Source organism: Chelon labrosus (assembly GCF_963514085.1).
Source record: "Chelon labrosus genome assembly, chromosome: 7".
In the NCBI taxonomy this organism is placed as follows: Eukaryota; Metazoa; Chordata; class Actinopteri; order Mugiliformes; family Mugilidae; genus Chelon; species Chelon labrosus.
Genome location: NC_140343.1, coordinates 23,695,463 through 23,767,551, shown reverse-complemented (window position 1 = coordinate 23,767,551; position 72,089 = coordinate 23,695,463). Strand labels below are relative to the sequence as shown.

General features: G+C 40.7%; 1 protein-coding gene across 1 annotated transcript; it reads right to left on the bottom strand.

The window, feature by feature from the left end:
* Positions 1 to 30,080: 30,080 nt before the first annotated feature.
* Positions 30,081 to 71,449, bottom strand: tbl1xr1a (TBL1X/Y related 1a). The gene is made up of 16 exons (XM_084547944.1): positions 71,057 to 71,449; positions 56,397 to 56,461; positions 42,558 to 42,659; positions 39,804 to 39,949; positions 39,050 to 39,278; positions 38,629 to 38,761; positions 38,145 to 38,286; positions 37,120 to 37,183; positions 36,680 to 36,777; positions 36,476 to 36,536; positions 36,270 to 36,391; positions 36,059 to 36,133; positions 35,451 to 35,578; positions 34,773 to 34,938; positions 34,569 to 34,670; positions 30,081 to 34,301 (listed from the first exon to the last, which is right to left on the bottom strand). The coding sequence occupies exons 3-16, from the start codon at positions 42,613 to 42,615 to the stop codon at positions 34,275 to 34,277; spliced, it is 1,551 nt and encodes a 516-aa protein (XP_084404070.1). The 5' UTR covers positions 42,616 to 42,659; positions 56,397 to 56,461; positions 71,057 to 71,449; the 3' UTR covers positions 30,081 to 34,274.
* Positions 71,450 to 72,089: the final 640 nt, after the last annotated feature.

Genomic DNA, 72,089 nt, shown 5'->3' with positions numbered 1-72,089 from the left:
CAGCCTATCCACAATCTCTTGAACTCGACTCTGCAGCTGAAGAGTCAGGTGCTCTTAGGGAGAATGTTTAGCTCGCCGTTTCCTGCCCTTGACATACAGAGTAGAAAGAAGCCTCTACGGGGTGGAGTTGAGTCCGTAAAGATGGTTTGCAATTCTTACTGAACAGTGGTTAGATGGACCACAAGCAAATATACTGTATTTGCATATTCATAGACTGCCACAGTAAGGAATGCATTTCTTTGTTTTGTTGTCTTGAGAGTGTACATTTTTGGATATGTAGCGGCAACCCACCATAACAGAAATTGACCCTATTGTACTAGAGTATTAATAAAGAATTTTCGAGTGAGAGAAAATGCAGGGTTAAATGCAGAGAATAAATTTACCCATAAGCGATCGATAACGTATAATTAAATTAAAATTTAAGACTCCGCTACACAAGCAGCTTGCATACACAACACTATAATTTGAACCCCAATGAAGCAAGGACACTAAATATGTAGAAAAACTCCTCTGAATATTCCTGCCTCGGTTCAGGTTTTCAGTCCCTTGAAACTCCGACATAACTTTTTAAACTGATCTGTGAAACTTGTATATACACTAGTCCAATGTTCGCAGTTGAAGCCATTTTAGAGTAAAGAAACCCCTTTTTTCTTGTCATCAGTTATGGTGAGATGAGCGTCCGCACACCCATGACAAATTTCACTGAGCTATACCCAACAATTGTTTGGATCTGACCTTTGGTGTACTTTACTGATCGGCTTCTGGCAAAACAACTTACAGCAGCTCCACACAATAAGTCTCTCTCCTCTGGGATACTTCTCTGAGATTTATGAGCTTCAGGCTGCTTTTTTTTTTTTCGTCTTTTTGCTGCTGTTTTCTGTGTCCAACCTACACACCAGATTCTGAGAGCAGTGTTGCGTGGCAAAGTATTGCTTTATAATAACAGATTAGAAATGCACTTTTAGAGAACTGCAGCACATAAAAGTTCCACCCTCTGACAACTGTTTAACATAATTTCTGTGTCACTGCGGAGTGTAGAGTGCATTGTTGTACAAACAAACAGGTATTTTCTGATGGCATGCTGAGGTTATTTCTTCCACTGCACTGCTCTGGTATCCTACTGACTCACTGTGTTCCCAAGTGAGAGGAGATGCACGATAGAGGGTGTGGCAATGCCACTCGAAAGCGCCACTGCAATTTTGGTGCCAACAATACGTGGGTTTAGAGTGAGTGTGATCCACTGGTTAACGTTAATGCTCCCGCTAGTGCAGGTCACCACCCAGTAAGCACTCTTCTCCTTGAGGTCTTCTTAAAAAACATAATAAGCCTCACTGACATGACTTTGTGCGGCCTCAGGGCTTTTCTTGCCAAGGCAAACTTAATTTACTTGATCCCTTTGCAACAGTCAAACTTTGGCAAAGTCTGACGTGGACCTTTGTTCTGTATACTAGTTGCCACGAGCAAACATTAATCATTACATCACAAACCTTCCAGGACCAACTATTTTATAGAGGCTTACTGTTGTATGGTTAGGGAGACAATAGTGGTGAGGTTTGTCTTAGATCAGAGGGTCCTTTCACACTTAGGTTGTTCTGAAACCGGGAGTGTTTGTCCCTCAGGTTGGTTCGTTAGGGCCGGTGTGAGCACAGCAATCACACTCTGTTCTGGAAGAAATGAACCAAGCTGACCTGGTTAGAGAGGGTGGCCTCAGCCCAATTGCAGTCACTCCCCAGAGAGGTTTGTTTGCAGTATGAACACGCATCACCCGTGGGCCAATAAGACTACCTTATAATTACATAACCATATACAGAACACAGAGCAGTAATAAGTGCTAGTGAGCAGGCTCGTTGCTGATGTCCCATTTTCCATTTATTTCCCGATTTCCTGAAATTCGGACCAATCACAAAACAGTTTGCAAGAGTGTAGTGTTGAGGAAACACGAACCAAACCAAGGTTAAATGCAAAATTGTAACAATATTGCTTCAGTTGCTCCCTGAATCAGAAAAACAACAACAAATATATATACCGTATATATATATTACTACATGCTACAGTATTTACCACACAAATAATCTGATTAAATGTAAGTCGCTGCGGCGTGCAGCTACAGAACAAAGAATATACTGTGTCTTATAGTTGTATTTCTATGTACGTAGTTCTAACATAGACAGAGGGAACTCATTCTCTTGGATGCAGTAATTTCAGCACTACCCCTGTTATGGTGCGCATGGTCCTAAACTGACTTGGGTTGCCTGGCAGTGTGTTCCCCTGTCATTATCACTATTTAAATTATTAAAAACCTGTCATCCTGGCTTTGTTATAATATGGAATAACTTCGACCTTTAAGAAACAGGCCCAGAATATTAGCACATAATCAGCGTTATGACAAAACAAAATGATGTGTTTTTGATTAAACTGTCCAACTTAAGATGTGAACTTCTTTAACTGCACTACATTTCGTAGAAACAGAAATGACCTCTCCTGCAAACCTATAGGTACACAGTGTAGAACATGTATAAAACAAATCTCCAGAAAGCATTCAGCCATTCATTAAAAACACTAACTGCTTCTTTTTTTTTATTTCACATATCTGTCACGACACTGCCATACATTCAGAATATATATGAAAGCTCAAGGAGAGCTGAACTCAAAAGTGTATGTAATGCTTTGAATTCACATAATTTGTTCTTCAGAAGGTTTGAAGTCTGGCGCTGTTCACTAATATAAGTTGACTGGAATCATCATACCTCAGACTGCACGGATGCAAATCCCCTCCCTCCCCTTGCCTCCTCTCACCTCTCTCACTTATCACACTACTTCTTTTGGGGTGCTGTTCCTGCTTGACGCGCTGGTAAGCAATTTCCTCTGCCTCCATTTTTCAGACCATAATTTTGATTGATAATTATCGTTGGGGACATAATTCTGTTGAGCCACCCTGCAGAGTGAAAGACTAGTAGAATAAAATAGAAATGGTGTGTTGTTGGGTGCATTCGAGCGTAGCCACAACAAATGAATGGATAAATCTCCCAGAGCTGCACTCTGCACCACCGATTCAAAGAGACCAACCGCCTGTGCCGCAGAGAGGGAAGAAAACTTGCTTGTTCGTGACTTGCTTTCTCTCTCTGCAGCCTAACTTTATGGCCTTCGGTTTCAAACAAAGAACTTGTGATTCGTGTTGTGTTTCAGAGTCCACCTTTTTAGAAAACCTGCAAAACCAGCTGAATCCTCAAGGATTATCAGGCTGATTTCCACCAAACCGTAAGATGTTCACAATCCACATCTGATGCTTGCAGTCTTTTGTGTGATTAGGAGTTCTAATGTGAGTGACATCATCACTTGGCAGGACTGTCTCAGCTTCATAGTTTAGGGGCGGTACGACTTCAGATTTTTTAAAGTCGACTATTACGCGACCAAAGTTAAGTTGACACCAACTAGTCGCTGTTGATGTCACTAATAAAAACACATTAGAAAGTAGTGCTTTGCAACAATGAAATCTCTATTCTTGACCTGAATACATATGCTGAGAACAGACAGCTCATCCGCTAGGGCACCTAAGGCTGCAACTCAGCACCATCAATAGTATTTAGTACTGCTGCAGCTAAAGGTCTAATAACTTTGACAATAAAATTCGCCAACAAATTGTTGATTTGCAGCCACCTTCTCTCTGTTAGTAAAGAACCATGTGTGAAGTGCAGTGACAAGGAGAAAGAATAAGAAAAAGTTAACTAATCGGCACAGGTCATGACTCAGAGTGGAAATACCTTATCCCTCAAGGCATCAGTATGTCTCGAGCTTCACTGATTCCCTTTGCTAGGTTTGTGTTGCGTGCCTGTTTCAAAATATTACAAGCGCCTCTTTCAGAATAGATGTATTATCTACACTGCACTAAACCAGAATACTAACTTCAGTCCTAAGTTTCCTGACCCTTAAAAATAAACCTGATGCACCAAACTATCTTGTGTTGTCCCGTTGACCAAGGCTGACTGTGATGTCACCTCACTAGCTGCTTCACTTTAGCTGCTTCACTGGGACTACCTTGGAAGTGTTACATTCTGATGTGTAGAGCTGGCCTCATGTTGATTTGTTGGTTTGGACTTTCTTTCATTCCTCATGGCCGTTTAAAAAAAATAAAAAATGTGTATTTGAACGTTCAGATGAAACAAAGATGAAAAAGCACCTCCTTGAAGCACCTCCCATGTCTTGACCTTTAAACAGAGTGATGTCCAAGCACGGTATGGCTGTAATTCATATTTCATCATTCATATTGTTCCTATCATTGTAAGTACCTCCTATGAAGCTGTTCTTGATTAGTTGTTTGCTTAAAGATTGGACTCTGGAGCAATGGAAGAAGGTCATGTGGTCTGATGAGTCCAGATTTACCCTGTTCCAGAGTGATGGGGGCATCAGGGTAAGAAGAGAGGCAGATGAAGTGATGCACCCATCATCCCTAGTGTCTACTGTACAAGCCTGTGGGGGCAGTGCTATGATCTGGGGTTGCTGCAGTTGGTCAGGTCTAGGTTCAACAACATTATGTGTCCATAGAATGAGGTCAGCTGACAACCTGAATATACTGAATGTCGACCACAGAGTTCAGACCTTAACCCAATTGAGAATCTTTGGGATGTGCTGGAGAAGGCTTTGCACAGTGGTCAGGCACTCCCATTATCAATACAAGATCTTGGTGAAAAATTAATGCAGCACTGGATGGAAATAAATCTTGTGACATTGCAGAAGCTTATCAAAACAATGCCGTAGCAAATGAGTGCTGTAATCAAAGCTAAAGGCGGTCCAATGAAATATTAAGAGTGTGTGACCTTTTTATTTTGGCCAGGCAGTGTAGTAGTATGGAACTATGTCCATAGATGCTTCCTGAGAAGGTCTCTTCCACTTCTTCATTCATTCATTTTCTGTAACCGCTTCTGTAACCCGCTTGTCCTGTGAAGGGTCGTGTGGGGGGCTGGAGCCTATCCCAGCTGTCATCGAGAGGCGGGGTACACTATCGCAGGGCTAATACAGAGAGACAGACAACCATTCACACTCACACCTACGGCCAGTTTAGAATCACCAATGAAGTTAACGAGCATGTCTTTGGACAGTGGGAGGAAGCCGGACGACCCAGAGATAACCCACGCAGACACAGGGAGAACATGTAAACTCCACACAGAAAGGCCCCAGATGGGATCGAACCCAGACCCTTCTTGCTGTGAGGCATCAGTGTGCTCTTCTGAATGTGTCATAAACTAATTAATATTCAATGCAGGAGCAGGACATCCAGTGTTTACATCATTCTACATATTATTATTTATGAGTGACTCTCTTGTCCACAGCTGCCTGATACTGAATGAAAAATTCTCTGTTTTTGCAGGAAATGTCCAATTACCTAGGCTCAACAATCCTGAAATCATGTTTTATTCTGCAATAATTCCTGTTTCTTACTGAAACTACAGCAGAGGTCAAACTAGATGGTGGATAATGCATATAGATGGCTTCACCAGCATTGAAACAAATGATATCAAATAAAAAGTCACACCAAAGCAAAACAAAACACTAAATTTACATAGTCAAAGTCAAACACTTTTTTCCTGAATAGGCTTTACTTATGAAATGATTCCCCAGCGTAATCAGCCAGCAGACACACAGCGCTGAGAGATGGTGTAGGCTACCCATAATACACAAGGAAAATGGATGCCCTTGTCAAGTAGAGCAATGGAAAGCTAGAACAACGTGAGCCTGCGGTACTGGAGAGTGTAAATAATCAAAACACCCAGTCGCCGCGTTGTCTGGTAGGAGGGTGAGAACAGAATAATCAGCCATTATGTTTAGAGCAAAATCATCATCAAGAGAGGTTGTGTTTAAATATCACCTCATTTTCTTGATTCATAGCCCTGACAACTAAAAGGAGGCATCATTCCAGCTTAGTATGTATCAGCCTTGCTGATAAATGTGTAATTAATTTATGTTGGCATCCCAGTGAAGCTTGAAAAGTAGCAAAGCTCTGTTTCCCTGTCAGGCTTGGGGGCAGTTTCATTTTTTTAAAGGGCAGAAGTGAAACAAGGGTTAGAAGAACGAGTGCGATGCCTCTAACGTCATACAGTGTCTTGGTTGGAAAGGCTGTGAAATTTACTCCTGTTCCTCCCTATGCTACAGCCAGTCACCTTCTCTGTTATACTACTATTAAAGAAATGTCAGTAAATAAATCCGTTGTCTAGTATAGAACAAAAAAATTGTAATATTGATATTAATATTTTACAAAAATAAGTCCAACTCCCTCTCCACATTTACCAAACCTGGAATATTCCCCCTGAAACTCATTCAAATTACTAGCATAGCATGGTCTTTACACGAGGAGAGTAGCATGACGTAACATGCAGATGAAGGAATATAGTTAAAGAATACAAAATGTGCTATACAGTATTTAACACTGCCCAACAAAGATTACTGCCCCTTGGCCCCAGAGGCCTTTTTCAATTAGTGCACATTACCAAACACTAGGCAGCCAAAAATCTCAGGTTTTCATTCATCTTCATATTCTCAGTTTACCGGTTTTAGGATGCAGCAAATCCTCAGCAAAATACTGTATCTGACTTTCTTTCTGCTGTTAAGTGCTCCACATTGTTTATTATCTAGTCTCTTCCTTTGTCTGGGGCTTGGTGCTAAGCGCTGGGATTATTTTTGCTGAACACAACAGCCTCCTGCTCTGAGGAAGTTGGATGACATCCCTGGAACTAAACAACAACAGCACAACAGTAATCAAATGTATCTCAAATATGCCAATTGTTCTTAACCTTTTCATTGCATGAGTTGTATTCATTCCTGTCTACTTCTTGAGAGGTATAGACAGGACTGAATTTAAATGTTCACATGGGAACTAGGGAATCACTTTAACTACTCTTGGTGATAAAAATTGTAAAAAATAAATAAATAAAATCCTGAGTGCACATGTGTTTTTGTGTGTGTGTGTTCATGTTAGGTGCTGGGCAGTTCTGGAGATTGTCCCCCAGACGTCATTACCGGAGAGAACACTGGTAGCTGAGACGACAACTCAGCCTGATTCCAGGGGCCCTTCTTCCTCCGTCCCCCCCAGCCTGTACACCAACATCTCCCTAGAAGAGTGAGTCTTTACTCTGTTTGTTTTTTTTATACCAACTGGCCGAACTGATTCTTCTGTCCAGAGCACATTAGAATACACACAACAGGACTGGGCATCGCCACTGATTTCCTGAATAGTTTCCAACTCACAAGGTCTCGATCCAGTTCAGTTCAAGTCAGTATCTATGCGTTTATAGATATGTGTCGCTGATTCCAGAGCTTTGTGTTACTTCCACAATATGTCACCTCTGGTTTCACATCTTATGGCTTTGCTTTTGTCCAGCCCTTCTCATTGTCATTATCCTTCCAATCAGCTTTTAGGCCTGGGCTTCTGTCATGTTTTGAATCTCTACACATGAGGACTAGTCTCGTTGCGTGGCCTAGCAAGATTTGTTGGGTGAAACCAGTCTTGTGAGAAAATTTCCAGCGAGAGAATGCAGGAAATGGCACTTATTTAAAAAAATCGATCCAAGGATTTTATCAACCAATGTCATGTCTTTCAAATCAAGATCAATTTAAATCAGAATGTGTTTGTACTCAGCCCTATCCCAGATCTCCTGTTCCAAGTAGAAATTTGTATTTTGGTCAACATTTTGGCTGAAAATGCATTTTTGCAGAACAGGTCAGATATGATTGTTAACAGCGTCGGGAGTAACCTACAGATTTTATAATGACATTTTTGAGTTTTTGGAGAGTTTTTATTTTTCATCACACAGCTTGTGATTGGTAGGATATGCTTTTGTGGACAAAATGGCATTCATAGATCATTTGTCGCTCCCAGTGGAATAATCGACAATTACCATGGGGTGACGTGCTTTTTATTACATGACTTTAAGTGGCGTGCTTGTCTTCTGGTTGTCTGATGGGACAGATGCCAAAAAAGAGAAGTGCAGGTTTTAAATGAAAATTGCTCTCAATGGATCAGGTAAATCAAAGGAAAAGTACAGAACGCAGGCATCGGGGAGTTTTCTGTTCACCTCTTGAAAATGATTTCCCAGTAAAAGTGGCAAATGTAAACATGTTGGCTGAGATGAGCAAAAAGTTCCCAGTTGGGGTTCAGCATTGTTATGAAGGATTGAGAATCAGTCTTGGCAGATAGTATTTATATCTGGATAAGGATGTAAGAGCCACATCTTAGAGGACAATTCATTTGGAAATTGATAGGCTCTGGTTCTGTTCTGTTGTTTTCAGAAGCAGACAAACACATTATTAAATAACATATCCGCCTTTAAATGGTCCGGTAGGTGTGGAGTTCTTTTTATATCATTACATTGTTCGCAGATCATTTAAAAAAAGCACCTGATTTCCATTTCTGATACTAAGTTAGCTTTTTGTCGTCTGCATTGTACAGCGCGCCATTTCATTGATGCCCGAGGGTGACAGTGATGTAAATCAGCAGAGAATTGTGTGAATATGTGCAATTAGCAACTCTTGTACCGAATATGTAATTATTTCAAAGCATCTTTGAATCATAATCGCTCCGTGGCTCAGGCCTTCCCTTTCCATTAAATCCTCTTTCATTGCACTGATTTACAGAACAACCATTTTTCATTCTGATTGCTTGACATGAATTTTTATTTCTGTGTTATTCTTTCCCCACCCCCTACCCATCACTGTTCATTGTTCCTCTGTTTAAAAAAACAGAGGTCCTGCGACCCACATGGGATGAGACAACCTCAGTGACAGGTGCTCTCTGAGCCCTGCATGCTATAGCTTTCCTGGATCAACATTGCCCCCTGGTGGATTCTAAAAACTGGTTGAAAAAAAAAAAATAAAATAAAGCATCTGTTTGGAGCACATGGTTGTTTACACCACTTCAAATCCCAATCCTCTAACCTTGTTCCCCTCATCTGTTGAGTCTTTTAGAGCAGCTACGCTTTTAAAGCCATGTAAGGATAAAGGGGGGTAATAACAAGGATAAAAGTGAGGACAGTGATTCTGTGTCTTCGTCACTGGTCCTATGTGTTGGGATCAGAAACAACTGTTTGCTTTTAGACACCATGCAGTTTTCTGAACACTTCAGCTAAAGATGGAGAGCATTTCTAGGTCAGAAGTCTCACATGAGTCCAGGGTCTCCTTTATCCAAATGAGGGAAGCTCACATATATGCATACTGTTATCGGCATGGTCAACACATCCTTCTGAGAATAGGTGCAACTGAATTTTCATTGTATGCTCAATACAGGGACAATAAAGAATCTTGAATCTTGATTGTCCTGGTGGCCCCGGTGTAGAGGACTTGACATTACGGACAGAACTTAAGATGCAGTAGCACCCCAGGAGACATACTGAGGAACCAGTATTCTTACTGGTGTCCACAAAGTATCCACTGTTTATACATTTCATTCAATTAGTTGCAGTTTGACTGAGATGACTAGTATAGTTTACACAAATATTGGTCATTGTTTCACCGGGCAGAAATCATTGCTTTGTTGAGTGAGATGAGTGTGCTTTCAGAACTGACCAGGCCCTAAATGACACTGCAAAGTGGCAAAAAAGCTCAATGAAATTACCATATCAATGTAGTTCAAAGATAACACATTATTGTTTAATAGCTTTTCAAATGTTTAAAAGTTTCAGCATGAGCAAAAACATACCTGTCAAAGTGGAGTCACTTCAAATCAATAGGCCTGAAAAGTAACAGTTCATTATCAATGCTGACTGATAATTAAATGCCATTAATGGATTCTCTGGATCATTTGGAGCCACAGGGGCTCAGCGATGCGATGCAAGAGACACGAGATAAAATGGAGACATCTGCAGAACAATTTCAGTCTAAAAGAAAATGCTTACGTTGTTTTCCAAATGAAAATGGGAACAATAGTTTCCGTCTGTTATGACAATAGTTAGGGTTTGTTTCTCTAATTTGTAGATTGGTTTTATCACAATTACACTTTACAATTTTGTGTATACAGGGACACTTAGTAACTAAACACTAAGTGGAGTAAGTCGTTAGCACGACGCATGGAACTACAAGAGCGACATTAATGGAAAACACGGCAGGTAGAAATCAGCCAGTCCTGAACTGTAATTTGAAAAACGAAAAATCATGGGAAATCAAGAGTTTGGCATAACTTGATAAAACGTCTGCCTTTTGTTCTTAAAGAAATGCTAACCCAACTTCTGCAGGGAACAAACTTTGATTAGATTTTAATCTTGTTTCCTTCTGTAGTCTGTCTGGAAAAAAAAAAAAAAAAAAAGATTTGCAAAACTTCAAGGAGGTCACATGCAGAGAGTGAGAAAAGCCATGAATGTGAGCATTTGGGTGGTTCTGATTTCTGTTGTTTGGAAACACAGCTGATGTCACATTATTCTTAAAAATGTTCATTGTTTGGTTTATCACAGTTTCTACGTCATATTCTTTTATTTAAAGGATGATTGTGGTGGGCTTAGGAAACAAAAGAAATCCATTCTTGAAATAATGCCATAGAACTGGGATTAAGAATAATCAAGGTTGTAGTTTTTGCATCGTTAATGTTGTTTTTCACTTAGAGGTTTTTCCCGTCTTCTGTCTCTGCTTGTCTTTGCTTGTCACTTTACCTCCAGTCTGCCTCTTTTTCATTCTCCTTTTTAATCGACATGCTGAACACACAGGAAAGGGAATAAAGCAAAAAACATGTTCCCGTTAATGCACATGTTTACATACCCTGTCCCTGAATCTCTTCTAAGATAAATACAGTATAGAGGAATAGTAGCTTGTCTCAAAACCATATCAAATCACCTTTTAAAATAGGTGTGACAGCTGCCTTTGACACCTGAGTACACATGACATTTTTCATACCTTCAGCATCAAGGTCAGATCATGAAAACAAGCCTCGTGCTGTGAATGCATCCTTGTTCACTGAGACGGATGAACAGGAGCCTCGCATGCTTTCATTCAGATGAGTGCAAGAGTCGACTGTGCACTCTGTGCAGCAAAAAGCTCCTCTCAGGGGATAAACAAGCAGGTCACACCTCGCCTCAGGACAGCCACCTGCCTTCAAAGCACAGCAACAGGTGGCGAGCCTCCCAGCTCATTTCCATGCATATTTCTGTACAAAGCTGGAATTACATGCTTCTGCTTAGTTAGCAAGTTGGCCGCTATTATGAGAACGACACCTGCCAGTGGTTTTGTAGTAGCATAGTGTGGTAGCTTTGACAGTGGGCCTCAGCTGCTCATGTTAGTGTTACACTGAATGTGACTGCTTATTGAGAAATATGGTGTATGCTGAGAAAAAAATATATGTTGTGAGTTGAGAATGTATTAGCCTCATTAGAATGTGAGTCAAAGTATAACTGATTATTTTTATGTATTTGCGATGTTGTGTATTTTAACACTCTTTGTGTTCAAGATGGAGCAAGAAGGGTTTTTCAGAATTAAATAACATTGACCATCTTGTGACTTTACAATGTTCTGCTGGGAAATGTTTGGATCTAGCATTTGTGTGGATGCTATAGACCAAGCACCACCACCCCATAGCAATGACACTTGATGGCAGCAGCCACCCCCAGCTGGATGCAGCCTGACACAGACACACACACACAAAGAAACAGTTTAGGAACAACTGAAAAAACATGAAAAACAGCACAAGGTGTTGACCTGGAATCCAATTTCACTAGATCCCAAACTGATCAAGTATCTGTGGGATGCACTGGAACAAGCCTGATCCACAGAGGCCTCTCCCCTCAACCCACAGGACCCAAAGGCCCCCACTAACAACATTCTGTTACCAGACACCACAGGACACCCTCAGAAGGCCCAACTGTTTCGGAGGCACAAGGTTAACCTACACAATATTAGGAAGGTGGTCGTATTGTTATGCCTGATCGGTGTACATCAAGCGTGTGCCTTTGCATCTGATTTGAGTATTATACGTGAAAGAAAAATAAATCTTTTAATTCTCATTTATTTTCATAAATGGACCTATCACTTGCCCATTTGAGTTTATGTCTGTATCTGTCTCTGAGGTACATAATGCACTAATGAAACTGGATACAAGTAAAGCAGCAGGACCTGATCAAATTGAACCATTTTTCCTAAAGTTGGCCGCAGATTTTATTGCTGAGCCTCTCTCACATATTTTTAACCTGAGTCTTACCAGCAAAATCATCCCTAAAATCTGGAAGTCGGCCTTTGTTATCCCCCTGTTAAAAGGGGGTGAACCCACACATGTAAACAACTACAGACCAATCTCCAAATTGTGTATATTAGCCAAATTGTTCGAGAGGATCATCAGTGACCAGCTAAAAGAATTTTTAGAATCAAATAATATTTTATCTCCACTACAATCTGGTTTCAGAAAACAGCACAGCACTATTACAGCTGCGCTAAAGGTCCTAAATGATTTAATTGAGGCAATGGACAGCAAAAAATATTGTGTCGCTCTGTTTATTGATTTGTCAAAAGCATTCGACACGGTAGACCACAACCTGTTGATTCAAGCCCTATATCGTATTGGTTTATCTAAACATGCAGCTGCCTGGTTTGCCGACTACTTATCAAGTAGAACACAATGTGTTCAGGCGGCTGGATCTACCTCCTCTTTTCTGGACATTACCAAAGGGGTGCCCCAAGGGTCAGTGCTGGGACCCATTTTATTCTCAATTTATATAAACAATCTCTGTAACAACTTATCAAATTCAATGTATCATCTTTATGCAGACGACACCATTATTTATTGCTGTTCAACCTCTCTCACTCAGGCTTTTGAGTTTTTACAAGTTGCTTTTAGTGTTATCCAGACTCGTTTAGATGATCTTAAACTGGTTTTAAACACAGATAAAACCAAGCTCATGATTTTCTCTCAGGCAAAGGTGCTACCACAGAACATTACAAATATTTTAACAACCAAAGGAAAACCTATAGAACTGGTCTCGAACTACAAGTATCTGGGCTTTACCCTAGATCAGGAGCTCTCATTTAAAGCCCATATTAACAAGCTGGTCACTAAACTTCGGGTGAAACTTGGGTTCTTTTTTAGAAATAGAACCTGCTTCTCTCTCAGGGTCAGAAAGAAAATTGTGACAGCAACCTTCTTGCCCATTCTTGACTATGGGGACGTGCTCTACTTGAATGTGTCATCCAAATGTCTCCAGTCTTTGGACACCGTTTTTCATTCGGCACTGAGATTCGTCACAGGGTGTAGACGCCTCACCCACCATTGTGAATTGTACTTGAAATCGAACTTGCCTTCTCTGAGTGCACGCAGATATGCACATTGGCTGACTTTAATTTATAAGGCTCTCTTAGGCATGATACCTTCCTATTTGTGTGTTTTATTGCAGAAAACAAGCAGTTCTTATGCCTTGCGTTCCTGTTTAACCCTTGTTTTAACTGCTCCCCGGGTAAGGACCGAATTTGGGAAAAGAGCATTCAGCTTTGCCGCCCCTTTGGCATGGAATACTCTACAGACTGAGCTAAAACTCTCTAAACTGATTTCACTTGGAGCCTTCCGCTCTATCCTGAAAGACAGGCAGCAGAAATTCATTGAACAGTGCCTGTGTTTCAAATCTTGATTTGTTTGTTGTGCACGTCTCTGACTGGGACTGCTGTTGCATCTCTAGGATTGCATGTTTTGTTCTGTCTGTTGCTCTTTGTGGTCTGTGTTGACATGTGCTGCTGTTGTGCCTCGTGCTGCTGACCTTTTTGGCCAGGTCACCCTTGTGAAAGAGATCTTGATCTCAATGGGCTTTTATCTGGTTAAATAAAGGTTAAATAAAAATAAAATAAATAATGTTATGCCAGATTGGTGTATTTCACAGCTTGCAGCTCTGTGCTGCACTTAATCGGATTTAGGAATTTGTTCCTGATGACCTTCAAACTCATCAATTTGTCCTCTTTCTCCTGTACTTTATTTTTTCTGTAAGTTTAAAAATACTGACAACGTGTTCCCCTTCACTTGTTTGAGTGATGTAGGGTACATTGTTTTCTGATTGCTGAGGAGTAGGGGTGGTCCACGTTTAACTTAAAAGCAGACATTTTACCATCATGGGGGACGGCTGTGGCTCAGTAGGTAGAGCAGGTTGGCCACGAACCAGAGAGTTGGTTGAATGCTCCCGGCACATGTAATCACATGCTCCAGGTGCTTTTCACTGGTGTGTGAATCTGTGTGCGCTTGTGTCACTGTGACTGTAAACCACTTTGAGTACCAATAGGTAGAAAGGCACCATATAAATAGAAGACCATTTACCATCATTTTGGACCATTATTACGTATTATGAAAGCAGGAGGGAGGTTGCCATTTTTCAAAGACGTTATATTTTGTGGTTTAGTGTAGTACGCTCACTTTTGAGGTGGGCACTGAAAAAGTCATTTACATTTTTGCGGCATACAGAACAGTACTGACATGGATTTTAGTGAAAACTGAGCTTACAGTGAGTTGTAACTAGCCAGCTTAGAGTTACTGTAAAGAGCTGGCACTTCTCTCACTCAACCAATACGCACATAGTGTTAACCTACTTTTATCTGATGTGAGCTAATTGCTATGAAGACCTAAAAGTAACAAAGGCTGCAAACGGTGCGTGATGTCGTTTAAGTCAGGATTCAGTTTCTAGCAGCAAAATGCCAACACAGCTGCTTTTTCAATTCTTAAAACTATGCAACTCATCCACTGAATACTCTGCAATTATAATATTATTTATGCAATCTGCTGATAGCTGCGCTCCTTGTTCTGTCTCAGCAGTGTCATCACTCTTGATGGCAATAATTGTCTAACACATTTTGACACATTCTCACATTATGCTGGAATGCAAACATTATTTTAGGATTTTCCCCTCACGTGCTTATGGATTGGATCTCCACTCCATTTGTATCTGAAAGGGCGCATTGGTTAATAGTTCTGAAGTTTGTTTCCTTTCACGGCATTTGCTCAAATCAAGCAGCAAAAGCTCTTCCTGACAGTCTGAGGCGTATTAGCTTTGCCGATTAGCAACTCCATAAATGATGCACACAGTGCAGCGTCTTTGCCGTTGCTCGTCCCGTTAATTGGTTTTGTCTCCCTGATCCCCCTGCTGTGACTCAGTATGTCACAACCCAGAGTTTCGAAACAGGCTAAGCAGCAGCTGCAGAGGAGGAAGAAGAGAAGGAAATTCGAAAAGGAAGCAGATGTGTTATTGTGGCGTGATGCTGGGTCGCTGCTAATTCAAGTTTCCTCTGATGCCTGGTGAAGCCGTATCTCATGTTATGCTTCATGAAAACACAATAACAGTCACTGTTTAGCATTAAACACATCCGCTCACTTGTAAAATATACGTTAACTATGTCAAAAACTTTCTGAATCCTTTCATTGTTCTGAGGCTCAAGTTTCTTAAACAGAAAAAAAAAACGATTAATTTCATCATCTGACAAACTGAACCCCAGGAAAATAAGCATGGAATGACTTTACACTTTACATTTAATGATCTTAGTTTAGTTAATGGTCTGGTAATCACATTGTATTAAATAACTGGCTTTTTTACAGAAGATGAGAGCAGCCGTGGAGGCGGTTATTTATTTATTTATTTTTTAATCCTTTAATCTCAAATTCCTTAATTATCTAAGACAAATTGATTTTTGGGATAATGTGTTAATGTATTGTTATCTTGAGAAATAACTCTTTGGATTATCCTACATGAAGGGAGATGTACATCTGCCAAAACTAATGCAATCTAATGATTAATGTTATGTCTTTGCTGAAATGTTGTAGAGTGGCTTTTGCTTAACTGATTATTGAAGCTGTGTTGTGTTGTTCTGGACTGTGTTACAGGTACGGAGTGTTTATGATATTTTATAACCTCTTTCATGTAATAGGCTGCAGTGGGATGAAGATCGTTGTGTTCAGTCTATGGCTGATGACATCCAGGCTTTCTGCTTGAGAGACACATCTCAACAAGTATTTGCCAGGAGTTTGAGCTTTGAATTAATCGTAATTCCTTAATTTCTTCTGGTACATGTGTTAGATTTAGAGGCATCTAGTGGTGAGATTGCATATTGCAACCAGCTGTGTACCCCTTGCCCCTCTTTTTACAACCGTGATCCTAAGACTGCGACTTGAGCTTAAAAATGTGGACGGACTCCGCTCCCATATGCAGACATGAAGGGCTCATTCTAAGCAAAACAGTTTGTAGTTGCAAGTGATTATACAGCAATGAAAACACAACCATGAATACTATCAATTTCCTCTAATAAGGACCCCTACAAACACACTGGACCTGTAAAAGGCTATGATACTGTAAAACAATTTGGCAACATCAGTGTCAAACTAAACCGTAACACTTCTCATAGGCCTAATGTCAAAAGAGGCATGAGACAAGGTCGCCCTATCTTTGCATACCTCTTCCTTTATGAATATACACTGCTTATACATGCAGTTGTCCCATCAGCCAGTCCAGTGGCAGCGGTAAAATACAGCATTTAGTCGGACTTGTTACTCACTTGTTCTGACATTGATGTTGTGGAAATGTAGCCGGTGATAAAACCTCATGAGATCAAGGCAGCGGCACTTTCTGGACCGGGGCTCTACAGGCGCTCTCCGCCAACTGCTCAGCCTCAGGGCTTGATGGGAAACACCTGGCTCTCACTTGGTTGGAAGGTTGAAGGTTTATTCTTTCAACGAAATAAACGTTGTGTGGTTGATTATAATGTTGTCAGAGAGCCTGAATATATTTTATATTACTGATCATTAACTGCATACAATGTGTCATAGTTCAGCCTATTTTCTATTAGCAGTATTTAATTCTCAGAGTACTTTATAACAAAAGCAGTGTGTAGTGAAGTCTCTTAAAATAACTTCTTTACACATGGGATATATGTGTGTGTGTGTGTGTGTGTGTGTGTGTGTGTGGGTGTATATATAGAGAGATATACATAGATATCAGTAATGAAATCCTGTATTCACCTTGTTTGCATTTATCGTCTATTTATTCGTGTTTTCAGTTTAATTGGGTAAGTTAAGTGGAGGAGATCTGTTCAGGTGATGTGAAACAATTCCGATTCATATCAGAATGTATCCCACGGCGCTTGTGTAAAGCATTTTATCAGGCTTTCCCATCATAATTAAAACTAACGGAGACTGTGTGCAAACTGATAACATTTTTAAATCACACCTAACACGATGTGTTTCTATGACCTCTTTCTGCAAACAGATGAGAGCAGGCAGCAGCGGGGGGGCAGAGCCAAGAAGCTGCAGTGGAGTCGGACAGTTTGCAGACAAGGCACAGTAGACCTCAGACAACGCTGTTGTTCACATTAAAATGAGGAAAAAATGACAGTGCCATGATTGCTGGTGCCAGATTTGAAACTGCTGATTCATTAACACATTGTAGAGTTTACTCAGATTTCCACAAATAAAATAAAACCAGTGACTGGCATTTCTGCAGATAGAAATACATTGGGTGAAATGGACATAAAGGCTACTGTAAGTCAGACAAGCACTCTACGACTGTGGTGAGCAGGAAAGCCGATCAGAGCAGCATGTCTAACTTTGAGGCAGATGAGTTACAACAGCAGTAGTCTAATAACATAAATCTCTGGCTGTAATGTGCACAGGCTCATCAAACCTGGGCCTTTGAAAACCATAAAATCGTAGCCTGGGCTGATGAGGTCTGTGGCTGTAGATGGTGGTGTCCAATGCAGTAATCCAAGGAGCCAACCTGGCTTTCTGTCAGACGTCTAGGCTGCTCTTTTGTCCAGCTTAGACCAGGCGGTTATGGTTTGAATGCTACAACCACAACGCACAAATATTTCTGCTCCAAATGCATCCCGTTGTGGCCCCAGTGCCTACGTCAAGCATCACACTCTGTCACATAGTTATCTCTCAAATGTCCATGAACATGACAGAGAGTTTGATAAACTTTAGAGGCTGCCCCGTAATCAGAGCAGAATCCAACAGAACATCACTGGGGATGTGTTAGAAAAGGAGACTGGCAGATGCATGTGCAAGTTGACATATCTGCAGAAACAATGTGATGCAGAATCTTAAAGGAATGTTTCCAACATCTTGGAGAGAGGCCATACCCCGTAAAAATATGTTGAATTAAAATGAAAATTTAATAATGGAAAATTTTCAGTGTTTACGCCTAATGTCCACTCATCTCCGGTGTTTTAGGATCCCTAAAACAGAGGCATTGATCGCATTTTCCTCTGAAAACCTGAAGTGGTACCTCTCATCACGGTGGCTCGGTCCGTCCATCCAGACATCATTTGCCTGGCAGATCAGCGTTTAATGCTGAGTCAGTTTTAGATGACTGCAGTGCGATGGACTCTCTGTCTCTGAATCATCCTAGCACATTGGTTTTGTCATCAGTCAAGCGTCATTGGGCACTGCTAAAAAGTCACTTCCATGGGATTATATTGTGGGTGTGTTTCCAAAGATATGCAGTACTATAGCTTGTTTCTTCACAGTCTCCATATTCCCCCGAGTACAGTTCTCACTGTTCTCTTTTAAAACTCCATCAAGGAAGAAAATAAATACTTGTCTCGGTTGTCACTCGCAATATTGCTAAGCAAAGGCAACTGAAAAGACACACATTTCTGTTATTCTGGACAAAATGATATACTCTCTTTCCTAACAAGATGATTTAAATCACATGGGTTTTCCTGTAAAACTTTGGGAAATCCTTATTCTGCAGAGATCTACTTTTGTTGGTCTGCGCCAACCTGAAACTCAGCGGTTCCACCTGAACTGTCCCATCTCCCCTCCGGGGCCAGTGAATACACTGGTGGGTGTGGAAGAAAGAGTGTAAGTGGGCAGGAACCTGGGGTCTCACGTCAAGCAGATACTGACAGTCTTCAAAAGACAAAGTAGAAGACCAACACAGGAACTCATGAGGCTGTAAATGTGCTTCTGGTGACTGTAAGTGCTCTGAACTCCCAACGATTCTAGTGGAGAAAAAAAGATGCCTGACGTTAGCTTCTAATGGCTGTTTGCTCTAAATACTAACCTCTGTGGCTACTCTGGATGTCACCTGTCCTTCCACTTCACACTGTGTAGGCATGAAACCACATCTCGTCAAGTCATTGCTGGCAAACATCTCTGGTGCATTTTTTTGAAAACATTCTAGAAGACTCTCTCGGCTTCAAGCTTAGTTTGAACAAAAACCTCCACGACCTGCACATGGACCTATTGGAAAAAGAATACACAATGTCACTTAAGGAAAGGCAGCTTACGACTGAAATTGAGATGGCTGTGAGAATCAAACAGCTGACCCTGGAGGAGAGAAGGGTCGAAGTGTTTACAAATTCGCGCGAAATGGAGGTGGGATGCAGAGATAGAGGTGATCGCCACGATGAACATTTGCACCGGCAGAAAGAAAGAAACAGGAAGGAGATGGTGAGGCAGGAGGCCAAACAAAGAGACGACGAGGAGAGTGTGACAAATGAGCCGAAGGAATGGAAGATACGAGAAGAACAATTGAAGAAGGAGAGGTTTCAGTGGGAGAAGGTGATGATGGTGAAAGAGGAGCCCATCAGGAGACTCACACTCACTGCAAATGATCCGAGAAAGCAGCAGCAGCAGCAAAGGGGGCGTGAGGAGCCCGAGGTTTGTCGTTCTGGAAGTGAAGAAGAAGTAAGCTTTAAGTGCCTGAACTGTGAGCAGGGCAGGAGAAAACCTGTGCTCTGCAACAACTGGGTTGGAGAGGATAAATCAGACAGTAAGACTGTCAAGGAACACAGCAACCTGCCCTCTGCCAAACAAACAACACTCAAGTCTGGACGTATGTACTGTATCTCCTTTGTGTCAACTTTACTACTTTTAAATACTGTACATTCTTATAAGCAGTCTCTGTTTATTTTTGTTTTAAAAAAGCAGCCACACTAAAATATAGAGAAGACCTCTGTACCAGGTGGACCACCCCCAAAGTGTCTGAACAGATTAACCGGAGCTGTAGTACCAGAAACAGCATCCTCAGAAAATCTATTTCACAAATGTACAAGAAGTTGAAGTGAAATGAAATAATAAATAATTCAGTGTAAGAGTGAAAACGTGGGTGTTTCTATGCAGCTAAGATGCAAATACTGGAAGCAGACAAAATGTGAAGGTTGTGTGTTGTGTCAGGTTGTGTATTTCATCATGTGTGCGTTCCATAAATATTCAAAAAAATAGAGCAGGGTGTTGAAAGGTAACAAGAAAGAAGTGATCAAATGTGAAGGGTCCTGTCACGTTTCTTCATGTCTGATCAGCCACAACATTAAAACCACTGTCAGGAGAAGTAAATAACACTGACCATGTTGTAATAAATTTAACAATGTTCTGCTGGGAAACTTTTGGACCTGGCATTCATGTGGATGTTATTTAGACATGTACCACCCACCTAGACCAGACCAGGCACCCCCCACCCCATAGCAATGACACTCCTCGTTGACAGTTAATCTGCCAACAGGACCAGAACATTCTTTATTCTTTATTCTTTATTTCAAGGATAGCCCCTTGAGATGTACCATCTCATTTTCGAGGGGGTCCTTACAATAATGACAAACAGTACAAAGATAATAGGCTAAAGAGTAAGTACTAAACATGATTCCAAAACACATAAACACAAAGACACTCACACACTCACATACCCACACACACTCCAACAATGCTCCCCAAAGCTACCCAAAGCTACCCCCCCACCAGCCCATATTACACAAACAGGGTACGATCAGAAAAATAAATAAATCCCTCTGCGAGAAATAGAAGTAAATTTGTACACATAGGCATACTATACACACAAATAAATACATTTGTCATGCACACGTAAGGTATAAGGTACATATTTGTACACAAATGCACACATATTTACAGTATGTAAATATGTTTGGGTCGGAGATTTGGTCTGAGACACTGAAGCTCATAAATATCTATGTACCAGATTCAGTCTGGCTCATTACTATTGAGTATGAGATTTTAAATTTTTCTTCTCCACAGTCATAATGTTGTTCTGGTTTCTCACATTCTCTGCGTTCCTTCCTCCCAGCTGTTTTTACAGTGAAGTGTCAGGTTCCCTTAGCTGCAAAGGAAAGCCGCTGATAAAACTACTAATGAAAATTAGAGTTTAAAATGGAAACACTGATTCATAGGTTTAGCCCTGACCTGCCGCATGTTTTACAACCATTTGTGGCTCATTTAATATTTAGGACAATATTTTACCCTGCTGTAGATTTCTTATTTCTCCCCAGGAGATTGTTCTGCCGGCTGGGAGCTGGCCAGCCACCAGATGAAGTGAGAGAGCCGGCTCTATATTACTAACTCCTAATGAAGATAAATACGTGTAGAGGGCAGTGGTGTAAATGATTATCACTACTGCAAATTTAAAGGCTTGGGAAGATGGTATTATTATTATTATCATTATTATGCCTCAATTTTGCCGTCAAAAGTTACATCTGTGATATCTCTGTGGCTTAAAGGCACATACAGTATGTGCTTATGTACTCATGTGTGGTGGCTCCAGAGGACAAAGAATTAATGGAAATGCTTTAAATTAAGAAGTGAAAAGTATACAAAAACGGATACATATAGGAAACCGCTACAATGGGTTAATTATTGTGTGCAAGTTACTGGTTCTGTTATAAATTTTATATTTTTTTTAACCTGAGACTGTTTACAAATCAGTGTGTCCTACAGTGTCTACTTCTTCCTCGGGATTTGTCTTCAGCAAGTCAAATGCACACTGGATCAAGTTGAAATTAGGTTACTGCAGAACTTCTTCAGCCTCATGGGTTGCCTTCACAGTATGTTTTAGACCATTCTCCATCAATACTGTGAAGCACCCTTCAGTCATTTTTACTTCATTTGTCTGAGTCAGAGCAGACAGTATTAACCTATACATTTTAGAATTAATCCTGCTGCTTTTGTCTTCTGCTACTAACTCCTTCCTCCCTCTGTCCAAAGACATGCTTGTTAGGTTCATTGGTGATTCTAAATTGGTTGTAGGTGTGAGTGTGAATGGTTGTCTGTCTCTCTGTGTTAGTCCTGGGATAGACGAGAGACTTGTCCAGGGTGTACCCCGCCTCTCACCTGATGTCAGCTAGGATAGGCTCCAGCACCCCCACAGGACAAGCAGTTACAGAAGATGAATGAATGAATGTGTGGTTGTAAGAACCAGCATCATACGATGCGAACTTTATGTTACATTGTGTTGCACAATGTTTTAAGCCACTCTTACCTGACCTCAATCAGTGTCACTTCTTGCCATTTTGCTGTTTTTCTCATAACATAAAAGTCCATCACATTTAAAAGAAACATATAACTGGTTTAAAAAATCTCATTCTGATCTAGTCACTGATTCAATTTCTTCCTTCACTGAGGTTTAAATAGATGTAAGATGTCGGTGCAAGTCTCTAAGGGACTTAAACTGTGTCACTTTATTTCTTCTCTGTGTGAGATCTGATTAAATCATTTTCCATGAAAAGTACGTTGTTGTTTTTTTTTATCATACCATTTGCCAGGAAGGCGGCAGATACAGAATGAATGAACGAACAACGTGTAAAATGTAAGACATTCAGTTCAGTTTACTGTCAGGCTGGGGGAGCAGAGGCCAATTAACAATTAGTACTCAGCTATTTACAGTAACATTGAGATTAAACAACTTTAATCCTGTATGTGTTTGTTTCCCTTCAGGTCTGAGAAAGCAGGAGAGATAGCAACCATTCCACTGACGAAGGTAAAGACGCCCTTATTTTGTGGTTAATTGGAACGTGTTTTGAAAAGCTGATTGAGGTCAATTCTGTTTTTCTGCCGACTCCAACTTGAGGTTTCATTTATGCAGGATCTCTCACCAGTCAGTTGAAGAATGAAGCTCAGCTGCATTCGACATATAACCCCTATTTAACATTTATTACAATAGTTATTAGATGTTTGATAAAGCCCTTTGTTGGACATACAACTATAACTCCATATGAAACATTAGGGGTATAATCTAGTTCTCATTTAACACATTGGGCCCGAAAATACACAAAAACCATCTAATCTCATTTGAAAATATATATTATTTATCACAATACAACCCACAAACATACTCGATGAACTGTTTTGGAAGTTGAAAATGTGACCGTAGGTTGCAAATATGAACATATAAAAGATAAAATTTAAATCTAGTAAAACAATATACAAATATTTCCCCAAAAAACATGTACATGTATTGACATGTTTCACCTTGTCAGCTGCAACTCTTCAAAACAAACTCATGTGCAAAATTATACAGAGAGCTACACCAGAACTTTGTATTCCCAGAGTCCCAGAGTAGCATCGATGTAACATGAGAAGCAAAATTAGATGTAATCAACTATATACAAGTATCTTAAACTATATAAAGTGGGGCACATTTATTTTTTTTATTTTTTATTTTTTTTTAATCTATGTGACTCCACGAAGCAGTTTCTGTCCACAGTGAGACAGAGCCACATCCCAGGATTGGCACTTCCAGGGAGTAAGATGTCTTGTTTTGTCCACCTGGTGGCAGTGTTGGCAAATCCTGCTGCCTTGTGTGGCTTTCAAGCTGGCGTCTGTTACCATGGCAATGGCAACAGGAAGAGTGGTCAGCAGTCCTGTTGGTGGGCACACCTGTACTCTCCACCCCACACGGTTGGAACACCAGTTCAGTCTGGAAGTCCCAACTGATTTGAGGCGCTGATGTCGTAGTGCAGAATGAAGGCATTTGTGGTGGCAATGTCCACAAGGTGCTAAGAGAGGGTGTGGTGCCAGCCTGTGGTTCTGCTGTGGGAAGGATAGTACTGGTTGGACATCAAACCCATCCATGTTTTTGTTGAAGGCAATGATTATAGGTAGGGGATGTTCTTCACTGCGCAGCGTCCATCTTTCTCCTTCACCCTCCTCTTGACCAACACCCCAGAAACTACTGGATAGATTGTGGCGCATACGGACACCTCCCATGTGTCCATCCATTTCAAAAAGACCAGGGAGCCCACCCTGATCCATCTCACCATGCCCCTCTCTGATTTTCTGGTGAGGGCATTTTCTCTCCCAGTTGGACACCCTTTCCTGCCGACCCTGTACGTTCCACAGGCTCCAAACTTCATGCCGGCCAAATCGAGGAGCAACTGTGAGCTGGTGAAAAAACTGTCCATGTAAACATGGTTGCCGGTTCCATGTTATGATGGCTGACTCAGGTGCATCACAGCATCATACAAGAGCCCATGCACTGTGTGTGTGTGTTTTGTCCACATAAATATTGAAATTTATTGCGTAGACGTTGCTGGAGTCAGCCAGCACAAACAGCTTGATGCCCCTCCTAGTGAGTTTGGCCTTTATGAACCGGGTCGTGCCAGTTTTTGCCTCAGTGGCCATTATTCTCTCACCAACAGCCAATTCCTTCCTTGGGTGATAATGAGCCTGGCAGGCAGTGAGGGTGACGTTGATAAGGGGGCTTGATCCTGAATAATTTGTCATACGCTGGTGCTCCCTTCTTCCCATCATTGTTTCTGTCCTCCTCCGGGTCACTGGGGTGGATGTTCCAAAGCAGAGCACTGAATCTATCCCTCGCCATCACAGTATCTGGAAACGGCACAGACATGGTTTTATTGTGTGTCCAAGGGGGAAACAAGAGGCTAAACATTCACCTATCTCTGTATTTATAATTTATTTATAATTGATCTTCTGTACACATAAACCTTCCTAAATACAGCGGTGGCGAAAAAGTATGAGAACACTTGACAGATCTGAAAATATTGAGGTACTATGTTCATGAAACATGCAGCTGGTTGCTCTGACCGCAACAAATATCAGAAGTGAGTCCAACTCCTGCAACTCAATTCAAAGGCTTTCCCTTGAATGTACAATAGATCTGTCCAGGTTATTTTCCTACTCACCCCAAATTTGCTCGATGGGGTTAAGGTCCAGACTCTGATGGGGCCAGTCCACCATTTTCCTTCTGTCGCAGGTATTTCCGTCAGTAGTTAGAGGAATGTTTTGGGTCATTGTCCTATTGGAAAATAAATCCAGACGACTCCCTGGTGGTACTCCGTGCCTCAACAGAATGTCGTGTTATACTTTCTAATGCATGATGCTGGACCTGAGGCTGATATGGCGCCTCCCACCATAATACTACTCCCTCTGTGTTCAACTGTTGGCAAGAGACACTCATTTTTATATCTATCGGTCAAACATACATACTCTACACTTGTTGCCAAACTGTTCAAACTTGGACTCATCGGTCCTTGACACGTTATACCAATGTTCCTTTGTGTATTTTTCTCTTCCAATAATTGTGTCTTTGCTGCTATTCTGCCAGTAAGTCCATCTTCTCCCATTTTCTGGCAGACTCACTCTGACACTGACAGTGAAATAGACCTAGCTTGTTTTTTGTAAGGAAAATGGCCTTAATCTCCTTATGGTGGCTCTAGTCTATGGTTTATAGAGCAAATTTATGACTGTGTAGATATTTGTTTCATTTTATGGTTATTTTAATACCAATTTAACTAAAACAACTGAATATTATATATTACTCCGGATGATGAAGATGAAATAGGCTGACACTCTTCCTGTTCAAACAACTCGATGACTTGCTGGACATTCAGTGAACGCCTCACTTTCTCTTGGAAACGTCTTCGTCTTCTTGTCTCCTGTCTTCTTCTCTTTCAAACACTCTTTCTTCTTTCTAGTAAAACCTATATACAGTCAATCCCTCCGTCCCCTCATCCACAAGTTTCCTGCTGCTGTTTCCAGCAGGTGACTTCCAGTTCTGCGACTTTGGCGCCTCCCCCCGATCTGTAGAGTAGTATCAGCTGATTTCCATTTTGTAAAAAATTATAAAAAAAAAAAGAAATGATGAATATCTTGAAAGAAATGCAGCTCCCGCTCACCCCATCCCACTTTTACACACGGACAAATATTTTTGTCTGTCAACGTCAAAACAAAAACTGGGAAAGAGTTTCAAAACTGCACTTGAGTGAAGTTGACAGCAGTTCTCCAGGTGACCTGTTTTTTTTTTTTTTGTTACGGCGCTTTGAAAACATCACATGATCATACATCAGTCAGCCACAACATTACAACCACTGACAGGAGAAGTATATAACATTGATCATCTTGTAACAATTCAATGTTCTGCTGGGAAACTTTTGGACCTGGCATTCATGTGGATGTTACTTAGACATTTACCAACCACCTAGACCAGACCAGGCACCCCCACCCCATAGCAAGATCCCAAACTGATCAAGTATCTGTGGGATGATCCACAGAGCACCCCCCCAAAGACCCCCCACTAACAACATTCTGTTGCCAGACACCACAGGACCCAATCAGAAGGCCCATGTCCATTCTCTGATGAGTCACAACTGTTGGTACTGGCCAGTAGAGACAAAGGGAAAGAAAATAATTATTTATTAAAAGAGATGTTGTTATTCCTGAATTTCTCATGGGACCCAGTTGAACTACATTGGGTTGGCCTGGCACAGACTGTTGGCCACTTGCTGTCCTTGCATCATCAGCCAAAATGTTGCTTATAACTGCTGAAGTACAAAGGAGGTGTTTATAAAAACACATTTAAAGTAAAGCAATGTTGAAGATTCATATATCTAGTATATAGTATATACTAGACAGCAAAGCTGCAATAGCTTGTCATTTAAAACATGTCCGTACAGATTTAATACCTACAACCGCAATAAAACTTACTGCAGTAAAGACTGCGCTGCTTTGAATACCATCATCTGATCACATAAAATATGGCCTTAGTGTCACTGTGTTCTTCCTGGTGTGTTTTTTTTTTTTTTTTTTTAAGATTAAGATTTTCCTCTCTTGCAGCCTGCAGTGTATTTTGTTCATCTCCATATATTAACGGTTAACGAACAGTATGAACCAACGACATGGTAAAAAGCCATGTAGCTTGTGTGTTGACCCTGCTCTCTGAGCCACATGTGGGACCAGATAATAGTTATTTTGGAGAAACAACTTTCTGTGGTGCCAATGGAAACATGCAGCTAGAGAACAGAAAATGGAAAAGGCTGGCCTGGCCGAGCTTACACACTAATTGGTAGTCAGTGATTGAACAGTGGAGCCATCCTGGCCTGACATCAAACTGAAATTATACTTTAAACTGAGAGCAATGTGTTTCAAAACTAGAAGAAAAAAAAACATTTCTTCTCTCTTTCTTGGTGGTGTCCTCATTTTCAACATTCACCGTCATCCATCACCCCCACCCACACACCCCTGCAGATTATCTATGAACGTTACAGAGCCTACTCCTGGGTGGCTGAGCTGATCCAGGTGTTTATAGCCATGAGCGTCACCGTGTCCTTCCTGGTGATGGGATCTGCCATGAAGCACACCAGTAAGCTCACTGTTCATCATACCAGCCAGCAGTACACGTGGTAATCCATGTGGTACATAGAAGTAGATCCTCAACTGTTGATGACCTCCCTCAAACAGATGTCAATCACCATTTAAGCCTCAGCCTTTTTTTTTTTTAAGTTGTGTTTCACATTAACTGACTGCTTTCACTTCCAGTTGACGGTCTGGTGAGCTCACTGTGGAGCAGCAGACTGGAGTGGCTGTCCAAAGCCTGGGAGAGAAGCTTGCCAAACAAGCAGCACATCTGCTCAGGAAAAAGGTGAGTGTTCACTCTGGAGGAGCCTTCATGAGATCATGAACGTGGCCAGGTGAATTTGAGGGGGGGTGCTCGCTGAAAGACCTGATGGTAAAGCTTCTTGACCACGACTAGTCCAGATCTAAATGTTGTGATGACTTAATAAATGACCCGGGGCCAGAGGATTCTTGGAAGAATGCAATGTTGAGAACCATATGTCCCATATGTTGTCCCTAGACATCTACAGCTTTTAACCGAGGGCTCTTCAAACACCTAAAGTTTCTACTACAAGTACTCCAACATGGGGCGACTACTACTTTTTTGAAAAATGCCACTGCCTTATCATAATCTTAGTTTAAAGAAAACATAAAAACTGTATCACACCAATAAAGAAATTTATCCCCAGGCTTAAGCCTTTGTAGGTTTCTCTGCTCTTTCACCACATTTCCCCCAGAGCCAGTCCAACTGATTTCACATGCTGTTAATTCAGGTTATTTCCTTGTCTCTGTCCCGCTGGTTTATTATTTAATCTGCAGTATATTTCCTCTCTCCCTTCGCATAAACGAGGGAGAAGAGGAGCTGTGGCGAGACAAATAATTCATCTGAAGCAGTTGTCAGACGTCAACACTGACTATAAGTTGATTTCACGCTCCTCTTTTCTCTCTGCCTTCCAGCATGGCCACAGGATTCATGTCGCTGCTTGGATTCAGTGTCATCTTCATTGTGTCAGTGTGTGATCCCAGGGTAAATATCACACACACACACACACACACACACACACACACACACACACACAGTCTTCAGTGTCACTTGGAGTTGTGCCAGTCACCGGTGTTTTCCGTCCTCTTCAGGGTTTTGTTGTCATGCTGGACAAAGTTGTGTCGTTCTCCCTTAACACCGAAGTGGGACTGTTTGTCTTCATCATGCTGAGAGAGTCCAGAGAAGACAGATTCCAGTGAGTACCTGTCATGTTCAGGGTCGGAGAGAAGTGAGGGATTAGATTTATTTTAAGTGAAAGTAATGCCGGTGAGAAGATTTCCATACCTGAACACGGCTGTCTGCAGCTTCCTCACCACTGTAACTCATCCAGCAAAGAGCTCTGTGTGCTCATATAGTCCAACTAAACAGTTAAGTGTTTATGGAGGAGCACCTGTGGAGCTAACCTATAAACAGCACACAGTTCCGAAACAAATGAATCAAAATAGATGGAGACTAGTGACCTCTAATAACTGAATGCTTCTATGGGTCTCAGTTGAGCTTTTCTCCCTCTCTCTCTCTCTGTGTCCTTCTCCTTCCAGACAGCTCGCAGTCCCTCTGCCCGTGGGCGACTGCGTGTTCAGCCTCAGCTGGCTGCTGCCCACCTACTTCCTGTTTGCGGTGACTTACGACGTCCTGCAGACGCTGGCAGACGTAGCCCATTACCTGCACCTCTACAGCCGCATTCAGGAGCCACACATCCACAATCTGACCGGGAGTTTAGCGCCAGCAGCAGCGTCAGCAGCCAATCTCTCCGTCCTGCTCTGATCCACGCGCAGCCAGATAAGACACGGACTAGTCGGAGTTCAAATTGCCAAAACTCAAAAGACGAAGATCGGCTTTTGATTGCCTCTTCGGTGGTCATTTGTCTGCTCTCGCACTGCACTTTCCTCAGACTGCTTATCAGTCTAACAGCATGCCCAGTGGTGCAGCAGCTGCAGGGGGCGCTCTAGTATGTCTCTCTTTAGCCTCACCAGCTGCTCCTGTCTATTTAACTACTATTTAACATTCGTTTTTAAATTCCCAATAAAACTGTCTATACTTGTCTATAAGGGGATGTTCTGCACACACCGAGCCATATTGTCCACACAACTGTGAAAATTAAACGGGCACACAGATGTCAGATCAGCTGTGCTGAGCGATTAGAGGCTCAGTGGTCTGTTTGCAAGTTCACATGCATGTCCACACATTCAGTAAGTTATCCTCCCAAAGCACAAGCAAAGCCTTCATATCGACTTAGAGACTAATTAAACATGAACAATGAGTACATTGACTCGATGATCAGTGGATCAGCCATAACATTAAAACCACTGGCAGGAGAGGTAAATAACATTGACCATCCTGTGACAAAACAGTGTTCTGCTTGGAAACCATTGTGACCTTGCATTCATGTGGATATTACTTAGACATGTAGCACCCACCGAGACCAGACCAGACACCCCCACCCCATAGCAATGACACTCCTTGATGGCAGCAGCCATCCCCAGCAGGATGCAGCCTGACACAGACACACACTCAAAAACGGTTTAGGAACAACTAAAAAAAGCATGAAGAACAGCACAAGGTGTTGACCTGGCCTCCAGATTCACTAGATCCCAAACTGATCAAGTATCTGTGGGATGATCCACAGAGGCCCCTCCCCTCAACCCATAGGACCCAAAGGCCCCCACTAACAACATTCTGTTGCCAGACACCACAGGACACCCTCAGAAGGCCGGTCCCAACTGTTTTGGAGGTACAAGGGAGACCTACACAATATTAGGAAGGTGGTCATAATGTTATGCCTGATCTGTGTATTTGTCATTTATGCCTTGTTTTTTTTTTTGCTATATTACTATATCAACCAAGCAACTTCTGCAAGTACAAAAAGAAACGTAAGTTTGAGTAAATGCACATAATGCAGCATGCCGCTTTAGCTTCACTATAGTCTGACGTGTAAACACAGAAAGCACCAGCGAGCGGTGGTGGTTTTATCGGTTTATTAAAGCCACTGAAGTCAATTATTTTTGTGTTTTTTGACATGAATAAAAACGGACTGATGGTCGTCATTGAGTCTTACTCTGTTATTTCAGCACAGACACTGCACCGCATTTCAACACACATGAACAGACACACACACACACAAATAAAAACTCCAAACTCTTATCAAAATATATTTTATTCTGGACTTGAGTTTCACTGATCTGACTTGAATGATGACAGATGGACGTGATGCAAGCTGCAAAGAAAAAACAAAACAAAACAGAACGTCAGCCCCTCGCAAAGACACTGCCGGGTCGCCGTGACGGCAGAGGCAAAGGCTGGCTCGGCGACTTTGGCCGCGTTCACCCAGACAAACTGTGGCACAGACCAAACCATGGCATGGACACATCATCATGGACTTGGCCTGTGTGAGATATTTGTATGAACTCGTGATTCCATTAACTGGAATACTTCAGATACAGGGAAGAAAAAAAACAACAAAAACAATGGTACACAGGACTCTAAATAGGAACACATGAAACCTCTTAGTCCAGTAGTAGAAATGTCCAATTTATTACAGGGCAAATATCATCTGCAGTTGTACAAACGTTTCTCAGAAGCAGGGGTGCTCTTGGAGGCAGGTTTTGGTTTAATTAAACCTCAGAGTGAAGCCAAACTAAAGCTTAGAACACAGCGTGCACAGACTTGAAATGTCAAATCAAAATCATCATGTTTTTTTTTTATCAATTTGTGACGATTCTGGAGGAGATCCTTAAATTAAGCTTTTCTGTTTAGTCTAATATCACTCAGTGTCAGTGAGAATCAGTTCTTTGGTTCAGACCTCTGAGATTTAACTGGAGTATGGAGTTATAGCTGTACCAGCTGATGGACTGGACATGTTTAGCTCAGAAAAAGATTTTTTACACATTTTATATTTTTTGAGTGAATTCACGTCAGACTGGGGCAAAAGAAAAAAATAATAAATCCCCATCTGGTCAAATTGAAGCACACCAACACTCTGCCCAGGTTGAACAAATGTGCAGACAAACCTGTAAGTGCTCAAGGGTTTCACTTAACTAACGTGCGCTTATAATAACAGCTATAGAGCAGAGATTTGTCATTAAAGTACAATTTTTTACTGACTTCTTTGAAAATGAAATAAAAATGTCCAGTTGCACGCTCAGCCAAGTCAAAACACAAATATAAATCCATATTCGACCATTGAGGTTCAACCTGCTTCCAGAGCAACTTCCTTCACAAAAACATCTGTATGACTCCCAACATCAGCTCATGAAAAAAGAGGGGGCTGAAAAATTCTTGGCTCAATTGAAAAATTACAATCTTGAGAGGAGTTTGAGGAGTCAGGAGGTTTTCCTCCCTTTCAGTTCTGGGACAAACTTCCCAGAGAGATTCAAGCAAAAGCAAAAAAAAAAAAAAAAAACCATTTCTTTATTGAAACAAAAGACAAATTTAGTGGTAATTTGCTCCAGGGGAAGACGCTCCCCCAGACAAGGTGCCTTCAGAATGACAGCTCAGCTCGGTAAGCTTTACATTACAGGGTCAACCTTTACTATTTGCATCAAAGTAACAAAACAAAATATTTCAAATTTATCAAGCATGGAAATTAACACTGCCAATAAATCATCGATTCACATTTTTTTCAGATCTACAAAGAAATTACAAAAATGTAACTTTAAATTTGTCTTTAAAAGAGTATAAAACGTCTCATCAGGGACCTTCGGAATAAACGCGAGCGGGAGTTTAGAGGTGGAGAACCAAGAATGGAGGTGAGAGGGCAGATGAATTAAAATACACCGACAATGCAGCTCATGTTTTACTGATTTAATTCACCAAGACGGTCACGTTGAGGGGAGAAGACTTTACATTTGACCTTTAGCCACGTCAAAACTTTGCGCGGCTGCTTTTGTTTCCGACCTTCAGTGCCTCTAGCGGGTTCTACAAGCGCACATGTACCTTTGGATATCCAATCAGACGAGGGTGCAACACAGAGAACGTGTCGTCTCTCTTTCTGTTCCTGTAAAGGCTGGGAGGAGGGAAAAAAAAAAAAAACAGGACTCCAGAGTCACACTGAAGCCCTCCACTCCCTGCCAGACAAATTTGTGGCCGTGTTATTAAAAAATAGTTTAAAAAATCTAGTTTTGGTTATAAAAATATTTCACAGGGACGTAGTTTTCATGACGTTAGTTTGAATTAAATCGAAGAGGGCGGAGCCAAGGAATCACGGTTTTCAAAGACAAGCTGGTAAATCTGAACGGCATTAAAAGACATTTTTAAATGTAAACTGGAAATATAAACACAACATTACTACCTCACTTCTCTGTGTTTGGATGAGGATAATGTGAAGTAACACCGCGCAAAGCCGGCCAAGACGATTTGATTGGCCCGGCAGAGCTTTGCTGAAGTAAATCAGTTCCCAACGGAGCGACTACAGACCAATTCTTTCAACACACAAACTTGTTTGCAGGGGGAGCAGCCGGACTTGAGCACAAACGGTAAAGCTCAAAGCTCTCCTTCATATAGCTCCTCTAAAAATGCTGATAATGGAACAGAGAACGTGTCTACTTCCTGCTGACAATCCCGCAATGAGTCGCTTTAGACAGAGATTAATATTAGTCAGCTATGTATTGTGTCCAGAAAGAGAAAGAGATGTTGATCTTGAACGCAGCTTCAGTGTCTTTTAAAGCTGCTCTTCTCAGAACGGTTACAACTCTTAACTTGGTTGCTGTTTTTGGTTTTGCATGTTAATTATCTACAAATCAGGGGAGAGGAATAATGAAATAATTAAGTTCTTCTTTCCTTTTGGATGCAGCGACATTTTAATAATCAGTGTTTTTCTTTGGCTCGACCCTCTGTGGTTTAAAACCTGCCTCTACACCATTTGACTCGATGAGCTCTTTCGGCAGCATCCTTCAAGGAGGTTTTTTTTTTTCAAATATTTTACACATTTAATTGTGAATCCAATTAGAAATGTCTGAGTTTTTTTTTTTCTGCTGGTATACAGTATGCAGTCTGAGCTGAGAAGTGGAGGGAACAGTCAGATTCTTGCCTATTTAATATTCATAAGCAGACAAATGAACACTGGGTCAGAGAGTCCAGGGAGCAGAACTGTGGGCAAAAGCATCCAGATCAGATAGTGCACAAAGTTTTTAAAGCATCTAGTTGAACATCATTATTGTCGTGTGGCCGTGTGAAAACAGAGTATGTTGTCTGGAGGAGACCTCGTGTGAACTACAACAGCAGTTAACTGCAGGTGGATCCAAACTGAAATACAGCGGGGTGGGGGGGGAAGCCTGTAGTTTTGCAATCGTGATGAGGACACCGTTTTTCAGAGCTGTTATTTGTTGGATTTGTGTGTACGTACTTCTCCACTCGTAAAACTCTGACCTGAACCGCCCCCGCTCCCTCCCCCAGAGATAAAAAATATAAAAACATTGAAACAAAAGATCTGAAATTTAAAAAAACTAAGTGCCATCCTATTTTGTGGTGGTGAAGTTGATATGTCCGCACAATGAGATCCGACTAGTAACAAAGATCAACACTTTTTTCATTGTTTTTCATTTTGATGACGATGAGCATGGTTTAAAGATCAAAAAAGCAAAAACAGCTTCCAAATTTTGGTACATATACGGATCTGTAACTTTTTTTTGTCTATCAGTTTTTTTCTTTTTTCGCGGCGTCCCTTCTGCATCTCTCTAAGAGTCTGCACAGACAGAAAGGGGCGCTTCCATCTGCCCGTTCATCTATCCGTCTGTCCGTCCGTCCGTGTGTCTGTTCGTCCATCTGTTCGTCCCCGGGTCTGGACCTGCTGTGTCGGGTGCTTGTTTCCTGTTCCTGTTTCCTGTTTCCTGCTTCCTGTCTGTCGGTGGGCGGGGCCATAGTCGTAAGCGAGAGCAGTACGCAGGGCAGACAGGGACAGTCATTTGGCTATGTACACATTCATGGTCGGTCCATGGCTTCCAACAAACAGCAGCACTATTTCCGAAGGTCTAATACACACACCTAGAAGAGACGAGAGATCAACTGTAGGACCGATACAAAACTGCTGCATATATATAGATATATGTTATATGTATATATGTGTGGGAACAATGACTAGACATACTGCATACACCACAATAGTGGTAGCTTCTTCAATATTATTGGGTTAAGTTTGCACTTTTTGCTATTTGCACATCTGGTTGGATTACATTGTGTATGTACTTGTACTATACGGAATAACAATAATCTACTCTAGTCTAATAAGCAGCTGTACGTGTGTTGACTTACAGATCCGTCTGACGCGCTGGCTCCCACTTTGTCCCCTGCTGCATTCCAGCAGACCTCAAAGATTCCCCCTGTCCCTCTGTAACTGTGGACTAAAGCCCCCGTCTGCAAAGGTACAAGCATTTTTTTAACAAGCATCTCCATTAACATGAACTGCCATTCTTTCCACAGAAGTGGGAGTTACAAAAGTCCCCGTTCTCCTCCTACCTGTGTATTCCAAATGTGCACACATTTGTCGAAGGAGCCACTGGCCAGATGCCGCCCGTCGGGGCTGAAGGCCACACTGTAGACGGGCTCCTGGTGTTTGGTCAGCGTGTGGATGCAGATGCCTCGGTCCACGTCCCAAAGACGGACCGTGGAGTCAAACGATGCACTTTGAGAATAGGAAACAGTTACTGTGCAGAAATGAAGGTGGAGTGCAGACAAAGACATTTTGCTCCTTGGCTCAAAAGTTTAGAACTTGAATGAAGGAACTGCCTGCTTTTGTGGCATACTTAAGTAATGTAAAAACACACAAAAACCACATCCATCATTGCTGTCAAAGTCATAAACATGTCAGACCTAAAGCTTTCCAACTGTGACCTGAGAAAATTATTTTAAAAACCAAAGAAAAAGCATGTGGAGCTCTTCCTGGTGTCACAAGTCCGACCCCCTCCATGTTAGTGGATGGGACTTTGGCCAAATTAAGTACACGTCAAATATGAGTTGTTGTGCCGTAAACTGTGCTAACCAGCCTGCAGTTTAGTTAAACTTTTGTTTTGTAAGATTGTAAGTGAATTAACTAGCCAGCTTCTTTGTAACTGACTCCAAACCTGCAAGAGCGTGGTGCTGTGTGGCAAATTGTTGGAAGTTTTCTACAGTCTAAGCATACGCAAACACACATACCTGGCTAGCATGAGGTTAGCACTGGGATTGTTGGTTCCAGGACCGGTGGGACTCCATTTGATGGTGTAGATTTCTTTGCTGTGGGCCTGCAGGTCATGGACACACGAGTCCTGTTTCATACTCCAGATCTGAAGACACAAAACCAAGAAAGAAATTCATTAAAACAACTTCATTATTTTCTGAATTTGAAATGCCTCTTAACAGGACCTTGGTTGTACACACAAGATGCAATCCATACTGTACCTGAGCTGATTGATCCACTTTGATTCACCAGTGTGATGATTATTATTATTAATAATAATAATAATAATAATAATAATACCATGCCCTGGCCCACATAAAGAGGTGGACACAGGTACATTTGGGAATGTGGGGTGGTTGCTAAGCAAAGACTAATAAGGCATAAGGCAAACATTGTCATGAATTGTGCTTTGCCAAAGTTCTTTTTTTTCCCTTCCAAAATTCTGCACTGTTAACATGTAAGTGCACTCTGGCATGAAGCAGGTTGACTTCAGTCCAGCAGTGCAGTGGGGAGGGTTGGCTATGACAACCACAACTTTCTAGTCCGTGGTAACTGTAGCAGTGATGATAATAATAACATAACTGACCTTCAACGTCATGTCGTCTGAGCAGGAGGCTAGCAGGTTCCCTGTGGGATCCCACTTGATTGCATTTACTTCATTCTGGAGGCAGAGAAGAGAAGGATGAAGACATGTAGGAACACACCCTGAAGACTCTTCTAAATTGATTTAAACTGATGGCACAACTTCAACAAGTTACAAACCATCAATGTAATGTTCACGCACACAGAGCACTTACTGTGTGTCCCTGGAATGTTTTAATGGGTCTGTCCTGTCCAAGCTTACAGACATGGATGCACATGTCTGTACTACAGGAGGCAAATGTATTGTTGCTCTGCCAATCCACATCTAGTGCTGGAGCTGTAGGAGAGGGACAGAGGACGTTAGTGGGATGCAGAACAACAGCAGAGTAGATTTGCAAATCACAAAAATACTCTTCTGTACCTGAATGGAAGGGAAACTGTTGTTTGGCTTCTCCTGTATGGGCATCCCATATGATTGTTGTCTGTCAGGAACACGTGCACAGTTAGAGCAGAGAGTAACTACAAACATTAGCAAAGGAGTGAATGACAAATAATGACAAAAAGTCTTTAACATGTTGACTTTCTTAGCAAAGGGAGTTGATTTACAAGAGATGTTATTGATTACCTTGTCTACACCTGCACTCAGGATAAAATTGCCTTTTTTATTCCACTTAAGGGCAAAGATGGGACCTTTGTGTTGCCCAAGAGTACTGGCCAGGTTACCTGTGGTGCAAAGCACACATAACATGAGCACAAACTGTAAGTATCAGGTTTAAAATAAATACATTAAAAAGAATTTAAGGTGCAAAATATCACAAAATATGATAAGACCTGACTGCATTATGCAAGCCTGCCTCTGGGTGGCAGTCTTTCTCTGGATTGAGTATGCCATGTGGCACACAGGCTGTAGTACAGGTGCAACAAATAATTGCTGTGTCAAATAATACTACCGTTCCCATGGCAACTAGCATATTTTGTTTTAAAGACTACGACTAAAATATACTTTTTGTGCCTAATTCGCTAAATGTTGACAGAAAACAGATCACGGTGTCAAAGTTATCTCACCATCTTTCGTCCATATTCTGGCAAAGCCATCATAGGAGCCCGTTGCTAACAGTGTGCCCTCGCTCTGCCAGAGAGAGAGAGAAAAGGGAGAAATGTCAAATCTTTGTCTGTAGACCTTCACTGACGTAAGTCCTGTTCTTCTGGAGCAGGATTTGTTTTGAGAGCACAGGCAGAATCATAACATAGTATTTTAAGAGGCCCATGTTTCTCATCACTGTGGAGGCTTTTGAAGAAATGTTTGCCTCTGCCCTAACTTAATTCCAGCCGGCTGACCGAAGGAAAGATTCCCCTCTTGCATTTCACTGTTAAATACCATCAACAGTTCCATTTAGTGCTCTGACAGTTCCTTTGTGATTTCCTTTTTTGCATACAGTGCACTCCAGGAGTATGTACAGTACACTGAAAACGTATGTTTCTGCCAGAGTGTGGCTTTAGCGTTATACAGACAGGCATTTTAATGTGTTTTTTTTCCTATTCAAATGTAAAGTTTACAGACGAGTGTGAGGAACACATAATATTGTCTTTTGATTATAGCTGCTGCTCGTTGGACTGCTGCCTATGGCGCTGGCTGCTGTTTTGAGGATCATCAACCACAGTTGTTTTCTTTGTCCTTCGTTAGTTTTGAAGGCCCTCAGTGGTTTCTTTTCTCTTCATTATATATTTTTTCAGTTCTCTGACTGCAAACTCAACAACTTAAAAGCACAGACAAAAATGAAGGCTAAACAACAAATGCTACAGGAAACACTCGGGTAACGAGTTACGCTGATAATTTAGTTTTGCATAACTGGAGGTCAGGCAACCAAACCAAAACTTTGTGTAAAATGGGAAGATACAACTGAAGAGCATTTTTTTCATAATGCACGTCTCTTTGCATATATGCATTTAAATGTTTTGCAATGATAAAAGAAAATCATCATAAAAATTAAGCTGCTCAGTAATATGTGTAATCAAGTCATCCCACAGCTTTCACATGGTCTCATCTTGCATATGTGTGTGTGTGTGTGTGTGTGAGTGTGTGTGCTTACATTCCAGTCTAGTGAGGTGACGTCTTTGTTGCTGGGGACGTCCTGTCCTCCCTCTCGTATGCAGTGCCTCAGGACCAGCTGTGTGGAGCTGCTGGTACTGTTCTCACTTAGGTTCCAGATACGAGCCGTCGAATCACCAGACCTGAGACACAAATACATTTCAGATTACTGTCTTAAATAGCTGCATGTACATTACATTACTAGAGTATGTGTAATATTAAAATAATCTGTAGATGATGATAAGTATACTAATTCCATAAATGCGAAGCCTTGGTTTTATAAAAAGGTTTTTGGCGTGCAAGACAAATTGACAGTGCAGTAATCCTAGGATATAGAGGGGTGTTTTTTGTCATTATAAGAACAGTTGGCTTCCTCCATCTAGAAAAAGCAGTAGTCTGTCTTTTCATGCACAGTCATATTTCATTGCTGGACATTTCACTTGTTTGTCAAAGGAGAACGGCAGACAGGGGGAAAGTCGACTCACCCTGATGCCAGTAAATCGCTGACTGGGTTCCAGGCACAGATAAAGACCTCTGACTCATGGCCCCTTAAGACCATGGCTTTGTTCTGGGGGATCTCCACATCTCCATCCACTTCCATCAGGTCCGCGTGGTTGTCTGAGCACAGAGTTTGATGAGTCAGACAAACACAGGGTCAGACAAACATAGCCAAAAAATGTTGAGAAAACACATCAACACATGATAAGATCTTTGCAGTTGTGGATGACGGATCTGTCTCATTGTGATCTCTAATTAACCATGAGACTTGTAAAGTATTATGCCATCAACTTAATTTCAACTTACAGAAACAAAGCAAGAAAGGTTTATAACTCCCTATACCAAATAAATGTCGTAGATAAAGTGGTAGGTAACCACCACGTTCTGATCTGAAAACATCTCACTCACTTGCTAAGGCATGAGCTCCGTTCTCCTCTCCGTTGGCAGTATTCTCTCCATTCTTGGCGTTACCGGCAATGCTGCCTCCGGTGGCCGCCGCTGGTGCTGATGCTGCGGCCTGCTGCTGCTGTGCCATTTTATCTCGATAAGCCTGCTGCCGTGTCTGGACGACATCTGGCATCACCGCGTCAATCAGAGACAGGGACTCGATGGGCCGGCCGTCAAATAACGTGCCATCCTACGGAATATGGGATTGAATAACATTATTTTATTAATAAATCTAAATGAATGAAACTGCCTGCACGTGATTGAGATCCACATGGAAAGGGGATCTTGATTATCACATTAAGATTTAAAGCAAGATGTGTTCCTAAATGTAAAACCAGTTATAAGGGATATGTAATTGTATCATATCTGATATCATATCTCATCTCTTTCTGTATAACCGATTTAATTCATTACAAAGCTGTACTTTATTGTAATTTTATCAGTGAAATTGTTTACAATGAATGGGTTTATGTTGGAAATACAACAAGGAAGTACCACATTCTATGGTATTATCCCATGTTATTGCCTTTTTGAATAGAGTTATTTAAAAGCCCTGAAGAGTGGCTCACACAGCCCCAACCAAAATCCTCACAATCAGTAGGTCTTTCTGGCCGAGTCAAAGTTTGGGCTGGCAGCCAGGCTCAAGAATAAATTAAAACTTGAAAGCACAAAAAAAAAAAGTAAAGAATCTTGCATGCTCCTGTTAGTGTCCCACCTCATTGATGCTGACTTCAGCCTCCACGTACTGCAGGCCCTTCTGGATAATGCTGATGAGGGCAGCAGGGGGAACCAGAGCGCCATTGATGTTGGATTGACTAATATGACTCTCTATACCAAAGGTAAATGCTGAGTGGGAGAACCCTGGAGAGGATAGAGAAGAGGAGATAGTGAGTACATTTTTACTTCTTCTCTTTGGAAGGTGATGACATACTGTATATCACAGTGGATATTTTCACCCTCAAATGTAACATGTTGTCATGACCACCATTCTACCAATCTTGTCTCATAAAACCAACATGTTTCTTTGATTTATGGGTCATAAAGGAATATGTTACTGTCACCCAGCACAGTCCACAGATAACTGATTTTAGTGGTCAACCTTAAGCTTGGCTACTTGAGTTTTAAAATCTGGCCCAGTTTTGAAATCAGCTTGCATCACCCTTGGGGAGAAACTTCACAGATATTCTTCTCTCTAATCTCAAATGTGCATACGCTTTAGGATGTGAAAACAATAGCGCAACACAAACTACAGGATATTACTTAGATTATCTGTCCAGATCAGGGAGCACCGAAAACAACAACAGAGACTGCAGCGCAACAACTTGCTGCAAATGTACTGATCCACACTGATCTTGTAGTTGGCAGTAATGCACATGCGAGTCGGTTTGCCAACTGCCATTCAAACCAAATAAAGAAGAGGAAGCAGCAGCACAGGAAGAATAACTTGCTGTAACTTCGCAATGCTTTGCAAGTGTGGATGAGAAAATGTTTGGGAAGACATCCATAAACTGTCAGTTTTTATATCCATCTACAGTAGCATGCTAGCTAACATTAGCCTAGAGGGCTAGTGTGTAGACCATAGACTGTATAAAGATGGAGGCGGAACATCTCCTCAAAAGTGAAGCCAAAGAAAGTAGAGCTCCCCCTGGTGTCTGGCTGCAGTATAGATCATAAGATCCACCTCCTCCATGTTTGTGGATGGGACTTGGGCTAAACTAAAACACTAAAATCCATATCAAATAATTTTTTTGCCATGCCAACCACTCCGTAAAGTGGTCCTGTGGGACCGTGAGAGTTGTAAAAAACTTTTTTTAAAGAAGCACAGTGTATAATCCAAAATTTCCTTGTAACTGGTGGAGTTACAGCAGATCGTAATATTATTCAGACTCTGGCTGAAAGGAAGGGGCAACACTTTGTCCATATTTATACAGTCTAGTGAAAGAACACAATCATGCAGATTTTAAGTCGGAGAGTGGTCTGAACCTGAGTGACAAACTGTGTCACTGAATTCAATGCAGAACAACACACTGATAATTGTAATCAACTTTATATGTTGCGACCACAGTTGTAACAGTAGATAAAATTCATGAGGCTATATATCAGGAATTATTGTCTGGTACAATCTGAACTTATTTTCTTCAGTTTATTTTAGCATTGCCAAAACAAATTCCTTTTATTGCCAATGTCTAATGTTTTTAACGCGTGATTACCGTGTGCACATTCTGTTATTATGACCTCAGCTTGACCCATATTTTGGGAAGCGATCAAAGCAGCAGTATGTCTATGGGAAACAAGAACAATATGAAGTGGTGCAGTAAATAATTTTAGCCTGCCACATGAATATTTTAATTAAATAAAGTTCTCGTTCAGCAAGTCAGTCCACAGGGTGAAGACAGGATCTACTTTGTATGTTAAAACTTTCTACAATTTGTTTTATTTTTATGTTTGAATGAAAGTGAACTACAGCGTGTCCCATACAAATCAGCTCCTGGTGTGTAAATCAGCACTTTGTGGCAGCACGCCAGCAAAGATCCTTTCACCGTTCACAGGATAATGTGCTGATTTAAGAATGATCCAGTTCAACCTTGCATATTTTGCCTTAATGCGACTGCTGTATCTCCAGGGGTCATGTTATCTTTACACTCTCCACCTGTATCATATAAAACACAATATACAATTCTATATACTACAAATATTGTATGTGACAATATACGTTTTATATTATATATGCCAAGAAGACTAGCACAAGCTCCCTGCAACTTTTGAGTTTCACTGAAATTCTATGTGCTGGAGAAGTTGTAACAAATGAAGATATCCAGCACATAAAACTATGTGCTATACAAGTATTTACTCGATGTATAGAGAGTATTTGTTTGGACAGGTCTTGATCTTTTCTGATTTTGTGAAGGTGGAACATTATGTGGTTGCAATGGACAGCAATGTTTATTGAAGCTGAATATTTATTAGCTGGTTCCACGGCTGAGATTACTCTCATCCATGGGCACATATAGATTTTTCTCATTCTGGCGTCAACAGGTCACTTTTTTGTCCTCCTCAGTCAGCAGCAGAGCAGGAACACCAAGTTTCCGTCTTTATCCTCCTCTTCTCATTTTCCATTTTAATTAGCTCCTAATCTTTGACCTCCAGTTACACTAAATATAGTTGACCATTAAACTGAAATGAATTGTAGCTGCCTGCCTCAAAAGTCTGTGAGTTATCCATAGTATTTTGCTGGTGAGTATTTTTTAATTATAATTATAATTTTAATTTATTTACTTTTCCAATTTATTTTTGTAGCAAACCTTGCTAGGAGGAAATTTCCAAATAATAAAAAAACCACAGTAGCACTGGATGTAGAAGTCAGATTGTCAGAAAGTAATAATAATATGTTGAGACACAATGTTCAGTGTAATCATGGTTTCTTTCAAAAACAGATGCAACAATAAATACATGATGAATAGAAACATACCTGATTCCTGTAGGTATCTGTAGACCAGGAAGTTGACCTCATCACTGCTAATGCTCATCTTTACTCCTGTTACACCATGAGGTCTGCACACACTCACCTAGCCTGAAAAACAAAGAAGTGTTCATCAGTGAAGAGGAAATGACAGCATTAACACCACTGCTCTACGTGTCATGTTCTCTTTGAACATCACAACAGATCAACAAAAACCTGCTGAATGTTATTATAGAAACGGAAGCAAATGCTGACCTAGTAAATGCCTGTATCCTATGCTGTAGACAGCAGCGCAGCCCGAGATGCACATGCCCAAAAATCTAACTATACATTGGGGCAGCACAGGCCGCAACAGCCATGATGATTCGAAATTCTGTTCTTCATCGGTGCCCTGACAAGCACATAAAATTCTCCCTCTTTCTGCCTCCTTCATGCCATCTACTCAGACGGCTTTCCTCTGTTCTGCTCGGTGACTTTTCTCAGTATTTTTTTTTATTTTTGAGTTTTTCAGTATCTAACGTGGAGCTTTAAGCTCCAAATGCCATCATCTTTAGAACGTAGTGAAACTCAACACAACTTACTAGCCCTCAACTAGCATTTTAACATCTGCAGGAGTGTGAACCAAGGACAAGAAGGTAAACAAGAGATCTATTGCATCTATTTTACCTTCTGTATCACTGTTTGGAATGCAAACATATGACAGCATGTAGATTATTTTTTGTTGCTTACATGCAGTACGTCCAGTTTAACATTACGTTGACCACCTCTTCCATCAATCTCAAAACAGACTGTCACAGCTTCTGTTAAATTATATGATCCAAACAATGACAATCGCACATGCTGGCCTCCAAGAGCATGCTAGCATGATAAGCCCAAATCTGTGACTTCTCTGCTCACAATGTACGGGTCAATTGACCACCACCATGTCGAACTCACATGGAGAATATTCTCTGATGGTTGTGTCCTCAAAATTGATGAGAAGAGAGAATAGCAATGTTACTTTGTTACTAAAGATGAAAATACACTGCTGGCTAGGCGGGTTAATTTAAGCCAAAACTGAAGTCAGAAATAAATATTTTCCATTTGTTTCATTGTTTATCCTTTTTTTGGCCCAGCACCTGCCCTTTTTAGTTCGGACAAGGCTAAATTATTCTCTCAGTTTCTGCTTCACAGAGCACTCCTTGGACATCACTGTAACCTTAGACATTCAAGGCATCTTACCATCAGCATACAACTAATCCAACAGGGCCACAGAAGAGCTTTAGTTTTGAATTTACCATCTTTTCCAAGATGCAATGACAACATCTTCCAACCATGGTGCTATCAAATACTGAGTTTCATTATTTCACTTTTCTTATTTCTTACTTGAGCACAAACTGCTGTTGTTATTGACCATAGGCAGATGTTAGTGCTTTTACCGTGAGAGTGAGAATTATGGTTAATTCGCCACTTTTTGAACATATTTTTTGACACTAAATGTTAGCTCACACATTTCTTGGTATTTCGCTGCTCTACCAAAAAGACAAAGGACCGAGGCACACATAGTGACTGTTATTTGCCCTTAGCTCAAACAACATTAGCATTGAATGAAAAGACTGCAGTTCATCGGAGTGGAGCCACTCTGTTGACAAAGCAAGGATGCCAACGCAGAAGACCCCTACAGCAATGTGAATTTGTCTTAGTTTTTGGTGCTTTACAACAGAACGTCATCTGACCAGCTAAGCCTATTTTCTTTATGAATCGAGACCAACTGCAAAGTGTGCAAGAATGTATTTTAATACTACATGTGTGCAAAGGTGCTGCAATCAGATGTTATTATGCACTAGACAGATACCGATAATTTCTATGTGGAACAGTTGATCACTCGGATTCACCTGTATCATCTTTAAAACATTATATTTCACAACAAATTCAAGGTAATAAACATTGTCTTGTTGAACTGCCGGTGTTGGACAGTTGATTAGTTTACAATGTCATCTTTATTTCCCATATGACCAAAGCTCATGATAGCTGTATGTTTGTCTGTGGTAGATATCTGAAAGGCTAGAATACAGCAGCACTGTTGTAACAAATAGTGTATAATACATAATGTGCTCACGTCCTACGCTGCCTCTGCTCCACCACTCAACCACTTCTTCTCCTTTTGATGCACTAATTTCAACTGAGCAAAAAAACAACAGCAACAATTCAGCTTCAAGGAGGAAGGAAATCAGTAGGATTGTTACACTTCCTGTGGTGTGACTTCTTCAGTGTGCACACCCAAGCACATCTGACACTGCATTGTGTTTGAATTAAAAAGATTGGGAACCACAACTTAAACGATTCTTCTCGGGGACCCAGAGATCTAGTTCCAAAAGAGGAGCAGCTCAAAGCTCATTTCCCCTGAGAATAATCAGCCATGTAAAGCCTGGAGCTCAGAGTCTACGGCCGCCTCTCCTAGGACAAGAAAACTTTCTGTGCATTTAATGGCATTTAAGTGGATGAAACTCTCTCCTGGGTACTGTGAGCAATAGGTTACATTTCTTTTTTTTCCCAGATCTTAGAAGTTCATTGTCTGGAGCAGCTTAACATTTAGCCTAAGCTGTGGCCTTAACATTGCAGAAATGTCTAACCCAGAGGTGGGGCAGAGGTCGTCAAGGTCAGACTGCGTTAACAAATATATTTTATTACTCTGAACAATTTAAATAATTAACACGATCAATTTTCAATCAATTAATCTATTTTTTTCAATTAGTCGATTAATGTATTGATTATATTTTCTATTTAGCTGTCGACTGTTTTCTGAGTAGTCAATTAATCCTTCGATTAACCAATAAATAATAAACATAACTTCCCATAGTGAACTTTTAAAAGCATTTTAAAATGATATTCATGAGAACCCATTTCAAACTTTCAAATCCTTTTTAACTGAACATGCATGTATATACAGAAAAAAAAAAACAGCCATCCAGTCGGTTTGAACCCAGAGCTCTCATGCTGTGCTGTTATCCACTGCAACACCGCAAGCCTAGCAGTTAGCATTGCGGCTAGCATTTGCTCTTGACTTTGACCAATACCTTTCTCAAAAACAACTGATATGAACAAAAAGATGACTTCCAGGATAAGACCACCAAACAACAATCAGACTAAATTCACTGGAATAGTCCACATAACCAGCGGTTCAGCTACCGTGGGGAGTGTCAATTTTAATAAGCGTGCAATTGCTTTTTTTCAGCATCAGTTTTGGCAGTTTCGATACCCTCGTTGTATTACTGTATGATGTTTGTTTAGGGGCTTTTTCACGAAACACTGCCACGTGTTGACGTATTCGGAGTGGTTGCAGCCCTACTTTCAATGTCAGTAAACTGTAGAATTTCACACAGTGATGCTACCGTCTTATATTTGTTCCATGCATAATTAGAAAAAGTAATGTGATTAATCTTTAATGATAATCTGACAAACTGGTCACTGCAACCAGCAACCAGCCAACTGGATTTAGTTACACACTGAAGTTAGACAGCATCAGTGTGTCGATATTAGTGATAACTTTTGCTGATCCACTATCGTCAAGCCACAAAAACATCAACAAACGCTGCACTAGTCACAGAGGCCGCCAACTCAGAGCCAGTTGCATCACCTTCACCAGAGAATAAGGCCGCCGTGGTTGAGCTGTGTGGGGATCTGTTCATAGCCCTCGAGACAGCAGAAGAGGAGGAGGTGGTGAGGTTCTCTGGCACGTTGGCTCAGCAACACTTATCTGTGCCTAGACCCCCTGTCTCCAATGAGAGGACTGTGTTTCAATAAAGACTACTGGCAGCAAGCAGACAATTTTGAAGGTGAATGTAGTATAGTGGGAAGCCAAAACAATGAAATGAGTTGAGCTAACTTAATTACAAAAGTAGCAACATTTTGTCACGTTGAAATGAGCTGCTGCTACAGGCCCATGAAACCCTGGCAATGCGGAAACACTCTACTAAATTAGGCCTATTATTAAATCATAAGCAGCTGTCGGGCTGCTTTCACTTCCAGTTAACAGCAGTGTCATACTGCAAACATTTACATCTTAGCTGCCGATGACCTTTTTTTAAACACAGCACACCCATACAGTTTGTGGTCACAGTTTGTTTATGACATAATGTATGCTAGTCGCTGTAGAAAAAAATACACACTAAGACAATAAACAGTTCAGTCCAAGGTATTATAAAGTCTGCGACATACTGTGCAGCAGCATGAATAGCATTTAATCGTACGCCACAGCATAAGATGGGATAGTGTAGCCGGGTTACAAAAAGGCGGTATTTCTCTGAAGCCTTCTCAGTGTACTGCAGCTAAAAGTCTAATGTCTTTGACAACGACAACAATTCACCACCAAATTGCTGATTTGCAGCCTTCTTCTCTCCATTATGTTTGGTGAAGTTGTTAATTGACTACTGTTGAGAGGATCTGGACCCTTCCTCTACTAGCCTTTTTAGATGAGTGTGCATTGCAGTAGTACTTTTGTTGCATTTCAAGACTGACCTACATATTTGTCACAGTAGAATGTGCTTCACCTTTAGTGAAGTATTTACGCACACTTGATGAACTGCTGCTTGTTTGCTGCAATACCCCCCTGGGCTTATCACCTGTCTTTTCAGGAGCGTATTGTAACGTGATCAGTGACTAGTCGACATGATGTTTACAGCGTCATGGCACAGCAGTGAAGTCGACTAAAATCCCCGTTCTGTGGCAGAAATTATTTAGTTCCGTAGCTTTTCTACTTACACCACTACACTAATAAATACAGAGAACAGCAGCTTTTCCATCACATTATGTTCTGATAATTACATTTTTTATTCTATCTCAGAGGTGGCCCAAACTTTCAAACTAACCAATTAGATATGATAGAACACAGCAGAAAATAGAGCTGAATCAACATAAAACCATAAAATGAATTGATTCGGTGCAAAACACTATTAAAAGTTACCACTCAACATCCTCAAATTAGACCAAAATCATGACATAACTCCAGAAATTCTATTTTTTTTAGGACACTTTAAACATGTAGCTGTGCTAGAAAATTATAAGGTGACCAAGCAAGGTGACATGCCTTCATTCTACCTGACAGACGTTCACTCGCTCTTGCTCTCCGTGTCTGTCTTTCTCTGTCTTGACCTATTTTTAAGGACGCCAGTTAACCAACTACAAGGTAGGGAGGATCGATGCACAGCCGTGTATTACAGACATTAATCACATAATACAGCCTATAATTATGATCTGTAATTTAAAGAAGCTGCTTCCACACTAAACTGGCATGCAACTTTGATACCCATTTGATTTAGCACAAGTAACAATATCCAATCTGTGTAGTAATGGAGCACTCAAAAGCTTCTATTTCTACAAGTCATCTGGTCTGTTATTTAGCCTCAACCCACTGTTCAAAAATACCAAAGCTGCCTCTAAAGGTATGCAGAACTGAACTCACTAAAACATATAAATGTTTCCAAGAAAAATCAAGTGTTGGTTTAGTTAATTGACAGCTGCCTGCCTGTAATACTTTTCCTTAATAATATAAAAATGCACAAATTATTTCCTGACAGATTTATTTTCTCAGTTTGAATGCAATACTATTTGAAAGCCACGTATTATTTTATCCCACTGTATTTACAGTAATGGTAATGGGTACAGAATATATTTAGGTTGTAAAGCTTGAGGCAAAGCAGAAATAAATGCACCTGCTGTTGTGATAGTTGGAAGTGAAAACCTACAGACTGTTTAGTCAGTGATCATTCAAACCCTATGCTTAAATCCCGCCTGACAGCAGCACTGCCTGGGGAGGACCATGGGTTTGTAAACGGCAACCTACAGTTCCCACCACTACCGGCCCACTGCAGTGGCGCTGTGGAGCCACCAGCTGCAGCCAGGAGCCTGTGTTGACAGTATGGTACAACGGAGGGGGGATGGGAGAGAAGAAGGGAATCTCTGTCTCTGCATTTCTTCCCTCCCCCCATTCCCTCTCCCGCTCTCTCTCTGTGATTGCTGCCAGTGGCAAACTGGCCTGTACAGTAAATCTTAAGTCACAGCTCAGCTCAAAGAGAGAGGCAGGGAGGGAGAGAGAGACTCACAAGATAATCAGTAACCAAAGGGTAATCAGGACATGGCTATCAACGCCATGAGGCATATAACTGCTTCCCAACAATGACGTGTTAGTGAGAAAGTCCAATGGAAATCATATTGGTGGAGTCCCTCACCATATGAAATCAATCTCACTAAGTAAATCAGGTTATCAGGTGATATCACAATTTGTTAACTGAAACATAATCAAAGATTTTAGCACTCTTATAAAAATGCAATAAAAATGAAATGCTTTATCAATACATACTAATGCACTATGAGCAGTCACAACAAAGGTAACTACTGGTCTTTGGTTCACATTGCCCAGCACTACTATACACACACTCCTGCACTTTGCAGTTTTGAATCCAGCTGTTAATCAATTTAAAAGCTGCTAAATGTTGACATATTATATGCGAGGTGTTATCTCTTTGGGAGTTGGGGGAACTTTGTACAGTAAAATTATTTGTAGAGGTCTATACTTAGTTTAGGCTCTTGCACTGAGCATGTGCATTGCACACTTTATATTGCTCAACTGTGAAGTGGTTACAACAAGGCCTATGATGAAAGGTACACCATTTCTACTGTGAAACAAGAAGGTAGTTCACTGATGTTTTGGGGATGTGTGAGCTACAAAGGCACAGGAAAATACTGAAGAAAAATTTGCACTCATCAGCCTGGAAGCTGCGCATGGGACGTACTTGGATGTTCCAACATGACAACGATCCAAAACACAAGGCCAAGTCGACCTGTCATTGGCTAAAGCAGAATAAAGTGAAGGTCCTGGAGTGGCCTCAATATCATTGAGCCACTCTGGGGAGATCTCAAACGTGCAGTTCATGCAAGACAGCCCAAGAATTGGAGGCTTTTTGCCAAGAAGAATGGGCATCTTTATCATCTAAGAAAATAAAGAGCCTCATCCACAACAACCACAAAAGACTTCAAGCTTTTATTGATGTTACCCTAGTTCTTAATACACGGTATTAAGAACTAGGGTATGTAAACTTTTGATGAGGGTCATTTGGGTAGTTTCTGTTGTCATTAGGATTTAAAAAGAGTAAACACAGTTGTTTGATAATAAATGCCTTCACCCAACCACTAACCATGAGTGAAATAAAAGTTTTTGTGTTATTACTAATATTCTCTGAAAAATGGCCAAGAAAGTGTAAATTTTGCCACGGTATGTAAACATGAGCACAACTGTAATGCAAATCATTTAGGTTTCATGTTCTTTGAAGGTTTTTCTGCATCAGAGACTCAAGCTGGGAGGACTACTGTTTTGATTCTACTCTACAGCAGTGCAGAGGAAATGGGGCACATTCCTATTTAAAGGCTCTGTCTGAGACCTGACGGTTGGGTCTATTTTCAGAGAGTAGCAGGAAGAAATTCACTTCACATTAAATACACTTTGAGTTGGTATTTAAATATAAATCTATGTATATCATTGCACAGCATATCATCACTGAAGTACCTCAGGTTATGGAATAGAAAGAATCAAGAAAAGTACTACTTTTCTATTTTACAAATTGCTGCTTTAAGGTCCCCATTCAAACAGCCAACTCTCTGACTGGCCAGTTTCAGATGGTTAACAAATAACGGTGGTGGTATTCTTTGTTGTCTTTTTCAACTTCTGAAATCCAAGTTCAAGACCAAATTAATCCCAAGAATGTGGGTTAACGATGATAAAAACAACACACTAAACAGCCTTGACAGAATAGGCTGCTGTTTGTGTACTGTAACGCCTCTCTGGCCTTGCAGTAGCAGCTTTCTGAAGTAGAAAAGAACTGCGGCTGGTTACGACAATCAAGCCAATGCACCAAAGACAATTGCACTGATATTTCTAGGCAAACAGGTGCCTGTGGGTGTAACAGCACAATCATCAATTCAGCGTAGAAATTGAGGCATGAAGAGTAGCCTAAGCTTTTGACTTGCTGGAAGCCTTTTAAATTTTGGAGCTTCCGTCGTGTATAGCAGATATTCAGTCAGGAACCATCAACATCGGCAAGTATAACTGGTACTTGGAAGTAACAACTTCTCTCTCTTTTTGCAGAGGAAAGTTGGTGTGGAACCGCTCCGTTCAGAATTCAATGAAATTGACATTTCATTGTCTCTCATACTAAATGGTGGCACTGTAAAGCCATGTTTTTCATACCACTGAGCAGCTGTGTATGGTGTAATGACAACTGAACAATCTGCATGGGCTCCTCCCCTCCCCCTCTCCAGGATTACCAGTCTCTTGGAGTGACAGATTGCACTGGCAAGCTTGGTTCTGCCTCACATGGCCTATGTGAGGTCAGTGAGGCTAGCTGTCTGTCGGTGACAGATGGTTGCATGTAGGCCCTGCCAGCAAGCCTCACTTGAAAGGTAGTTAAACCTGCTCTGGGCAGCTCGTGTCCATCTGAATGCAGCAGGTCAGTGAGGGCCCCCGAATCAGCAGTGGTTATCTCACAGCGAGCTGCCGTGCTGGCTTAGATTAGAAGACCTCACCTAAGTAAGAATCCCAATCACTTTAAGAAAGTCTTTAGAAGGTCAAGTCTGAAGCACATGTCTCAAAAAAGTCGTGGTTAAAGCCTTCTTTGGAATTCCTATAATGAGGCTAGACATCACATTGACTATAATACTACAGGTGGACATTTCTAAAAAGTAAAACCATTTAGGTGGAGGGGTTCAGTAGTTTGCATCAAAACTTGAATCACAGAGATAAAAAACAGAGAGAACTACAAACCTACAATTCGTTTTGACTGGCTTTACACTTGGCATGAATGGCTTGAATGGTTCTAAGCCATTAATCTGCATAGTGTGAAAGACAAACAAGATGAGGCAATATATAGCCAGCTGGGGATATCACCTGACTGGTAGGTAGGGTGTGAGCGAGTCTGGAGTCTTGGAGTAGCATACGATGTGATAAACTCCATTTACCTTTGTAAGCACCCAATGATTTCCCAGTGCAGCATAATGCTCCAATACAGGGGAAAACAAACAAGGCATACTTTAGAAACTGTTCAAATAAAATTACTCTTTGTGCAGCAAAACAATGAGTCATGAACTAAGGCCTGACAAAGTAGTCATTTGTTATTTTCAAAATTTTAAAGAGCATTTGCATCTCGCGCACCCCCACCACACTTTGGGAATCCCTGCCTTATTTGATCAGCCATTCTCTGCCGTAGAAGATGTGGGATTTCGTTGCCGTAATAATTTTTTTCAGTGTTTCGGTTTTTGGCCTTGGTTTCCTAATTTTCGGTTTTCGGCCAAGAATTTTCATTTCGGTGCTTCCCTACATAATATTCCAAGCTTTTGTGAAGAATATGGTCCACTCAAAGAAGTCCACTCAAAAAATATTCATACAAACATCTTGTTGCTCGTTCATATGATGCACCCCTCAGTTAACTGGCTTAGGGAAACAAAGTCTTTCTGAAAAACGCTACTTCTTGTACATGACATTTAGCAAATGCTTACTTAGAAAGGAAAGAGAATGACTATGCCTCCACATACCAGTCTGGTTGCAGTTGACATTAATGTAGACTTTGAAGGAATTTAATAAAAGTGTTTTTGCAGATTATTATGATGTCACAGTCAATCTGACCTTTTGAATTTAATATGCCATCAGCTCATCATTTTATCTTATTAGACATTCGAATTCTTGGCCAAAAATGTGTTTTATGAGGCCACAGTGGCTTTGACCTTTCACCACCAAAATCTAATCTAATCCATACAGTTCACCCTTGCGCCCAGGTGGACATTTGTGACAAATTAGAAAAGAAATTCCCCTAAGACTGTCTTGTAATATTACTTTCACACAAATAGGACACAAGAACGGATAGACAATCTGAAAATCTAGGGCTGGGTATCTCCACTGATTTCCCTGAATAAACGTGATTCAGATGTGGTTTGATTAGAGATATTTCAGTTATAATAACGGTACATCCACACTGCCAGCACAGGCAGTGTGGATGTACCGTTATTATAAGCAGGAATGTAGTCATACATGGCACCGGAGAGCTGTGAAGTTGAATTTTCTCACAACAAAATTGCTGAAGATTTGTTGTAGGACTATCCATTTATATGCAGAGGTATTTTTTCTATGTATTGGAAACAGGATTCATGTGTTATACATAGAATACCTTATAGCATAGAGTTCCCCTGTAAACCAATATAATGACTACCGTAAATCCTCTGTTTGTTGTCCATGAAATTTCATAATTTTCAGCAATAGTGTGTCCATACATATATTATATTAGTGCATATGTTCACAGTAAGTAACAAGAAAGTGACAAGCAGAATGCCAAAGATATGTTTTAGGGACCTACTGCAGAGACTGGATTTCAGCTGCAGCGGCGGTTTGTTAAACTGGAATCATGGCCTGTTCAAACTGCTCTCTGTCATTCTCAAAACAGACATGTCGACATTCACTCCACCTTCGGGCAGTGAGTCCCCAGCTATATTGACGTGAGAGAGGAGCCGGGGACATTATACTTCTTTTTCTGTACATACTTCTTTTTACTTCTTTCTCCAGTTATTAATCAACATTTGTGGCATGAGTCAAATTCAAGGTCTCCCTTTAGACACTGTCTCAAAATGTGCCTTCCAGTGTGGCCATTCACAACGCCCACATTTGATTTCTAACCTTGTCGGACAACATGCATTAAGAGCTAGTTCTAAGAAACTTGACACAGAGGTCTCAAGTAAGGCAGCAATGTTTATAAATGGCACTTTTTTTTCTGGTAAGAAATTGCTTTGTTTCACAGCACTTATTAAGCGCCAAGATATAGAAATCCTAGCTAGAAATCTATTAAGATGGTAACAGATCAGCAACAAACCTCATCTCCACATGTATTATCAATATTCTCTTAATTTCTCTCTGATTTGTCCGCTCTCTCAGACTAAATGCCTGTTCAGTTCAGACCTGGTATCAACACCCGTCCGGAGTGATCTGATTGCAGATGGCCGTCTTAAAGAACAAGTGTGTGTAGATGCATTTTAGATGTGATCACTCAGACCACATTTGGAGGAAGTCTGGACTACTTGTAACCACGTTTTTTAGTAGCATCATGGCCACGTTTACGGGCCGCTTACTCAACTGACATCCTCTTGCAAGAGCAGAGTTTGGGCTCATTTATTCAGAATTTATTCAGAGAAAACACAAGCAGATGCACAAACACAAGCTCTACACTGAAAGAAATGACAAAAGTACAGAGAGCCTTTCAAAATATTATTTAAATATTCTGTCCTTGCAGAGTGATAATCTAGACCTTTGTGCATGTCTCAAAAATAACTGATGTTAAGGCTGCAACTTCACAGCTCTTTAAGTCCCACAATGTGCATCATGTCCCCATGCCAGGACAGCTGTTTCAATTAAACAACTGTCTGCCCAATATTCTACTGTGCCCTAGGGCTGGGCGATATGGCTGAAAAATGTATCACGATATCGATAATTACTGATTCATTTTTTTAACCTATTCTACCCAGACTTCTCAACTGTGCTAAACTGCATCCATTATTTTTTTATATCGCTCTGATGTTTTGTCGTATGGTACTGCTGCCGTGTACCTCTTGATCAGAGGTTGCGCTAGACTTTTTCTGTCATTTTGACTGACAGGGTCATAAAAATCCCGTCATAACCCATTTTTACCCGTCACTTTAATTTTTTAAAAATGATAACAAACTGGTGACGTGATCTTTCCTTTTTTATCTACAATTTCCTCTTGCGCTCATATTCTCCTGTCACTCCACGCCGTTCTTTTTTTTTTTTGTCGTTGTTGTTGAACCTGGCTTAGCTGGGCCGTGATAGGTCAAGAGGCTAAAGCCCTTCCTCTGCCTACATCCCCCAGAATGACTTGCAGTTCTGGCTCTGGGTTTTCTTCCCATTTTTCTCTAACGGAGTTCAAGTGAAATTATCGAACATTCTATCGAAGGTATTTTTTATTGATATGGATCACGTGTCTATCATGATAGATATCGTTATTGTTTTATCCCCCAGCCCTTCTGTGCCCCAAAGAATGTCTTTGTGTATTTGTATAGAGAGTGCAAAATTGTGGCCTGGCTCTCTATCGGTTGCACGAGACACATGTGGAGATGCATTTTAAAGCCAGGTGTGATGACAAGAACTTAAAGATGGTCTGTTGTGATCAGATCACTCAGAACTCATGTCAGTACCAGGTCTGAACAGGGTGCTAAAGATGCTATTGAGTTTCTGGGTTAACCAGGCACAACTCCTTTGCAAGATGTGTGATTATTTGGTTTTGGACCCACTACTGTATAAGGGTCTGAAACATTTGTGGTGTGCTCTGAGAAAGAAGGCGCGTTCTGCAAGATGCAAAACTCTAAAGCAGATTCTTGCTGCTAAGTGCTGCACTGAATCTATACAGTGGGCTGAATCATTTTAGAACAAAGACTTCTCTATTCTTCTCTATTTACATACAGCAGCCTTGTGAGTGCAAACGGTACAAATGGATACATTAATAAAGTTACAAACACATCCTAAAATCAAAAGCTATGACTCCACAGTTCAGTAGAGAAACAGGGCTTTCTTCTAAAATCAGAAGCAGTGGGATTGAGACTGTTGCGGTATTGATGTCTTGATGAAAAACATTTTGCAAGTTTGAAACAATGCTAGGAGTCAGTGTGAAATTAAAGCCGTAGTTGTTGATACAGGCTTCTGCAGGGCACAAACAAATTGGGTGTGTAATTTGTATTGCACTCTAGACCTAAAAAAAAAAAAAAAAAAAACCTGATTCAAAAGCGCCAAGTGCGAAGCAAGCTGAGCTACATGCCATTCTCAGCACAAAAAAACAAACACAACAACACTCCAACACCCTCCTCTGACATCACTGTTTGTTTTCCTCGAACAAGATGAACCCTCTCTGTCACAGTGTATCACAATAGAAAAGGATTTTCTGCGTTATATGCAAAATTACTTGGTGACTTGTATGACAATGAAAACCATGGACAAATACATATAAGCTGTTTATGTAAATAACACACATACACTGGGAAACTAACTACAGTACTGAGTTGTGGCGTCATGGGTGAAACAAACAAGCAGAGCCAAGGTCTCAACAATGAAGAAAACAAAGCATCCCAATCAGACTGGCCCAACATTAATCAGTGGATAGATCCCTGTGTACAGCTGTCACAGCGTAGCATCGTGGTTCAACCCAAGAACCAAACACTGACAGCCTGAATGTAAATAAACATAGGCGTCACCAAGAAGACAGCGTATGTGGGCTCTATCCTGGTTGGTATATTAGGCACTGCTGGGCAGAGTTCACAGGAAATCTGCTGGACTCTTTAACGGTACAAAACAGGAAGAGACTGATGTTCTTTCAGTGGAAGTCAAACCAAAGCTTTCAAACATTCTAGTAATCACGAGAGGCTGAAAAAGCAAAAATAAACTCAGTTATTGTTCTCTTCGGTCAACGAAGACACCACAGAGTAGAAGGGACATAGTGGAAAATGTGTTCCACAACTGCAACAGCAGTAGCAACGACCATGCCACATGTGTGTTTACGGCATTTTCAACCCCGCTGCTGTTGTAGTCTACCTGAATCACTCATCCTTTATAGGAGTTCAGTCGCAAATACATTTTCAGGTCATATGTGAGCTGATTGTATGTGTGCAATTATACGTGTAGGACGGCTCATCCACAACTGTTCAGTTCAGTGCATCTTAACTGTATCTATGTACTTACACTGGCTCTAGGATCTGAAAGCATAGTCTGCTTGGCCAATGTTTTGAACAGGCAGAAATATTTTACAGCCAACCAGGCTGTAGATCACTCACCACAGTAGCAAGTCTGTATGCACCGCTGGTATTTTCAGTCAGGGCCTTGTATCATGGGCCAAAACCTGCAAAAAGGAGTTTAAATCTCAGTTAAATGCATTTGAATTAAGTAAGGGAAAGCAAATGCACACACATAGGTCAAACAGCATGCATCACAGCATTTGTCATGTATTTTCACAACATAAGTTTCAGAGTTTCTGTTCAAGTGTCTGTACAAAACCTTCGACACATTTCACAGACCTCTAAAAGAGAAGTGCACGGTTTGTTTATGGCAGTCTACACATTTTAAATTAGAATTATTTATCATTTCACACAATTTTGTGTAAGTGAGAAAATGCATGTACTGGGTAGGAGCACAAAATATGAACATGAATATCTGCACAATTTAAATTTCAGTCCGTTTTCTTTCGTATTTGTATTCATTAATGCTCTTGTCAGATTAGGAAAGAAACTGTTCTCTGGCAAATCTAAAAGGTACCCTTCAGAACTGTTGGGCTGCCGCACTGCAAAGGAGTAATATCTGAATAATTCTTATTATAAGAATTATAACTATTATTTTAGCTTGTACACCTGCATGTGGATACCTATGTATGTCACTAAAATGCCAAATAAAAGCATCTGATTGCCAGTATGATATACCTACCATGAGAATAAACTGAATATACTGTATTTCAGGTCTGTTTCCTGAACAAACCAAGCTATCTGGCTGCATTAGTTTAACTTTTAGGAAATTGCAATTTGTAGTTTTCACCATTTTTGTCCACTACATATGATCAAGTGCGCACAACACAACATGCATGGTCTGTGTCACAGCTGTGACATGTCACATGTCAGCAAAGTAGTAACCAGATCAACAAAAAATTATATAATTTATTTACACATCAGTGCATTTGTTACAACAAAACTGTTCATTCAATTCATACATGACTTCCTAGAGACAAAGAGTGATAATCTGGGAGAGTACAAGAAATATTTTCTAATCTAAAATAACCCGACTGAAGGCAAAAAGAGCTAACAGCAACAGCCAGCAGCACACGGAGAGCGAATGGCCTGATCATGTGACTGACACTCATTCAGATGTCTGAACAATGGTTCACGTCTTCAGAGACAGAAAGACAACAACGCATCAGTAGAGCTTGTTCCCTGCACACATTTGCAGTTGGTAGCTTTTATCAAAATGTAAAGCAATACACTGCTTTGCCCTGCAATCATCACTAGCTCTGCAAAGCCTATAATGTTCCATTTTGAGTGAAAGTGCAACTCAGCTCTGTGGTTATTATTAAGGCCGAAGTCTACAGTGTTTTTTGAGCATTGTTGGATTGCATAATGCCGTGCATTTGAAATCACTGAACATTAAGATTTTTTTCAAGCGCTTTCTCTTAGCTCACTGCTTCCTTCTTTGTTTTCCCTGACCTTAATTTCCTCTGTGTATTGTGCCTTTTGCTCATTGTTTCCATTGATTCCTCTGTCTTTCCCATCATCCTGTCTTGGCTGCCTATCTACAGTGTTGGTGAGGCTGCAGAGCAAAGCAGACATCATAACCACAAAGACAGCAAACAGGAGTAGCTGGATGTGGCTCGAAACTAGTGTTGAAGGTTGCAGTGGACTTGCCGGAGGACGTGGCCCTGGCATGCCAGGTTTAAGATACACAACACAAGGCTGTCACAACAGTCATCTCTTTGATCAAACATTAAATGTGAAGTACCTGCATTTTTACATCTGCCTTCATTAAGAGTAGTGTAAAAAGAGAAAGCTTAACACTGACAGACTCATATAGGGGTAGCTGGAAGTGGGCTGGCCACAAAAGTATTTATAATTTTATTTTATTATGGACTACTACACTGCCTGGCCAAAAAAAAAGTTGCCGCCAAAAAAAGGTCAAACACTCTAATATTTCGCTGGATAGCCTTGCTGTGGCATTGTTTCACTAAGCTTCTGCAATGTCACAAGATTTATTTCCATCCAGTGTTGCATTAATTTTTCACCAAGATCTTGTATTGATGATGGGAGAGTCTGACCACTGCACAAAGCCTTCTCCAGCACATCCCAAAGATTCTCAATGGGGTTAAGGTCTGGACTCTGTGATGGCCAATCCATGTGAGAAAATGATGTCACATGCTCCCTGAATCACTCTTTCACAATTTGAGCCCCATGAATCCTGGCATTGTCATCTTGGAATATGCCCGTGCCATCAGGGAAGAAAAAATCCATTGATGGAGTAACCTGGTCATTCAGTATATTCAGGTAGTCAGCTGACCTAATTCTTTGGGCACATAATGTTGCTGAACCTAGACCTGACCAACTGCAGCAACCCCAGATCATAACACTGCCCCCACAGGCTTCTACAGTAGGTACTAGGCATGATGGGTGCATCACTTCATCTGTCTCTCTTCTTATGCTGATGCACCAATCACTCTCAAACAGGGTAAATCTGGACTCATCAGACCACATGACCTTCTTCCATTGCTCTAGAGTCCAATCTTTATGTTCCCTAGCAAATTAAAGCCTTTTTCCCAGTTAGCCTCACTGATTAGTGGTTTTCTTAAGGCTACACAGCTGTTCAGTCCCAATCCCTTGAGTTCCCTTCGCATTGTACATGTGGAAATGCTCCTACTTTCACTATTAAACATAGCCCTGAGTTCTACTGTTGTTTTTCTTCAATATGATTTCACCAAATATTAAGTGACTGCTGATCACGATCAATCTGGATTTTTTTCCAACCACATTTCTTCCTCAGACGATGGTTCCTCACTATCCTTCCAGTTTTTAATAATGCGTTGGACAGTTCTGCAAACTCCTTAGATGTTTTCTCTGCTTGATGCATGCCAATGTTTTGACCTTTCTCAAACAGACTAACATCTTTTCCACGACCACGGAATGTGTCTTTTGACATGGTCGTTTACTCATTGCATCAGTTGGGGTTAAATAATTTGTTGCCAGTTGAAAGATAATCGCCCATGCAGTAATTATCCAATAGGAGGCTCGTACCAATTTGCTTAGTTAAATCCAGGTAGTGACATTTTTCTTGGCCAGGCAGTGTATCAGGCAGTTCCTGCTGATCCCTCAGCCCCAGCTAGATAAAAGTTCAAAGGAAGACACATACAGAAACTGGTGAGATTAGATTAACGGAGTCAGCAAGTAAACGACATATGGTTTTCTTTTCAGCACTGACAAAACATAGCACTAATTCAACAAAGTCAGTCTGCCAAAATACCACAGCTTGGCTCTCATGGTAGTTTAACTTTTTAGGATTAGAGAAGTGGAGCCCTTGTTGTCATCCAATGCAGCTTATATCAGTGTCAACAATGGAACAGTTTCAGTTTTTAAGTGGTTTTTAGGCCCACTGGCCACATGAGCTGGGGGAGGGGAACACTGCCAAACAAGGGTGTGGTGTGTGAAAACACAGTCACGCCAATTCTCAAAAAGTGTCATAACCAAAGCCCTGTGATTTTTCCAATGCAGACATTCGATTGAACTGCCTTGACCAATACAGATTCATGAAAAATTATAAGATAATACCAAATACTGACCTGAGAGACCAGCCTGAGACAACGGAAACATAAATTCAATTCGCTACATAAAATAATTTTGTATTGTTTGTCCTTCACATATAAATTTAAAAAAAGTAATGTAATGACAATGTAAACACATACTCAATCCGGCCCAGAAATGTTGAGTATAAATCCACAAGGTTGCACTGGAAAAAACATCAAGTACACAAGCCTGTCTATTAAATACAGCACTCTGTGTGGTGTTGTGTGCTTTTGTTGCTGACGGCTTTGTTGTCAAAGAATGCTGATGTGCAAATCCCAGTATGTCAGTTCTACTATACACTTTTATGAAACATACCGACAGTGACAACAATTCGTACTACCCTTACTACTGTGCCCACTGGTTTTTTAGCATGACAGCATGACACAGCACAAAGCACCTGTCTTTATTGGCAGTTTTATTTTGCTTTGCCACGGGGCTGTGCACATCCACTGATCAATCACAGGTAGGACAGCCACAGTCAGTGTGTTTAGCTGTGGCTGCAGCAGCAAAGCCCCAGGAGCACTGCTGTGTTTGCGTAGTCACCACACTGATGCAGGATACCAACAGTGACTCACACCGACTGCAAAAATCTGTTACTACGTCTTGATTTTGTTGATTTTTTTTAAATCCTGCTCTTACTTTTGCAGGGGGCAACAGTAAAAGACAGGGTTGCCATCTTGATTCTGATTTTTTAATACATCCATTACTGTGAGCATAAGTTGCAAAGATGACCTAGTAAAGCACAACTAGTCCAGCAGTGGAATAAATAGAAGTTCCAGGACGTAACCTGACACAGCAACTCCACCATAAAAATAGCAACATCAAAATAAAGCAAAATATAGTTGGTCATTTTCTTTGTTTTAAAATCATTTTGACAATTCCCTAGAGCACTGTCCCTTTCTATTTAAAGACAAGTTATTGCCACTTAAATCTCTAGACTCACTGCTCCATTAAATTTAACTGGAGCTTTATAGACCACAGGCCACTCAGCAACAATGTCACATTATGAACATGGGTCATACGCCTAAATCCATGTTAATGCCACATATCTATGAGGAGATCAGTCTTCTCTTAAAGCTGTCAATTCAAAGCTGTATGAGCCACGCCCAACCTATGACAGATCAAGCAGATTCAACCCAGCATTACAGATACACAGATCAACTTCTGAAGCATTTCCACACTGAGCCCTGGCAATCCTTGATGGTAATGCAATACAATATATCAGAGCACTACAAAGATCCCATTGACATTTAGCTGGAGTTAAACACACCTTGGCTTCTCTCTCTCATGAAGTAAAAAAACATTGCCTCAGAGGGACAAACCCTGCGTAGTAAAACATTAAATCCAAGTCACAAAAATGTTATTACTGTAGACTGTCTGACCGGCTGTCGGACATTTTGGGTCTCAGCTTTAATTTTGGAAGTTCATACTACAATAAGGTCGAACTGTGCAGAGCAAGAGCAAAAGAATAAGCAGCCTACTAACTAGCCCACTATCTATAGCAGTAACCTTTAGCACAGTTATTTTGTGGGGTTAGAAAAAGCAAACATGACGTTTTTGATAGTCTTTTACTACAGTATCTCCCCTGCCATCTACTTCAACAGTGTAAAACACCTGAATGACAAAAAGCCTCAGAAAAAAACGCATTTTTATTATATTGGGTGTATAAAGGATAATATATACGTGAGCCCTATTTTGGTGCATTTTAATGTGATACATCTGCAATATTTTAGCTTCTGTCTACTGTGGCTCAGTAGGTAGAGCAAGTTTTCAACAAACCATAAGGTTAGCAGTTTGATCCCCTAGCAGTGAGGTTCAAAGTGTCCTTTGAGCCGGTGTATGAATGAATGGGTAGATGCATCATTGTGACTCTAAAGCACTTTGAGCAGCAATAGGTAGAAACGCACTATAAAAATCAATTTAAAATACTGCTCAGCTACTAATAGATAAGACCAGTCTCATTCTCAGATTTCAGTCACGCTACATATCCACACTGTAATGACAAAACTAACCATGGCTGACAACAAGCAATCAACATGATGCTGAATGTTTTATGCTATATGATAAAGGCAGGGCAAGGACTAGAACTGTACTGGTGCATTCCCATCTGGGACAAACAACCTTTGAACTGTAAGATACATGAAGAATACAAAAACACAAAACGTAAGGAGGAGGACAAGGCGGAGAAGGGACCTACAGCAGGAATTCACGGTACAATTCCAGCTAGAAGTTACGCAACAAGCTGGCTCTGAGAGCCTACTAAAAGACACCCAACAGTTGACTACAATTTGAAGAAGGTGAGGAGGATACTCTGCTTTCATTGTAGGGAATAGGAGAAACAAGTCATACAAAGAGTGGGATTTGACTTTGGGATGTCACTATTGCAGTTAGCAAAATAGCCATGCCTTTCCTTTGAAATGATTCATAAAACTTTCCATATCTACTATACTGATAAGTTACTGTACCTGGTGCGTGTGAACGTGTGTGTGTGTGTGTGTACTGACTGGCCAACCCTGCTGGACCAGTGTTATCAACAGGAAAAAAAGGAGGCGGCAGTTATTTAAAACCACAGCTATTGATGATTTTGATGCAGCTTATATTAGAAAATTGTCTAGCTTTACTTTAGTTTTGGCCAGTAAGTTAATGATAAGCTCTCTTGCTTTAAGTATCTGAGTAATTCACAAGACACCGAACAAAACAACCCCAATCTCAACACGAGATCGTTTAACAGGTCATTGTGATGCTGGATCAGTCACTAACTAGGCAGTAATTCAGTCTTCATATTGAGTAATTATTATTGGGACCTAATATAAAATTCTGGATTATATCATGATTGCTGATTATGATTCAGCATTCTAATTCCTTCAACAAAATTGTGAACCGGGACTTTCCCCAGAGGTTGTGGCGGAGGCTGCAGGGTACACATAATCACCCTGGGTCACTCTGCAGCACAGGGAAAAAGGAGACGCGGGCCTGTAAACTTCAAAGTCTTGCTAGTGAAGGGGGGAGGGCAGCTGATGCATTCTTCACAATGTTGAACTTGACCCCTAGGGTTTGCCACACACACCATGTGACTGTTGTCAAGTGTGTGTGCGCTTGAGTGAACACATGTATGCACGCATGTAAGCAAGCTTAAATGTGCATGCAGTATGTGAGTGTGTGACCACTTAAAATATCACAAATATTACAGTCTTTCACATTCTCTGAACAAATGCAGTGAAAAGGAACTAAATATTGAGCATACTAACACAGTGGTTCCCAAAACTTTTTGGCCGTGCACCCCCTTCTACGACCTTACGCACAAGCTTCCACTTCCAAGAGCACACAGGATGGATGACAGGCTCAGGCTCAGAGGCAGAAAGCAGATAAGTTGGGGGAAATGTTGTATTTTCAGAAATGTTGTATTTTTCCAACTGGCCCACACTGTCACGATTCAGTGAGCTACCTATTTAGCATTGTGCAGCATGTGCTGCCAGACTTCCTTCACAAATATGGTAACAATAACTAGCCTGGAAGCGAGCCAACTGCCCACAAAATGTTTGCAGTGAAAAGTTGGTGTGGAGTTGCTCCATTGGGAACAGATTATGCTCCAGCAAAGATCTCCCAGGGCAATCAAATCATTTGTGAAAGCTTTATGTGGTGATAGACAGAGGAGTGACTGTGACAAAGCCATACACATCACCTGAGTGCTGTGGAGTTAGATTTGTCCACAACAAAATGGCTCTGATTAGTAGATGGGACTATTCATTATCCCATTATCTCATCTCATTCTCAGTTGAAACACGCCTCATAATGAAATCTCAACGATGGAATACCTGATTCGTAATATAATAAGAATTGAGTCTGGCTACGCCAGGCTTAGCAATGACTTAGGATCCGATCTTAGTTTCGCACTCTGTATGCACATAAACACCAACATCATTTGTAGCACAGTTCTTAACCCCAAACAGCACTGTTTGTTGTGTGTGCATGTGATACAAAAATGTGGGAGGAAATGAGCACAAGAAGTCTGAAAGCACACAAGTATTTTCTTTATTAATTTATCTCTGGTCCTGATATTAGCCATTTTGGAAACCCACACAAAGCTCAGATAATAACTTAAACCGAGGAAGCATCTATAAACGGCAACAGTTTTCCTTTTAGGATGGAATTACATACAGTCTACTCAAAGTCAATAATTTCATTTGTTAATTCTTGTTTAAATGCATCTTCACATTGCACCTAACACTGTGCAACGTTAATGTCGCTTGTATCAATTTCTGATTTAAATCCATCTTTATCTCAAAGATCCGACATCGATTCATAAAATGTTTGAATTTTTTAATTATGTACCATTTTCTTCATCCTCTCATTACAAACTTGCTGGGGTCATGCATGTCCTGTTTAGCATGACTAGTCTTACAGGATTGCGCAATGAATTAAAAAATTAGTCCACATGCAAGGAAGATCCAACACATGACAGGAGGTACAACTCTGAGAGCATCGTCAGACCTGAAAGCTGATGTGTGGCGGCATTTTGGATTTAATAAAAGAATAATGTCAGAGAAAAGCTGGACTAAAGACAAGCCATATGCAAGATGTACCAACTCGAGGTTAAATATCACAAAACTGAGACCAATGACAAAGTTTTTTGAAAATATCTTTCATAACTGAGCAAAATAGTTTTATAAATGAAATAATAATAAATTAAATCTAATCAAGACCTTGTGAGTCAAAATTAAATCAATCCAGGAACTCAGAAGTAATACCCTGCCCTTGTAGAACATGTGTTAATCAGCATTCCTACAAAAAAATTAAAAAAACAATGCCAAAAATGTAATTTTATGCATCTATTTAGTTTCCTCTCAGGTACTATAAACGTATCAAACCATGAAACCAAAACCCAAGTGTATACCATACTTCATTTGACGTACTAATACCCCTAGAGAAAACCTGTCCACGCCCCGAGCCAACTAGCCGACTCAAATAAACCACCTCTTGCACTAATGCTAATTTACTATATACTTACAAGTGGCCAAAAGACGCCACGTGACATAAATGCTGTCCACAAATCCATACAGAGCGACAAACAGCAGGACCTGATCCAACAGAAGTGAACTGGATATTGGGCCTTTAAGGCAACACCTTACAACAATACAACTTTTTCATGGCAAATATTTGGACTTGTCACACAGGCATGTACAAGCATATTAGCGATGGCTCTGTTCCATGATAATTAACCAACATGCATAAAAAGCTGGACCTCCCTATATGTGGAAAGCAGTCATAATTAATTCACAACTCAAAACGTCTATGTGAAAACTGAGTACGGAGATCTAGTTTCACTATTCAACCGCAAACCATACTAAAACCATTTTTCTATTCACTTTATCTTTAAACAATCAATACAAAGTCAGCTCACTGAAAAACTTTTTAAGCTGTTCAGTGAGCAACTTTTTAAGTTGTTCAGTCCATAGATTGAGAATAAGATTTAATAAATTACTTTGAACTGGATTTATAGTATTTTTTTCTGGTAGGGAATGGGATTTTTGAGAAGTGTGCTGATTTATTAATTCATTATCTATTACCACTTATCCTCAAGAGGGTCATTGTGGGCTGGAGCCTATCCCAGCTATCACTGGGCAAGAGGCAAGAGATCCTGGACAGGTCGCCTGTCTATCACAGGGCGAACATAGAAAGACAAACAGTGCACACTTATGGCCAATTTAGAATGACCAATAAACCTAACAAGCATGTCTTTGGACTGTGGGAGGAAGTGGGAGCTCCCGGAGTAATCCCACAAGGGTTTTTACTACACCACTACGCTGCACCACTTTGAACTTAATGACAACAAAGTTTGAATGTTTGCATGAGCTTACAATTATCTGCGTTCCAAAGTTCTGTTTATCAGGGTTTCCAGAAAGTACGGAAACATAGCAGCAGCAAAACAGCGGGAGCAAAATACTAGTAGTTCAAAGTGTTTGAAAAAACAAATAAGATAAGGTAAGATAATTATTTCATTTATCGCACGGTAGGCAGCAGTGACTTCAGTGTAGCCAATACTTGTGGAGGAAAACACCATATTTTTTGTTACATTTCAGAAAAAAATCTAAGCTCCACAGCAGGCAAAACCACGGGATGCATATCAAACATTTACGTTTGGGGAGGAATGTAAAAGCATATATTTTTTTCATTTTATCATTATTATTTTAGCATCCATGTAAAGAGTAAACAACTGAGGGATCAGGTTGAGGAAATACTGACTCTGTAAACAGCAAGTTTTGAGGCATGTCTCACTTATTCCAAACTATGGCAAATATTTCTCTCCGTCTGCCACATGTACAGGATCCAGGGTAGTTCCATACTTGTCTTGTCATCATCATGTCGCTCATTACATAGTTATGGAAGACATTTTCACTCACTACACTTCAGTCCATTTTGTCTTTCCCTCTCCTATTCACAACACTGCAGAGCACTGGTTACATAACCGTACTATTCTACCACACTTCCTCTATGATTTATTAAGGCCATCTAATCAATGTGCCCTGTGCAGATAACGTGACTCAGCTGCCAGCTCTGTAGCCAACCATATTCCTGTGTCCTGTTCTCAACTTTTGCTCTGCTTCACTTATGAGTATTCACATCTCTATGTTACAGAGATAACTTGTTCTTGATTTGAATATATATCTTTCTACTCAGTCTAAATATACAAGTGAAGCCTGAACTCAATCAGTCACCCTCTGACTGTCAGATACAGTCAGGTCATAGACGGCTGAGGTCTAGCACACATAGCTATTAGATTCCCATGAATCTTTGCCTGTTTCTTGTTTTGCATCAGCTTAGGAAATCGTAAAATGTACAGGAATTTAATTATAACCATTCAAAGACACTATGTACATACTTCATACTTTTGTAATTTGAGGCTTCCAATAAATTCAACTCATTAAATTACATCGCTTCCAAAAACAGGTGGCTACATAGCACTCTCTCATGTCCAATGAGAATACTGCAACATTGGCTACCAGGCAATACTACTCTGTTCATAATACGCTATCTGCACGCACTCCTTTCCATGATGGTTCTGCAAGTGTTTAACCAAGTTCTTGGTGTCTGAGTTTCCAACACTGCTGCCACCGTTCAAAATGCTCGCACTGCATAAATTGTACTGGAATGTTTTGCTTTTTTCTCTCAGTCTTAAAATAAATCAGACAACTGACATCATGACAGAGCTGCTGCCGAAGAGCCTCACTCACATTCTCGCTCCGCTTACGTGACACAAGCTGCCCATCTGATAGCCGTGACACACAGCACATCGCTCATAAATGAGTTGTAAAAAAATGTATGTGGTGGTTTAAGCAAATCTATCCAATCAAATTTTATGTTTTTTCTCTATATCCAGCCCAGTGATTTTACCAACTATGGCAACAGTCCCTATTTAATTCAGTGCATGCTAACAAGTTACAGTAATTCATCAAAATACATTGTGAAAGGAAATATGAAAGATGCAAAGAAATGCATGGCAAGTTGATAACACAAAGTCACCTGTTACTTACATGTTACTGCTGTAAGGAGTTTTATAAACAACTATCACTGTCACTGGAGCTTTTCTACTTTTCTAGAAACTCATAATTTAACACTGCCACAAACTAAAACCTCCAGGATGACCATAAGGTTGAATCAATATTGTCAACAAAAGAAGGCTTTACAAAATGGGGGATTCATTGTTGGGCTACTTAAAAACAATTCATTGTGATTAATACCAAGTTCACATTCCATATTTTGTCCCTGTATCAGATTAGACGATTACAAGGTCATAAGTTCTTGACATAACTTGGCCATGGCACATACTGGACACCGACCAGTCAGGGCTTGCTCTATTTCATATCTTGCATTATATCATTAGTGGGGGGAGATGACTGTGACCTACTCTCAGCAAATAGACAAACTGTACGCTGCTAAAAAGATCTGCCTGAGCCTGGTGTCACTAAACCGGTAACAGCCATTGAAATTAGTTAATAATACAAAATTATTTTTAAACACCACAAATTTTTTTGATACTCAGATAACATACACACAATCGGGTGGTTATAAACCTCGTCTGCGTCATAGTTTGGGGAAATGACAGGGAAGCGGCCTATGCAGCAATACAGCTGTGGAAAGCAAGCTACAACAGTTACAACCAGAGTACATCAGTCTCAATATCACACTATCACACTAAATTCAATGTAATAGTCCAAATATTCAGCAGTTTAGCTACAGTTGGGAGTAGTTTCAAGTTTAGTAACTGTTCAACCACTTCATCGTCTTCTAGGACTTCCGGCAGTTCTGAGTTACTGATCGTATTAATACCCTCTGCAAGATATAAGCGTCTCTTAAGCTTCTCAGTCTCAGTTCTAAGGAATTTCTTCACTTTTGATGTTAGGGTAAGGGCTTTTTTAGCACATACTGCAGTATCGACATATTCTATAGAAATCGACGTATTTATGTAGGCGTCATCAGTGATTAAAGCATGGTTCAAAGTGACAACATGAAGACCAGGCCTGGACAGGCAAACTGTAAATAAAATACGTAAATGGTCCAATGGTTAAGAATGGTCTGTCCCAATTTCAACATCTGCATACAAAATTATACATATTTTGCTGCTAGACGTCAGTCGGTTTAGGCATGACTAAAGAGTATAGCCTCCAAATATGCAAGATGTTCAGAAGAGTAGCAGACGGGGCTCAACACATGCGGCAACCCACATTACATCTGCAGGTCGGACCCCAGCCATAATTATGGGCACAGGATACCATTTTTCACATAGAGGTTATGTGTGTGTTTTATACAGACTATATAGCATATGTACATATGTCTTTGTTTGGAAGGTGTCCTTGCGTAACACACAAAGCTATCAACAGTGTCATCACTTTCTTAAGGAAGTGTCGCCACACGTTCTCTCTTTGAAGCTGCACGATGATACCACAAAGACTGACATCAGCTGACAATGACAATGAGGAACTTTACGTCACACAAACCCTCACGGACCCCTGGAGTCAAGCAGACCTATGAATTAGACTTCAAATGACAAAAAATACATGCAATGACTTATGTAAGTTATCTACGTCAAATATATTATTACTAATCTTCAAATATTCACAACTTAAACATTACATATCCGATCTTATGTGTGATAATGTACTCCTTGCAGGGCTGGGCAGTACATCCATTTCGATTCAAGCAATTGAAGAGTTTTTGAATGATAAAATTTACAAATATTACAGATTACTGCTTCATTTGATGACGCTCAAATGCCAAGCCCAGCCGTTCTCCATAGTTATAACAATAACATTGACTGTTGCCATTTCCTTGGACACACCTGCACAACTACTCTGCCAGTCAGCAGCGAACTTGAATCATGGTAGAAGTCAATGCTGAAGTCAACAATATAATACCAAAGGCAGGTGATAGTACTTTGTGATATGGACATGGTTTCTTTTTCCAAGGTCCAACTTGGAACAGACCACTGTGCTGTGTAAAGGTTGTAAAATGTCTATTGGAATCAAAAGCCGCAGCACAAAATACCTGTTCTACCAGCCGATGTTAAAGCCTACAGTGGAAATCGGAACAATCAGGAAATAAGTTGCTTGCGTCGTCAATGAGTCTGTGTTTGTTATGATGCTGAATTGACAAGGACAGAGCACTGAACACCATCTGGTTCCAAATATTCTCCTGTGGTGCTTTATCTTATTTGAAATACATATATTTTTTTAATAACGCACACTGGCAGTCCAGCGAGTGTTGCTAACATTTATTTTTTTTTCAAGTTTATGCAGACAGGAAAAAAATGTAACAATCGTAACTCGTCCATAACACTGAAACACAATTTTATTCAAATTGTTGGCCATATTGCCCATCCCTAACTCTAAGATGCGCCAGTATATTAAATAACGAATTCAGCACCTCTCAAAACATTAGCGTTTCCATTTCCTGTTTTAAATATTGTTTTCTTCAGTGTTTAATCAGACCACAATGCCATGCAGGCACCAGAATAATTTTACAAACATTCAACAAAAGTAAGAAGGTGTGTGTTCCACGAAAATGTACATTAAAACCTTGAAATACCATAATCTAATTAGCCTGTGAATTTAAACTCTGGCTAAACAGACTCTGAATTACCAGACTTTTCCTTCCTAGCAGAGGCACTGAAGGCTTATCTGGGACTGGTACATTGTGTCATTGAGTTGTGCTTCACAAGGTTGGCAAGTGGCCCTCCTGGGCGTGTGGATGTGTGTGTGTGTGTTCACCCCTCCCCACCACCACCACCACCACACCGCCCATGGCTTTGGAGCAACCAGCTGCACAGCACTCTAGTAAGGTTTCAATCAAACTGGCACAGAGGTAATAAAGTAGAGGACACAAACAAATACAATGAACTCTGGCACATTTGTGAACCAAATGTACATTGCAGATAACCATGGTTGAAGTGTTGCCTTTACTCAAACTTTGCTAGTATACATATGATCCTTCTACAGTACAACGGATCATTGTGTAGCAACTGGTACAACTGTTGGACAAAAAAATGCTAACTTTCAGTTTTGTTTCATAACCATTCTGACGCTTCTACAAATACAAACTTATTTTAATGCTGTTAAGTCCAAAGTGCCTTCAAACACAAAGTATTCAAATTAAGTAAGAAATAACGAAACAAAATAGTGACTGAAAAGTATCTTAATTTACACAAAATAATACAAATTTAAAGCACAATTTTAAAAAGTTTTTTTCTCCTACACTTTATTTTAATTTAATTTTGTGTTAAGTATAATAACATGAGCCGTATACTTTACATATTATGATCACGGTTAAATGTTTAAAATCGCTTAAGTACTTTTAATTCACAGCTAGCAGTAGTTGCAGGAAGGAAGGGCGCGCTCACAAACACAAACCACGCACGAGAACTGCCCTACGAACACGTGCACGCGACAACGCGCGCCTACTCACGCGCCGAGGCTGCCCATCCCCCACCCCCGAGAGAAAATATAAAAATAAACGTTCAAAACAGCGCAATAACACGACCAAACCTCGCATCTAGAGTCCTGCGTGACCACTCTACACGCGGGTATCATTTATAACGGCAATAATGGTGTAAAAATAAGATAAACACTCACCGAAAGCTCCAAATCACACAAGGGGGGTGTCTTCTCCTCTGTGCTCCTAATATGGAATCTCCTCCTCCACCACCGTTGTTTTTCTAGCTCTGATTAAACCTCGAAAAAAGCGTTATAACGGGCTTCAGACCCGACCAGCCGGTGCTAGGAATCCCCAATGACCGGTGTGTTTTGGATACACGGGCATATACAGTGATAAATCCCCTTAAAAATGAGCTGGATGTACAGTTGGGTCTAGAATGTAGGTTTGCTCGCTAGTAGAGAAAAGAGCCAAACGGTTCAGTAGCAGCCAACGGCTTCAGACTGAAACACAGAGCGGGTGACCCGGCAGGCGAAAATGAGGTAGGCCTGAGCTCCTCTCTGCAGGAAGCACACTCCAGTCACATAAACATCAAAATGGGTGTCGCAGTATGGAAAAGGATTGTGTAGTCGTCGGTCTCTGGCTTGGCGGTAACGACAAAAAAACGACAAAATATTACATAAAATAAATAAATAAATAAAAATAAAAATAAATAAACCAGTTATGCGTTTATAGCGCTCAGTTGTAGCCTATGATTAATTCATAGCTATTTTTGGACCGTAGCTTTCAATTGAAAGCGTCTGCACTACTAAAGTGTATGTTACTTGTGTTTTAAGTGTCACACCAAAATTATTTAATTGTATGTTACTGATCTACTTAAATCGATGCTTATGATTGTACGATGTTTGTTCTTCATTTAAAAATGATTGTACCATAATTGCATAATTGCAAGTGTCTCTGTAGTGTATAATACAGTTATCCACCCTCAGAAACAATGCTAGGTGGCGCAACAATTTTGGCATAGTTACTACAGTTTCCGCATTCGTGGCGTACGCTGCATTTTTCCACACACAATCACTGGGGGAAGGATTGGCTGTACAACGATGGATAAACTAGCTCAGCTAAATAATTAGCTAGCTACTTGGCTTGGCTTACCTATCCATCTAGCTAGCTTTTGTTCTGCCAATTTAAACTCTATAGAAAAATAAGAAAACGTTTCTGACTGCTTGGAAT

Bases quoted from the DNA above. Each gene is read 5' to 3' on its own strand.
- tbl1xr1a (XM_084547944.1), bottom strand. From the start codon at position 42,615: ATGAGCATTAGCAGTGATGAGGTCAACTTCCTGGTCTACAGATACCTA. The intron at 36,778-37,119 runs GTGAGATAACTT...TTTGCACCACAG, and splicing joins CAGAATATGGACGAAAGATG to GTAACCTGGCCAGTACTCTT. The intron at 35,579-36,058 runs GTCAGTTATGTT...TTGTGTCTTCAG, and splicing joins CAGACGACATGACGTTGAAG to ATCTGGAGTATGAAACAGGA.